The following is a 72,089-nucleotide window of genomic DNA, read 5'->3' as shown; positions in this document are numbered from 1 at the left end:
ATTCTGACATTTGCCCTGGGCTGGCGGGCGGCCGCCAAAAGGCCGCCCGCCAGCCCAGGGCAAATCAACCTTCCCACTAGGATGCCGGCTCAGAATTGAGCCGGAGGAGTGGGAAGGTGCGACGGGTGCAGTTGCACCCGTCGCGTATTTCAGTGTCTGCTGGGCAGACACTGAAATACTTTTTGGGGCCCTCTTACGGGGGCCCCTGCCGTGCCCATGCCATTGGCCCGTGCCCATGCCAGGGGCCCCGTGGCACCCCCTACCGCCATCCTGTTCATGGCGGGAGAGCCGCCATGAACAGGATGGCGGTAGGGGGTGTCTGGATCCCCATGGCGGCGGAGCGCGCTCCGCCGCCATGGAGGATTCAGACGGGCAGCGGAAAGTCGGCAGTAGCCCGCCGGCTTTCCGCTTCTGGCCGCGGCTGTACCGCCGCGGTCAGAATGCCCGGCGGAGCACCGCCAGCCTGTTGGCGGTGCTACCGCCGACCTCCGCCCTGGCGGTAATTACCGCCAGGGTGAGAATGAGGCCCTGAGTGTCTTGGTTATCTTGGTAAAATGCAGAAAATGAGCTGTATCTCCTTAAATGCAATACAGCTGTACTCCTGGTATAGATCTCCTAGGGTAGCGCAACCCCCACCTGTCCACCCGACATATCATGACTAATGCTTACCCACCAAACCAGTAATTTCCTTGACAAAGGTGGTTTGCTTGGTACCTGATCTAGTATGTAGGGGCAGCGGTGTGCCTGATGTGTGCCAGACATCAAACACACTGGCAAATTGTTCACCCCCTCCACTCCCACCAGGAGTCTACTTTACATTAATTGTCTTTCAATGAGCAATATTTTACTGCAAGTTGGAGCTGCTTTGCCATCTCTGGGAGTCTCAGCCCCCCTCATCCTTGTTTAATTTGAGGACCTTTAGCCCTACCCTGCTCCTCTAGACTGCCCATACCAATTATATCACCAAGCTATCTTGTTTTTTTAAATTTGATACTTGGTATTATACACAAAGAGTTCTGCAAGGTGTAAAGAAAACACGGAAGGAAAACCATTTTGGTAACTGCAATCCTTTCTACCAAAGACAAGGGCACAGTGTTCCATTAAGTGGACAGAGGCTTGGAGCCCGTCCATCACCATGTTCATGCTATAGGCGAATTGATTCTGAAACATGTGTGCCACCTACATGTCTAAATAGCGGAACCCATCAGTTTCCCATTGTAGCCCCACCTGAGGGAGCCTTTCTGTTAGAGTACCCTCCAGCTGCATCAATAAGAACAGCAGTGATTTACCCTGACTGATAGAGTCCTGATGCTTCCCCCAATGTTTAAAGTTCGGCCAGTGATATTGGAATCAAAGTTTAAGGCTGTTGCATATAGAAGAGAGTGCCATCTGTATATAGGGACACAACCTGAGTAGTATTCCTCACTAGGATACCCCAGTCCCTTAGGACCCCATGCAAGTGTACTGGTAATAGCCCAATAGACAGAGCAAATGAAAGAGGGAATGGGGGGGCATCTCTGTCTAATACCCCTGTCTCTACCCCAGCTGTACGACATGTAACCCCTGGAGCAATCCCACGCTCTAGGATTTGAATACAATAATAAAATTACATTTAGGGAAATTAAAACCAAATCACATTTTCCAGATGACAGCCATCCTGTACACCCAGTCTAGTGTGTCAAAAGCCTTTTTGATATCCATGGCCACCAATGCTCCTTTTTTATTGGATTTCTGAACTGTATGCCAGACGGGGCCACTCACCTGAAAAGCAGGATGTCTGCAGGGGCAATGGTATGCCCCCCAACCTCCTGGAACACCTCTCGGCACTTCCTGGTGGACACTGAAACTCCCACAGGTGTCCCAAAAGGAAAGGGGGGGTGGAAGAGAAAGAGACAAAACACTGCCACGTCTCGCTGGTCCAGTCAGGCACCCTGTATCTTCGGGGGCAGGTCGTTGTTGACAAAGTGATAGTAGAGTTAGTGCACTCAACTTCCTTGAAACTGAATCTCTCTTTCTGATATGAGCACAGGAGCAGTAGAAGAACACCAGGATGCTCCAGCACTTTTCTTGGATAATAATAACTGGTGGCACAATTACTAACACTGCATTACCAAAAACCCAAACTGAGTACCATAACAATAAGTACCTCAACACTAGGGCTGGTTTCACAGAGATTCACTGTTGCACACTACAATTAGAACTATGGTTGCACTTATCATGCACAAGAAAGACAAACAAGGGCATTAATTATATCACTTATAACTTTCCTGCATGCATAGGGTTAAACTAAAAGGAACAAAAACAATCCAAGAAATACAAATATCCACTCTCGGTTTAAACAGTTAGGGTGGCACAGTTTGACTTGTTTTCACTGTGTGTGTGAAAAACCCTTCACAAGCAAATTCCTTAAACCTGAAACACAGGCATGAATGACACAATTTAAATCCAAGAGCTATGCTATTAGAGAAAGAAAAGTCATGTAAATGCTCTTTTAAAATTGCACTGTCACTTTTTGAAGTACTTGAGCTCAAGCAGATTTCCTGAAGCACATTAGGCAAGTAACTACAATAATAATGTAGAATGTTCAGAAATGCATTTGTCTCTTCAAGATGAGCACTCTGCCAAAATTTGAGGTCTGATATACATCAGCTGTTCTAGGAAAGCACGGCGCTCAAAGAACAAACTCCCTGGAGAATACTAGTCACTTAGCTGCAGTCTTTTCCGGAGACCTGGAGGAATGCCTGGTGTCAGCTGGTACAGGAACGAAGAAAAGAATTGCCTCAAAATTCCTGAATACGAGGATGACAGCAGGGGCTGGACTGCCAAATCAGATGCTGAGATCAGGAAGCAAAACAAAGCCAAGCAGGGAGGCATTCTTCACTCTGCTATTTATAGCCAATCAGGAAAGCAGTTGAGTTTCCCCATGTGGATGAGTCACCACACCCAATTAGAAGCACATGTCTACACCACACCCAATTAGAAGGAGGCACATTGGGGATTCCTGACAGTGCCTACGATGGGATAGTGGTCTAATATTTACAGAGTGTCCCTGGTAAGTATAAATCAACACTGATCTTCATGAACCAGTGTTCCAAACACCAGCTTGAGCCTATTTACAATAATTTTGAATAGCACCTTCACATCTACACTCATCATGGACAATGGATGATAAGCTCCTGGCAGCAACGAATTCCTATCCGGTTTGTGCAAAATAATTATGACAGCCTCCAGCATCAACTGCAATAGTTAACTGATGTCTGTAGCCTCCAGGAGTACCTCGAGTAAGCAAATTAAGAGCAGTGAGGCATAGGAATGATAAAATTCTGGTGGTAAACTATCCACCTCTGGTGCCTCATTATGCAGTAACTAACTTATTGACAAGCATTTGCAATGCAATAAGTCTCACATTTTCTTGAGTTAGAGCTATTGGCATTGTAAATTCAGAACTGGACTTTTTTCCCACATAAATTGGTCAACCCTTTCTCATATTTTCATCTTTTCCTACCATGTTTTGGTGGTCACTGGGGGCTACTGACATCAGAAATCACAAGTCCTTGAGGGGAGACAAGAAGATGAATGCACTACCTCGCGCTGTTTAAAGGTCTGAACTGAAATTGGAAAAAAAGGCTGGAAAAGTATTTTATTTTTATTTTAACAGAATGAAAAGTCTTGCAAGCATTTGTGCCTCACATTGCAATGAGCAGAGCAGCCTGAGAAAATATATGCCCTGAATAAAGGTGATAAGCAAGGCCTTGTGTGTAATGTTGTACTGCCAAGGAGGGGCCCTGGAGAGAGTGGCAAGGCTAAGCGGGTTTCACATCATTGCTTCTAGGTTTAGCTCCATTCTACCAGAAAGACTGTATTGTGGCTTTCGGGAGCAATGAGCTAAACAACTGGGAGTTTATTTTAGGAGCCAGAGATAAACAAGGACAGCACTGGAATAAAGCCAAAACAAATGGCAGTGACATGGGAGGAACGGAATGCTGCAATGAAACGCAGGCATCTACCGGCCTAAAACACCCACAGTGAAAGGGAAGTACCGAAGAAATAATAAAAATAGTCCATCACACCAACAGATAAAGAACACAAAATGGAATAATACCGTAGTTGATCACTGCTCTGAAACAGAAAAAGGAGGGAGAAAAAGGCACAACCGACCACTAGTGAGCAAGAATTTCTAAAGGACACTGCAACCAATAAATTGAATTGCTTTAAAACATAAGAAGTATGCTAAAAGTATACACAAGGTAGAATGCTTACGCTTGACCTAAAAAAGGAGCAATATATAATTTCCACATTTCATAGCTAAACAGACAGATAAATGTAGATCAAAGCTTAATTTGGAATCAGTGTTTAGGTGAAATATTGGAGTGTAGCTGGGTATAAATAGCCTCCAGCTGTAAGGCATATTATTTTTGATGCTCCTATTTTTACAGAAATATTTTTTTTAAATCAAACATGAGGGACATGGGAGTAAAACATTTCAAGCAATTTATTTTCTTAGAAAATAAATTTCTTGCTATGCAGTTTTCTTTTCCAAAGTCTGTGACATTCAGTTTTTCAACACAATGTAGCTATACATTCTTCATTCAGTGTCCATGTTCTATTAATATTTGGAGGTGGAGGATTTTCAGTTCTGATATCAGAGTTAATACTTGCATCAAGATTTTTAACAGTTTTTTAAATTATCTCCAAATAAAATGATTTCAGTTTCAGGGTTAGTCAAATTAATGCAATAGTCTGTGTTGAGAAACCTCTACTGTGGTGAAGTGGACCAACCATTTCCTGCATCCCTTTTTCATAGGTAAACCAATTCAATGCGTTTTTTATTTTTGTTTTACTGTTAATTAATCTGCAGAATTTACAGCTGCTGGTCAGCTGGTAACTAACTGAATATTTCCTATTTTGTCACTTTGGAAGAAATTCGCTGATATCTCTTAATACTCAGCTGTCTCTTATTCAATCAGTTGCCACATGCTTTCTCTGCACCACATATTGTCCTTTTTAGGTTTTGCCTGCACAGCTCTTGTGCTGTGCTTCTGTAATCTATTGTATTTAATATAGATATTAAAAGGGGCTTACATCCTGCCTTACTTTTTATTCAATTGTGTCCTTGCCATTTAGTTTTCCTCTGTTTCTATTGGTTGTAGCATGCCATTTCCTGTTGCTCTTCTGGGTTCTTCTAATCAGTGTCCCATGGCCAAAGTACTCCTTTTCATCATCCGTTTCAAACTTGTTATTTTAATTACAAGCAAGCACTCCATTTGGGCTCCCGCCCTCATCCCACTCTTTGCTCTGTGACATTTCCTTCTTTCCCAGGATGGTTCCTCTAATTGTGAAAATATATATATTTTTTAATTGCTTTGAAGCACTCAATCTGAATGCATCTGCCGGCATCTTCTCTACTCCCTGGCCTGTTAACCCATTAACCCTCCTGCTTTTAACCCATCACTTCCTCCTCCCTGCTCTCTCAATGAAGCGCTCATAAAAGCACATATGCCGGTTTAAGATGGTTGTGAAAGGGAACAAGAGAAGCAAACACCAGTCCTCATTCAATCCCTTAACTATGCCATTTTCAGGCAGAGAAGTGCTTTGTAATTAGAATTCTACTGTCGGGGAAGATGAGATTTCTCACTTGAAAAAGGGCTCACCACTTAATTGAGGCAGAATGGGACACAAGAAAGTCACTGCTGTGTTATCTTTACAAGCTTGAGAAGACTACCACCTCCACCCCCCCATCAGTTCTCCTTCCACTGGGTGCCTACTCCCACGAACCTGCAGGCTGCAGTCATATGGGGAGGCGAAGCATCTGTATTTCTGCACTTCACCCCGTGGCACTTTGGTCACAGCTTCGGCAGATTACTGGGAGAGAATGGGTTCAGGACACCTTCTTACAGGCCCATGCTTTAGAAAGGCAGGTAAGGCTGGGGCTGGATTAGTCACATGTCTTCCAACGCCATTGCTTCAGAAGCATTTGCAGGGCTTGAGAAATAGTTGGCCATTGTGTGAAGTCACAATAGAGAGGGCTGCAGTGAAGGATTAGGGAGAGACATAATTATCTTATTTTCTTACGAGCCAGAGGGATTGGACAAACTGCACTCATGCATGCCAAATTTCCTGGCTTCAAAGAGATTCACTGTTGCACACTACAATTAGAACTCTGCTGGGTATCCTGCTTCAATGTCTCTTCCAGCAAACTTAAGTTTGCCGTATTGTACAAAGCTTTCACTTCCAGACTTTCAATTAGTACATAGAGAGTTGTTGGATTTTGTTTGCTTCAGTTAACCAAATAGGCCAACACCTAACAATCATTGTGAAAAAAAGGGAAAGCCAAAAGAGGGCAAGGATGAATGCTATGCACAGTGCAGAGAGCACTGTCTTGTTACTTTCAGGCAATCATTCGATAGAGGCCAAGATTAGATTTGCCTCAAGACTGGGTATTTCATTACCCAGTAATGTGATTGCTTCTGTAGGACACTCAGGTGGAATGGGGGTTGACACACTGCTCCTTTCTCCGCCTCAAATTAGTATTTTCTCTGTAGAGGGGTTACAGATCAAAGTCCTAGTGATGAGATTTAAAGTAATTTGAACTTTGTCATAAACATGCATTGATGGCAGAATTGTGATTGTGAGGTGTGCAGGAACACTGCACCTCGGGGTTCCTTTATCATTCACATTTTGTAAAGCAAAATCTTGTGAAACTCCTGAAGGACAGAAATCCTGAAATGGAGTAACATCCATGAATACCTATTCTCACTGTTATTCTCCAAACCTCAGGGGGAAGTTTGTAGTGCTCCAGCATTACCACAACCTGAAATTATGGTACACTATGCTATTTATCCTGGCTGCGGTATTACTGCCATACTTGTAATTAGGGTCTAAGTGGACAAGGAGCCTGTGTCATCCTAGCACCAATGTTGCTTCCATATGTCCTTCAAGAATATAGCAGTCCATCCTCTTGCCATCCATCCATCTAGTAGTTCTTTTCTCTGTGTTGTTTATGACTGTGTTTTATCTTTGTGTGCATGGGTCCCTGTCTGTGTATGGTGCATGTATTTCTGTCCAGCTATATGTAAGGGTGTCCATATTTCTGTCGGCCGATGTGTATTATTGCTTGTATGAAAGTCGATGTCAAATGGAGGAGTTTTCTACGAGAAGCAGTCAAGTATTGAATGCCCGTAGACACTTGACTCCTTTGTCCACCCCCATATGACTTCATACATAGGACTGCACATTGACCCTGCATCTGACCAGCACTAATTATTCATACATTTACTCAAGATTTCATTCATTTTTAATTCTGTTTTCTGTCTGACCATCTAATTGCATCTGCAGTTTTGTTATCTGTGTGTGTGTGTGTGCGCATACCCACACAGTTCTGTGTATATGGTGATTCTAGATGTAAGTTGTCTATATGCCTGTCTGTTCTTTGGGCTATGTACATGAATAGATGTCTGTTGGTCCGACTACAAAGCTACCTTCAAATTCACTTGTCTAGGTGCATGAGTAATTGTCATTCGGTTTGAATGCATGTGTGCCTGTATTTCTTCTGAGCTATGTGCACTAATATCTGTTAAATGTTACTCTGAATGCATGGGTACCTTCATGTGTGTTTGGAGGTGTACAGGAGCGATTATGTCTTTTAGTACATGCATAAGTTCCTATGCATATTGGTCAGTGGACAGGGGCCCCTGTTCGTTTATAAACTTTGGTATCTGTGTGTCTATCTGCTCTTGTGTAGCTGTCTATATTTGTGCCTTAGTAGTTTTGTGTCCAGTTTCTTTGTCCGTAAGGGCCTGTTTGTTTGTTCTGAGAGTACGGATGCCTTTACATCTATTGGTATTTGTGCATAAATGCCTGAATGTCTGGTAGTCCGCATGCATGAGTGCTTGAAGTGCTGCATTGTTATGTAATCTATAAGTGTGTGTTTGCATGGGTGTCTTTGTGTAGGCACGTTACAAAAACCACACCAGTTAGGTTTGTCAATGCTTGAGTATTTTGCCAAATCTTTCTTTCTCACTTTGCACCCATGTTTTCATTTTGCTCATGGCCGCTGCTCTCAAAAGATGACTATTATTTTGTTCTAAACATTGCAAAGCATCATTGTTTCTTTCTTATGTGTAATTTTTTTAATTACACTTAAACACATAGGCCCTCATTACAACCCTGGCGGTCGGTGTTAAAGCGGCGGTAATACCGCCAACAGGCCGGCGGTAAAAAAAAGGGAATCACGACCATGGCGGAAACCGCCAACAGATACAGCCACTTTAACACTCCGATCGCCACGGCGGTAGAAACAAACACCGCATCGGTAACCGCCAACAGACATGCGGAAGACAATGTACCGCCCACTGTATTACAAGGCACCAATCCGCCAGGTTTTCCGGGGCGGTTCCAACGCCATCAAAAGCACAGCGGAAACAGTACTTAGAAGGGAAACCACTCACCTCTTGACACCCAACGAGGAACCAGGACACCATGGAGCCTGAGTTACAGATGCTACCAATGTTGGGTTACCTCTTCTTCTACCAGGAACATCAAAGACGGCGGCGATGACCACGGTGAGTACTGCACCTAGCACATAGGGGAGGGGGGAGGAAAAAGAGAGTGACACACACACGCAACACGCAACCCCCCACCCCCACCGTCACCCACAACACCATACACACAAATACATGCATCAGAATTACAAATACACCTCGTAACCCTCTGGAAGAACACAAAGACAAAATGAAATGATTGTAACAAGTGTAATCATTGAAAATCCAGATAGGGAAACAGGTCTGTAACAGATCATTATATACAAATATGTACAGGAACTACATAAGTTCGGATAGTGTTCCATTCATTGTCCGTAGACCAGTGGTCCCAAAATGCATGGGAAAAGCCCACACATGATACCTGTCTCAAAACGGAGAGAACACTGCAGGGGCATCAGGTCGGAAAAAACAGGCACCTCACGGGGAAGGGGAGGGGGGGCACCTCAACCGCATGATGGGACGACCCCACTGCTCTATGAGGGGGCTCCATGCCCACTGTTTGCTCTTGGGGAGTGCAAAGCCACAGTCTCACAAGTCTCTCAGGTGGGTGGGTTGCCCACTGTTTGCTCCTGGTGAGTGCCAAGCCACAGTCTCACAAGTCTCTCAAGTGGGCGGTTTGCCCACTGATTGGTCCTGGGGAGTGCAAGGCCACAGTCTCTCCAATGGATGTATCTCTCCACTGGTTCTGGAGGGGGCTTTGTGCCCAGAGTGCTTCATCCTGCGAAGGACTGGGGTAGTGGATGCTGCCCTCCACTGGTTCTGGAGGGGCCTTTATACCCGGAGTGCTTCATCCTGCCAAGGAATGGGGTAGTGGATGTATCTCTCCACTGGTTCTGGAGGGGGCTTTGTGCCCAGAGGGCTTCATCCTGCCAAGGACTGTGTTAGTGGATGCTTTTCTCCACTGGTTCTGGAGGGGGCTTTGTGCCCAGAGTGCTTCATCCTGCCAAGGACTGGGTGAGTGGATGTATCTCTCCACTGGTTCTGGTGGGGGCTTGGTGCCCAGAGTGCTGCACATGGTGTGTGGCAGTTCCCATTCCCGCACCTGGGTGTCAGAGCCACAAGATGTCCTGGGAGCAGGTAGCATGATACTCCATGGAGGCAGAGACACACTCCACCCTGCGGTGACATAGCCTGCCAACTGCTGGTACTGCCAGTGCTGGTTGTGGTGCCTCATGTACCTTGTGCAGGGTCCAGGACGTCTCCTGCAGCCTCGGACGACTGCCCACTGGGGATGATGTTCATGTCAGCTGTGGTGGCACTGACTGAGCATATCGCGGGCAGGTGGCAGTGGTTGCGGCGGTGTCAGGGGTGGAGATGCTGGCGGTGGGGCATGTGTCAGCACCTGCGGAGGGAGACACTAGGACGTCTCCTGCAGCCTCGAACGGCTGCCCACTGGGGATGATGCTGGGGACTGTAGCAGAGGCAGCAGACATGCAGGTGGCGGTGGAGGTGGCGGTGCAGGTGGGCATGCAGGTGGCGGTGCAGGTGGCGGTACAGGTGGCGGTGCAGGTGGCGGTACAGGTGGCGGTGGTTGCGGCGGTGGTCACCGCCGTACAGGTTGCTGTTCTATCTTTCAGAAGGGGTGTCACCAGTCCCTCACCCGGAGGCTCCGTGCCCTGAGCTGACTTCCCTTTAGCCTTGTGTCCCTTCCCCACCTTGGAAGTCGCTGCTGGGACCTTGGCACTGTCCTCTTTTTTCTTGGAGGAGGCCTTGCTGGGTGGTTGGTGCAGCTTTTCCCTATGGCATGTTGTCCCCTTCTTCACCTTGGCAGGTGGCAGAATAGGGTGATCCTTGGCCTCACTAGGATCACCCTGGCAGCCCTGATGGGTGCGGCCCGCGATGTTACTGGACTTGCAGGGACCACAGTGCTCGAGGATTTCGTGGCTGAGGTGCTGGGATGGGATCTGGACATCCTGGCCCTAGGGGAAGGACAGGGGGGAGGTGTAGGGAAGAGGTCATTTTTAGCCAGGAAAGGTTTTTTAGACACACTGGGACGGGAAGTGGAAGAAGAGGTAGTGGTTGTAGGAGGTGTACATCTGCCGAGTTTGGGTGAGGGTGCATGGGCTGGAGACTGTTGTGAGGTGGATGGCTGTTGAGTCGGTGTGTGCCGGCGTTTGTGTACTTTGGGAGGAGGACTCACAGACACACTGGGAGAGGACACAGGGGACGTGTGCATGGTAATGGGGGTGGGGGTGGTGATTGCACGTCAGCGGTGTGTGGTGATGGGCATGCTGGTGATGGAGATAGTGGCTGAGGATGTAGTGCATGCAGGTGTGAGTGGAGACGAGACTGGGAGGGAGGAGGAGGACATGGAGGAGGGGGACACAGTGGAGGCAGTGGATGTTGGTGTGTCTTCATGGGGATGGTGCTTGTGTCAGTGCCTGTGGGATGTGTGGTGCTTATGTTTGCCATGTCCACTCATGTGTGTTGATGAGTGTGCATGCTGGTCTGATGGTGTGCTTGGGATAGGCTGAGGTAGAGGGGATTGGGTCTGGGTAGTGGAAGTTGGAGGGGGGAGGCTGGACACAGGGACAATGGCTGCCATCAGTGCTGAGGCCAGAGCCTAAAATGCTCTCTGTTGGACTGCCACACCAGAATGAATGCCCTCCAGGTATGCATTTGTTTGCTGCAAATGCCTCTCGACACCCTGGATGGCATTCAAAATGGTTGATTGCCCAACAGTGAGGGATCTCAGGAGGTCAATAGCCTCCTCACTGAGGGCAGCAGGGCTGATTGGGTCAGGGCCTGAGGTGCCTGGGGCGAAGGAGATGCCCACCCTCCTGGGTGAGTGGGCACGGGAAACTTGATGAGGGGCTTCTGGGAGGGCGGTGCTGGTAAGGGGGGGTGGCGGCTGTACCTGTTGATGCAGTGGGCACAGAGGTGCCCACCACCGCAAGGGAGCTCCCAAGAGGAGGAGTCGCTGTCACTGGTGTCTCCTCCTGTTCCTGTTGTGGAGCTCCCCTCGCCCTCCGTCCCACTGGTGCCTTCAGACTCCGTACATTCACCCTCCTGGGCCATGTGGGTTACAGCTCCCTCCTGCTCCGGTGCCAATGCTCCTCTGCCAGATGATGCTAATGCACACAAGGGCGGGGTGACAAAACAAAAAGGGGAGGAAAGACAGAATAGACACATGGTCAATGCCTGCAACAACACCACCGTTGGCAGACACAACACACAGGGAGCAGCCCTATGCACTACGCCATGCACTAACAGTTCATGGGAAAATCACATGCCCATGGGGGACTGTGCCTAGACCCATTTGATGCACACCTGGAACCCACAGGAGCCTGACTAGGTGTAGAGGGCCACTACCACTTTTGGGGTTGGATTGGTACTGAGCCTGCCTAACAATGGATCTACACTCGCACGTTTGCCCTGGCCTATGGCAACCCACAGCCCACTTCCCACACCCAGAAACCTCATAAAGCGAGCAGAGTCAGCTGCATGAGACTGTACTCACCCCCTTGTGGCTGCTGTGATGCCCTCAAGCGCCCATCCAACTCCAGATATGCCAGCACCATGATCGGTACATCAGGAGGGTCATGGTGCGACGTGCACCCTTCCACGTTGGGAGGCCATCCCCAGCTGGGCCTCCACCGTCTTCTTGGTACAGTTGCGCAGATCCTCTCACCTTTTGCGGCAGTGGGTGCTCCGTCTATGGTAGACCCCCAGGGTCCACACTTCCTTGGCGATGGCACGCCAAATACCTTTATTTTTGGTGGGCGCTGAACTAGAGGAAAAGTAAAGTAAGAGGGGATTTTACTCCCCCATCCGGTTCATCTTACTCCTTGGCCTCAACCTCCCACCCTGGCCCACAAACACATACACTGACCATCCTCACATGCTGGCCTCTGCCCACCCCCTACCTGTATCTTCCATCTACGCCACTCCATACATTCATGTCCCATCCATCATGCTCACAGTGTACTCGCCTGTTTGTCTGGTGGACTGTAGAGTAGCGTGTACTGGGGAGGACCCCAGCCACCAGGTTGTCCAACTCCTCCGCAGTGAAGGCAGGGGCCCTTTCCCCAGACACTGTAGCCATTGTCGCTTCCAGACTCAGGTCAAAGCAGCATTTGCAGTGTAGGTCCTCTCCTGTTGAAGGTCAGGTATCAAGTGAGTGAACAGATAGAAAATGGCGGTCACGTCCACGGCGGTGCGTACTGTCACCACCGGCGTACATCGTCATTGGCTCCTGGAACCCATAGGGCCCAATGATAACCAATGCTGAATTGCACTGCAATCTTCGTCCACCTACCTCGACACTGCACAACTCCAGCACAGTTACCTCATTTCACCTTGTCCCTCCTTACAGGTCAGGCAGCCACCATTTCACGGGGCCACATGGCAGGGCAACTAACTGCATCACAGCACTTTTGGACAGGAATACGGACATACAGAGCAAAACACAGATTACATCACATTTGTTCTAAACACCCTTGTGAAACCTATGTGGTGTATGACCCTCTGCTCACCCTTTTCCTCCATAGGGCATGTCAGCTAGGGCAGATGATGAGATGGCGTCATCCTCCGGTATACAGACCCCTGGTGGACCTGTAGACACTGGAAGACAGACACATCACTATCACCTACAGACTTGATTGTGCCACAATCCATGAACTGTGTGCCCAGTTGGAGCCAGACCTGATGTCAGCTATCCGCCATCTCACAGGAATTCCCCCTCTAGTGCAGGTCCTGTCAGTACTCCATTTCCTGGCCAGTGGGTCCTTTCAAGCAACAGTGGCCATGGCATCAGGGATGTCACAGCCAATGTTCTCTAACGTGTTGTCCAGAGTGTTGTCTGCCCTGCTGAAATACATGTGCAGCTACATCGGTTTCCCCCAGGTGGAGGATTTGCCCACAGTGAAAGGTGTCATTGGTGCAATTGATGGTACACATGTGGCATTTGTCCCACCGCAGGAATGAACAGGTGTACAGAAACTGCAAAAGCTACCATTCGATGAATGTGCAGATGGTGTGTTTGGCAGACCAGAACATCTCCCTAACTCAGTGCATGACGCTTACATTTTGAGGAATAGCAGCATCCCTTATGTGACGAGGCAACTCCAGAGGCACCGTATGTGGCTAATAGGTGAGCCCAAGGTCCCAACACTGTTTACATAGGTGTCTGGGTATGGGAGATTCCCTAATGTTTGAAGGATGTCTAACAGTTGTCCCTCGATATTTGCAGGTGACTCTGGTTACCCCAACCTGTCATGGCTACTGACCCCAGTGAGGAATCCCAGGACAAGGGCAGAGGAACACTACAATGAGGCACATGGGTGAACTAGGAGGATAATTGAGCGTACTTTCGGCCTCCTGAAGGCCAGGTTCCGGTGCCACCATCTGACAGGTGGCTCCCTATACTACTCACCGAAGAAGGTGTGCCCGATAATCGTGGCATGCTGTATGTTGCACAACCTGGCTTTGTGACGCCAGGTGCCTCTGCTGCAGGAGGATGGGCATGATGTTGGTCTTGTGGCAGCTGTGGATCCTGTGGACAGTGAAGAAGAGGAGGCAGAAGAAGAAGATATAGACAACCGAGACATCATCATGCAATAATTCCAGGGAGACACAGGTAAGAGACTGGCACTGCTCCTCTCATCATCATACACAGCTTTATTCGGTTATATTCAACCATCAAAGCAATAATGTCATAAAAAATACAGAGATAAAATCAATTTCATAAAGGGAGGACACAACTATCATGCTATCAGAAATAACTTAGGAGGAGAATAAAAGCATAAATACTTAAAATCATAAACATACTTCGCCGCAACTTGTATTTAACCACCTGAAAGCCTATTTCTCTTAACAGTCTCATTAACAGCTGGTGAACAATCACAGTAATCTTAAAAGACATATATTATTCAGAAATAAATAATTAAATCTATACAACTTAGAACTAGTCATTATAGCTTTTTAGATAACGTGTGCGTATGTACCATGCGGCCGCAAGGAACTTGCTGACCGCACAGAACAGGGTAGTGGAGGTATCCCTCATCATAATCCTTAGGGCATCTTTGCAATGTCTCATGCCCATATTCCTACAAATTGGGCGTAACCACTTCCGCCGTGCAGTCCTATATGCGGGGCATATAAACATAAAGGCCCTCATTACAACATTGGCGGGCGGCAACCGCCACCTGCCAAGTTGTAACCGCCGTGCGGCCGCCAATGCGGCCGCACTCCCACGGTGGCCATTACGAGATCCCCGCTGGGCCGGCGGGGATGTCGACTGCAACACAGGAGCCGGCTCCAAATGGAGCCGGCGGTGTTGGGGCGGTGTGACGGGTGCAGTTGCACCCGTCGCGCTTTTCACTGTCTGCTCTGCAGACAGTGAAAAGCTCCATGGGGCCGTGGCAGGGGGCCCGCGACTCTCCTTTCTGCCATCCTTTTCATGGCGGTTCCTACCGCCATGAAAAGGCTGGCGGGAGGGGGACTCGTAATCCCCTGGGCAGCGCTGCAAGCAGAGCTGCCCTGGTGGATTACAACCGCTGGGACCAACGTGGCGGTAAACTGCCGGTCCCAGCGGTGCAACCGTGGCGGTGCGACCGTGGCGGTGCGACCGTGGTGCTTCCGCCGCAGTCGTAATACCATGGTGTGAGAAAACAGGGCTGATTGCAGAGGCCCCATAACTTTTTGCCCCCATTTTCCTCTTTTTGCTGGTGTTATCCTGACTTTGATGGTGCCCTGGGTACTGCTAACCAGTCCCAGGGCCTGTGCTCTGTGTAAAATGGATATGCAAATTAGGCTAATTATAATTGGCTAAGTTAACCTACCTATAAGTCCCTAGTATATGGTAGGGCATGTAGGTTTAGGGACCACAGCATAGGTGGTGCACACCTAGGTGCACTGCTGAGGTGCCCAGTGTCATTTTAAAGGCAGGCCTGCTTTGCTGGCTGCTTTCAAATTAAAGTTATATGCAAATTCGACTTTGGAATTAAAGGTACTTCCAAAGTCTTAAACTACCTTATTTTTACATATAAGTCACCCCTAAGGTGTGCCCTATGTGCCCCTAGGGCTGGGTGCCATGTAACTATAAGCAGGGACTTTATAAAAATAGATTTATAAGCCCTGGTGAGGTAAAAACAGCCAAATTCGTTTTTCCCTCATTGAAGTAAATGGCCTTCATAGGCTAGAATGGGCAGACTTTATTTTAAATTTTAAAGTCTCCTTAAATGTTACATACCAAGAATTTGGTATCAAATTGATTGTTGTAATAAATCCCACAACTTCCAGTTGTTGGATTTAATATAACTTGTCCAGGTAAAAAGTTTAGACTTTACCTAAAAGGTTGCCAATTTCAGCTCTGCATTGTTTTTGCTGCTGTGCTCTGATTGGCCAGCCTGCAGCAGCTTCTGCCAGGCTGCCTTGATTAGGTGTGAAGTGGCCTGGCTTCACACAAAGGAATGTGCTTGGGGGAGAGAATCTCCCCTCAGCAGATGGTGAGGCAGGAAGGGGGAGGGCGGCCAAACTGGTCTTCAAAGGCAGAGAAGGACATTTGGAGCACCCAGCAACACCCCCACATCCTGCAACCCCAGACAATTAGGTGCCCCCTTGATTAGATTAGGAGAGGGCAGGAGAGGGGTGTGTTTATGATTTTTAGCCACACCAGTGGGTGGGCTCAGCCAGATGTAACCTCCAAAAATCTGATTCAGCCATGTTGGATTTTTAGAGACTGTTGCCTTTTGGGATGGATTTTTGCCACACTTCCCAGGAAGTGGTCATCACAGGGGGACGACCCTGTCCCTGATTGGAGAACCAGGGCCCCCCTGCTTTTCACCCAGGAGCAAGGATAAAACTGGCAGACCTGCACCCACACCTCAGATCCCCTCCAGAATTCAACAAGAAAGGAACTAAAGAAGAAGAAGGACTGCCCTGCTGGACCCCTGGCCTGCACCTGGACCCTGCACTCAGAAGGACTGCACCAGCTGCACACTTGGGCTTCACCACAAGAAGGACTTTGCCTGGCTTCAACTGGTTCAAGGAGGGACTCCCTGTTTGCTACAGGTGAAAAATTGCTAAACCAGAGTCCCCTGCACCAACTCCTGAAGAAAGCGACCAGCTGACCACTGTCCAGTGGCCAAAAAGGAGTTTGCGCCAGGTGCATTCTGGGAGTTGAAGTCCGCACCCCCCAAGGACCATCACAGAACTTCTGGACCCTTGGGGTGAGCTGTGGACCCCAAAAGAACCTTAAAAGAACATCTGGGTGAAGCCCCAGAAGTTTGGAAAAGATTTGAGAATTTTTGGAAAAAAGCTCCAGAGAGGGACCGACCCGCCGCGGAAATTCTAGCCGGCTTGCCTCAACCGCGACCCGGCCTGACTTCGTGGTTCGTCCCGGTAAAGAAAAACATCCAAAAAAGAGACTAAGTCCGAACGTAAAAAGTTGACCGGGACCTCCCAGCCATCGTATCCGAGAAGGGCTCCATGGACGTCGGATCAAGATCCAGGTTTACCCCGGTCGAAGGATTTTCATCTCGAAAAAACGACTAAGTCCGAAGGTAAAAGTCTCCACCGAGGAAACCCACATCGCGTATCCGGACAAGGGCTCCAGGAGGTCGGATTCAACTGGCAGGTTCGTCCCGGTGAAGAAAAACTTCAAAATAAAGACTAAGTCAGAAGGTAACTTTTTAACCGAGGCCTCCCGCGACCTGTAGCCGAGCAGGGCTCCATCGCGGTCGGCCTGAAAGTTTGACTTTGCCCCGGTCGAGGTGCAACCAGATGACCCGATTGGCGCTTTTTGTTTCTTAGCGCTAGAAAAGTAATAATTCTTTAAAAATTCATATCTCCGGTTCCCCTGAACCGATTTTAATCGTTTTTGTGTCATTTTAAAGATAAAAATATAAACTATTTTTATAAATTGGTTTTGGATTTTTAAACTGTTTCCTGTGTTTTATTTAATTACTGTTTTGTGATATTTGAATGCTTTACACTTTGTCTCCTAAGTTAAGCCTTGACGCTCGTTGCCAAGCTACCAAGGGTTGAGCTGGGATTAATTTACTGAGACCTAACTGTACCTATGTGGAGGTTAGTGGCTTGTTGCTAGGTGTAGGTACCTACCTGCCCTACCAATAACCCATTTTCCAACATAATTGGAAGCAGCGACGGGATCCTGTACTTGTGTTCAATATCACGTTACAGTTTTAGGTAAAACAATTAAAAAATCCTTTAAATTGTCCTAGTGCAAAAATTGTTTTTAATTTTTAATTTGGATTAATTTCAATTATTGAATTTTTGTAATTTTTCTAAATTCTTGTTTCCAATTTTTGCAAAAAGTTTTTGTTGACACAAAACTAGGGAACCATGGAGCTTGATCTGGCTAGCCTACCCACACTGACAGTAGTCCAGCTTAGGGGGTTGTGTATTGAAAGAGGGTTGCCTGCAACCACTGATCTCAGGAAGCAAATCCTGATCACATCCCTGACAGCATGGGCTGAGGCCCAAGAGGTAGAGTCAGAAGAAGCTCCAGAGGAGGGAGAAAGAAGGGAGGATGCTAGCTCTAACCACTCAGGGGAGGGAAGGCATCTGAGCCTAAGTGAGGATGAGGAAGAACGGTCCTCACTAAATACAGTCACTAGGGGCAGATCCAAAGCTAGTGGTGGGAAGGGGGTCCTTTCAGGAGGAGAGAACCCATCCATCAGAGAAAGAGAGCTGGAGGCCCAGCTAGCATACATAGCTTTGGAAGCAGAGAAGCTGGCCCTAGAAAAGAAAAAGTGGGCATACAAAGAGAAAAGAGATGGAAGCAGCGATAAAGAAGCTGAGGTGTCCATGGGTGGGGGAGTTTGCCCCAGGTTACCCAAGGGGGTAGTTCCTGTTTATGTAGAGGGGGATGACATAGATAAGTGGCTGGGGGCCTTTGAGAGGGCACTCCAAATGAGAAGGGTTAGGCCTCAATACTGGGGTTCCCTTTTGTGGGAGTTGGTCCCCAACTCAGGGAGGGATAGGCTTCTGACCTTAAGGGGGGAGGAGGCAGATTCATACCCTAGTATGAAGAGGTGCTTAGCCAAGAAGTTTGGTCTGACCCCAGAGCAATATAGAATGAAGTTCAGGGACACCCAGAAGGTCAGTACCCAGTCTTGGGTTGACTTTGTGGACATTTCACTAAAGGCACTAGAGGGCTGGATTATTGGTAACAAAGTAGATACTTATGCGGGGTTATACAATCTGATCATGAGAGAGCACATCTTGACCAATTGTACCCAAGAAAGGTTACGCCAGCATCTAGTGGACTCTAAGCAGACCAACCCTAGAGAGCTAGGGGAGGCAGCTGATGAGTGGTTGAGAACCAGGGTGGTTGTCAAGTCCCAGGGGGGAGACTCCAAGAAGGGGGGGACAGGTCCCCAAAAACCTAAGGAGGGAGGTGGTAAGCCCACCACAGAGACTCCCTCTGTACCCCAGAACCCTAAGAAGGAGGAGAGTAAATCCCACTCTGACCAGCAGAGACAGTTAGACCCAGGGTTAAAAAAGCTCTTGGACAGTAGGGCTTGCTTTGACTGTCAGCAGACAGGTCACTTCAGAGGAGATGCAGCCTGTCCAAAGAAGGTGGTTAGCACTGGGCTGTCCAGTGTAGCCATGGAGGAGGACTCCTCAGATGATGAAGTTCTCCTAGCATTGTGCTGTGAGACAGGACCAGATGGTAAGCTGGTGATCCCTGAGGGTGGGAGTAGGCACTTCCACCACATTCAAGTGAATGGGATCCCTACCACTGGCCTGAGAGACACCTGTGCCAGTCACACTATAGTGAGTGACCGGTTAGTGACCCCAGACATGTATGTCCCAGGAAAGACAAAGAAAGTCAGGATAGCCACAGGGGAGGTCACCTCCAAACCTGTAGCCATAGTGCCCCTAGAGAGGGAGGGTATCCTTGACTGGATTAGGGTGGTAGTCAGTGCTGACCTTCCCCTAGATTGTATCCTGGGCAATTACCTCCCAGAGGTGAGTCTGGTCACAGATGGGGTGGTCGCCCAGGGCGCCCCCCCAACCCAAAGTCCTGGGGAGTCAGTCCCTACAATTAGGAGACAGGGGTCCCCAAGAAAAGGAAAGAAGAAAAGGAAGGGTAGGCCACTCTTAAAGAGAGTTCCAGGGAGCCAAAGGCCTTCTGCCCCAGTAGGGGGGGACCCAGAGTTGGCACTGGTGAGGCCTCCCCTGACCCTAAGGAAGTCCTGAGTAGTCAGGCAGCTGTCCAGATGCAGGGTGTTGCCCCTGCACTGACAGAAGGGAGAGTGGAAGGAGGGTGTCTGCCACAGGACGTGGTAGCCCCCCACTCTAGACAGCAAGAGGGGTGCCAGGACCTCAAAGATGCCCCTAAAGCAGCTCAGCCACCTGTCAGTGGAGAGCTTAGGGTGTGGTTCTGGGTACTGACAGCTGTCAGTAGCCTCTGCTGGGTGCTAGCCTTCCTGGCAGCACTGTACTTGGCCTGGGAGGCAGACCCCAGGGCCAATAGCAAAGTAGGCCCCCTGACCCTATTGGTCATGGTGGGGTTGCTCAAGTGTTGGGTGACCTCTTTGGGTAAGCTAGGTGTTGCTCTAGCAAAGTTTGGAGTAGGGGAGGTGGGCACCTCACTACCCAAGTTGGCAGAGAGAAAGGAGAAAGACCCCCCTAGAGGAAAGTTTCAGTTTGTGTTGGGTCCTTTTACTGTTGGGATGGCTTCACTACCCATAGGGAGTGACCCTGACAGGAGGAGATAAGGCAGAGTAGGCCCTGCAAAGGGACAGCCAGTTTTCTTCACTGTCTTCCTCGCCTAACAAGCCAGGAAGACTCTCCCAGGGTTGGGCTGAGTCTCCTGGGCGTGTGGGCTGGGGGGGGGGGTTGTGTGAGAAAACAGGGCTGATTGCAGAGGCCCCATAACTTTTTGCCCCCATTTTCCTCTTTTTGCTGGTGTTTTCCTGACTTTGATGGTGCCCTGGGTACTGCTAACCAGTCCCAGGGCCTGTGCTCTGTGTAAAATGGATATGCAAATTAGGCTAATTATAATTGGCTAAGTTAACCTACCTATAAGTCCCTAGTATATGGTAGGGCATGTAGGTTTAGGGACCACAGCATAGGTGGTGCACACCTAGGTGCACTGCTGAGGTGCTCAGTGTCATTTTAAAGGCAGGCCTGCTTTGCTGGCTGCTTTTAAATTAAAGTTATATGCAAATTCGACTTTGGAATTAAAGGTACTTCCAAAGTCTTAAACTACCTTATTTTTACATATAAGTCACCCCTAAGGTGTGCCCTATGTGCCCCTAGGGCTGGGTGCCATGTAACTATAAGCAGGGACTTTATAAAAATAGATTTATAAGCCCTGGTGAGGTAAAAACAGCCAAATTCGTTTTTCCCTCATTGAAGTAAATGGCCTTCATAGGCTAGAATGGGCAGACTTTATTTTAAATTTTAAAGTCTCCTTAAATGTTACATACCAAGAATTTGGTATCAAATTGATTGTTGTAATAAATCCCACAACTTCCAGTTGTCGGATTTAATATAACTTGTCCAGGTAAAAAGTTTAGACTTTACCTAAAAAGTTGCCAATTTCAGCTCTGCATTGTTTTTGCTGCTGTGCTCTGATTGGCCAGCCTGCAGCAGCTTCTGCCAGGCTGCCTTGATTAGGTGTGAAGTGGCCTGGCTTCACACAAAGGAATGTGCTTGGGGGAGAGAATCTCCCCTCAGCAGATGGTGAGGCAGGAAGGGGGAGGGCGGCCAAACTGGTCTTCAAAGGCAGAGAAGGACATTTGGAGCACCCAGCAACACCCCCACATCCTGCAACCCCAGACAATTAGGTGCCCCCTTGATTAGATTAGGAGAGGGCAGGAGAGGGGTGTGTTTATGATTTTTAGCCACACCAGTGGGTGGGCTCAGCCAGATGTAACCTCCAAAAATCAGATTCAGCCATGTTGGATTTTTAGAGACTGTTGCCTTTTGGGATGGATTTTTGCCACACTTCCCAGGAAGTGGTCATCACAGGGGGACGACCCTGTCCCTGATTGGAGAACCAGGGCCCCCCTGCTTTTCACCCAGGAGCAAGGATAAAACTGGCAGACCTGCACCCACACCTCAGATCCCCTCCAGAATTCAACAAGAAAGGAACTAAAGAAGAAGAAGGACTGCCCTGCTGGACCCCTGGCCTGCACCTGGACCCTGCACTCAGAAGGACTGCACCAGCTGCACACTTGGGCTTCACCACAAGAAGGACTTTGCCTGGCTTCAACTGGTTCAAGGAGGGACTCCCTGTTTGCTACAGGTGAAAAATTGCTAAACCATAGTCCCCTGCACCAACTCCTGAAGAAAGCGACCAGCTGACCACTGTCCAGTGGCCAAAAAGGAGTTTGCGCCAGGTGCATTCTGGGAGTTGAAGTCCGCACCCCCCAAGGACCATCACAGAACTTCTGGACCCTTGGGGTGAGCTGTGGACCCCCAAAGAACCTTAAAAGAACATCTGGGTGAAGCCCCAGAAGTTTGGAAAAGATTTGAGAATTTTTGGAAAAAAGCTCCAGAGAGGGACCGACCCGCCGCGGAAATTCTAGCCGGCTTGCCTCAACCGCGACCCGGCCTGACTTCGTGGTTCGTCCCGGTAAAGAAAAACATCCAAAAAAGAGACTAAGTCCGAACGTAAAAAGTTGACCGGGACCTCCCAGCCATCGTATCCGAGAAGGGCTCCATGGACGTCGGATCAAGATCCAGGTTTACCCCGGTCGAAGGATTTTCATCTCGAAAAAACGACTAAGTCCGAAGGTAAAAGTCTCCACCGAGGAAACCCACATCGCGTATCCGGACAAGGGCTCCAGGAGGTCGGATTCAACTGGCAGGTTCGTCCCGGTGAAGAAAAACTTCAAAATAAAGACTAAGTCAGAAGGTAACTTTTTAACCGAGGCCTCCCGCGACCTGTAGCCGAGCAGGGCTCCATCGCGGTCGGCCTGAAAGTTTGACTTTGCCCCGGTCGAGGTGCAACCAGATGACCCGATTGGCGCTTTTTGTTTCTAAGCACTAGAAAAGTAATAATTCTTTAAAAATTCATATCTCCGGTTCCCCTGAACCGATTTTAATCGTTTTTGTGTCATTTTAAAGATAAAAATATAAACTATTTTTATGAATTGGTTTTGGAGTTTTAAACTGTTTCCTGTGTTTTATTTAATTACTGTTTTGTGATATTTGAATGCTTTACACTTTGTCTCCTAAGTTAAGCCTTGACGCTCGTTGCCAAGCTACCAAGGGTTGAGCTGGGATTAATTTACTGAGACCTAACTGTACCTATGTGGAGGTTAGTGGCTTGTTGCTAGGTGTAGGTACCTACCTGCCCTACCAATAACCCATTTTCCAACACATGGATTGCACCGCCAGCCTGTTGACGGTGCATCCGTCGAAACAGCCCTGGCGGTCTTTGACTGCCAGGGTTGTAATGAGGGCCCAAATGTACTACGGATTCTGGAGTGCAATTACAGCTGGGATATAAATCAGTTATTGTAGTAGAACTCCACGTGCTGTTAAAAGATTTAAGTGATAAGCATCCATACCTAAACTGAATATATAAACTTTGCTTAGCGGGTCAGAAATTGAATCCATAAATGGATCAAGATGAGGATACCACTTGAGATCAAGAAATTGGGATGTCAGTCTGCCATGTGACATATGTATCAGGTAGTATTCCCTGACATAAGTCCAATAAACTGTTTTCAAGTGTTTCTTGTGGTCCCTTCTTAAATTGCAAGGTTGACTCCAAAAGTTTTTAAGACCCAAAATATTTGAGATATGCTTAAGCCAAGGAATAGAAAGTGCATTGGGTCTATCTAGAATATCTTGGAGGGACTCCTTATATACAATTAGTTCAGGAGTAGTAATAGAATAATGATAAGTTTTGGGGATGTAATTCCTGCCTTGGTTCTCATTTGGGGAGCCATTTCTAAGTTCCCTGGGCATTATACTTGACACACCTCTGTTGCTACTTTTAACATCCCTACATAAGGGTCATCAGTTAGTCAGTCCAAGTCAGATGACGAGGGGAAATAATTTTCTACCAGAAGTGGTAGATGGTTCTCAGGTGAAACTTCGACTGCACCTGCATGGTCATTAAACGGACAGCAACATCTGCTTATCTTTTCTCCAGGTGGATATATGAAAACATTAATACCAGTTTTCCTGCCAGCTCTTAAGGAGCCAATTCGGGTATTGAAAGATATAAGATTGTTCACCATGGTACTATCAGTAAAAAGGATAGAGATGTAGTCAAATTCCGACTCCGGTTGAATATATCTACGCACCTCTTGAACATCGGACCGAATAACAGAGAGACAATTCCTCTGTGAGCGTCTCCAGTATATAACTTTGTTGGTGAGAGAATCATTTGACTCTCTATGACCAGAAGGCAGCCTGGGGACCCCTGTCAAAAATAAATGGGGACCTGCTCTTCTCCAACCAGGTCTCCCCTTCATATCATGTGACTTTATTAATCTCGGTTGGCCAGAGGGTGAAACGCTAGGGTAACTAGCAGCTGCATGCACATCCGAAGCTCCCCCGGGGACCTTGTTAGAAGCTGTTTGACGAACACTACCTAGATCCCGCAGCTCGGGGATATGTGCATGTTTATTTGTGTTTAATTTGGATGCTCATCTGTTAGTTACCAGTAAAGTCGGGCACATCGGCCTGTCATTCGCTGCTTTGCTTCCAAATAAGGCCCTAGACCCTTTACGTGGAGAGGAGGTGGTCACTTTGCCGCCAGTATTAGGTGTAACAGTCATGCTTGGTCCCGCAATCAGTTTGGAATTATGGACAGCCTCATTAAATGGTTTACAATTACATGTGGCTCTCTGTTCAGTGAGTCCCGAAATCTTATTCAAAAGTGTTACCAGCAAGAGCTTTAGGTCATCCAGCTTGTGAGAAATGATTGCCAATTTGGAAGCTTCATTGCTTTCCAACTTCCTACCCTGGTTCCCCTCCTCAAATTAATCTAAAACTGGAGTTTGAGGACGTTCTGGGCTTTCATTAGAGGAAGACAAGACCGAGAATCTATTGGAACAAGGAATATTAATGGGCCTTATGCTTTGGAAGTAAAAGGTCCTCAACTAGAATATTTTCAACGGATTCCACATGCAGAGGAGATCCCTTCGGTGGTGATGAGATTACGTCATAAGTTTTTTGGGGGGAATGAAGATCCACCTTTACGTCCAATCTGGGCCTCTGTGCTTTTTTTCCGAAAAGATCAGGGATCTTCTTGGGTAGGGGGATAGCAGGGCTAGGAAGGGCAGAAATGGAGGGACTCCTCAATATTGCCTCGACCTCCTCAGACAGTGAGTTAATGGTTTTAAATTGGTCCCAGAATGGGGCACTGGAGTGTCATCAGCCTTCCGCTTCCCCATATCACGTGTGCAGTGACCCAGTTAGGGAAAGGGTAAGAAAAAATAAAAATAAAAAAGGACAGTAAATAAATATCAAGGACCAGCCTTTAGAACTCCTTACCTGGGCGCTTGCAATCCAACCCAAGAGTGCTGGCCCTGCCCAGTCTCCTACAGGCGATGACGGGCGAGACGGGCCCGTCTTGGCCCGGTCTTTGCCCGGGCACGCGCCCAGGCGCGTCCCGCGCCACGGTGATTCCGGCCCTGGATAAGGGCCTCAGCGGAAGGAGTACTGGGGGCTGTAGCTCTCTGACCCTCTGTTCCTGCTGCAAGGCGCGTCCCGTGCTGCGGTGATGCCGGCCCTGGATAAGGGCCTCAGAGGAAGGAGTGCTGGGGGCTGTAGCCCTTTGCCCCTCTGTTTCTGTTGCAAGGCGCCTTCCGCGCCGCGGTGATGCCAGCCCTGGATAAGGGCCTCAGAGGAAGGAGTGCTGGGGGCTTTAGTCCTCTGCCCATCTGTTCCTGCAGCAAGGCATGTCCCGCGCCGCGGTGATACCGGCCCTGGATAAGGGCCTAGGAGGAAGGAGTGCTGGGGCTGTAGTCCTCTGCCCCACTGTTCCTGCTGCAAGGCACGGTTTCTCATATCATACTACTGTAGGACATTGCATGATTCTGCCTTTTTACCTCTGTGTATGGACCCTGACAGTTCACTTTGGCTTTCCATTTTAGAGATCTGGGTACCACTTTCTGCCTTCTGCTATGTTTACTGCTGCCCAACAACTGTCTAACATTGGTATGTGGAAATAAACATTGACATTGCTATTTTTCAGATAGGTTGCAATTACACATTTTGAAAGTACAGACTGACTCCAGATTGATTTGTGATTCAAGGGTGTTTATTTCTGTGCTAATAAGTCGAGGGGACTATCCAATGGGCTGGGGTGATGATAGAGGAATGTCCATGGTGGAGTCCAGTCTATTGGTATCACAGGTGCATTGTCCAAGGGGGCATAGGAAGTGGAATAATGGCAGTTCAAGGTGGACAGGGTAACATAATGGGACAGAAGAGTGACAATCAGGAGAGTCTTATTTCCTGGCAGGGGTCTTGGCAATGTTCTCTGTCTTGTTCCTGGATCTCAGGGACCGTTTGCGGGCTGGTTCTCCTTCTGCAGGGGGTGGGGTGCTGGTGGCCTGTTGGTCTTGTGGCGGGACCTCCTATCCACTAGCGCTGGCGGAGGTGGAGGGCTGTTCATCATTCAGGCTAGTGTCAGGGGCCCGTTGGTGTGCCACTGTGTCTCTCTTGGTGTTGGCCATGTCTGCAAGCACCCCTGCAATGATGACCAAGGTTTTGTTAATGGACTTCAAGTCCTCCCTGATCCCCAGGTAGTGTTCCTCCTGCAGCATTGGGTCTCCTGAAACTTGGCCAGTACCGTGCCCATGGTCTCCTGGGTATGGTGGTATGCTCCCATGATGTTGGAGAGTGCCTCGTGGAGAGTGGGTTCCCTGAGCCTGTTCTCCCCCTGTCACACAGCAGTCCTCCCAGCTTCCCTGTTTTCCAGTGCCTCTGTCCCCTGAACCGTGTGCCCACTGCCACTGACCCCAGGTCTCTGATTGTCTTGGGTTAGTGGGTTTGCCTGGGGTCCCTGTAGTGGTGGATACACTGCTGATTGACGTGTCCTGGGAACGGAGGGATGGGCCCGCTGGGAGGGTGCTGTGGTGGTGTTTCCTGAGGGGTTCAGTGGTGGTTTGTGAAAGTGGCAGGGGAACCGACTGTCCCAAGGTCCCAGATGGGCTGGGCTGGTCATCTTGATCCAGGCGTGCAGAGCTGCTGTCGTCACTGTGGGCCTCTTCTGTGGGGGGACTGGATATGTCTGACACCTCCTGTCCGGTGACATTGGGTAGGGGTCCTGTTGGGCGGTAAGTTATTGTATCGGTGTGTGCCATCTTGTCCAATGTGTGAGTTACCCTCTACTCCTGTGCTTGGCTTATTGTCTTTGGCCTTGTATGATTGGTAATTTTGGGGGTAATTTTGGGGCCTGGGTGAGTATCTCTACTGGACATGCTTTGGTGATGGGGGTCCATGCATTGGTGTAACATGCAGGCCTTGGTTTTGGGATGTGTGGATTGTGATAGTGGGGTATCTGTGGGGTGTTGGGGTGATGGGTGTGAGGGTTGGGCTAGGAGTTTATGATAGCATGCAGGTAGGGTGGGGGGGATAAAGTAGTAAAGATATGACTTACCAGAGTCCACTCCTCCTGCTACTCCTGCGAGGCCCTCGGAATGCATGATCGCCAAGACTTGCTCCTCCCATGTTGTTAGTTGTGGGGGAGGAGGTAGGGGTCCACCGCTAGTCCTCTGTACTGCTACCTGGTGTCTGGATACCACGGAACGCACCTTCCCCCGTAGGTTGTTCCACCTCTTCCTGATGTCATCCCGTGTTCTTGGATGCTGTCCCACTGTGTTGACCCTGTCGACAATTCTCCGCCATAGCTCCATCTTCCTTGCAATGGATGGCTGCTGCACCTGTGATCCAAATAGCTGTGGCTCTACCTGGATGATTTCCTCCACCATGACCCTGAGCTCCTCCTCAGAAAACCTGGGGTGTCTTTGAGGTGCAATTATGTGGTGTGGGTGATGTGTGAGGTGGTGTTTGTTGTGCTGTGTGGTGTTGGTGTGTATTGCATGAGGTGTGTGGATGTTGTATAAGTGATGGTGTTGTTTGCCTGTGGATGCTGGGGTTGTGTTTGCTATTCTCTCTCTCTCTCTCTCTCTCTCTCTCTCTCTCTCTCTCTCTCTCTCTCTGTTTCTTCCAAGAAAATCATTGTAAGGGGTTGTGGCTAATGTGGGTGTGGTGTGTGTATATGTATTAGGTGTGTGTATTTTGAATTGTCCAATGTAGTTGTGTTTTGTAAGTGTGTGTATTTTGAGCTCGGCAGTGTGTACCACCAATGGATTACCGTAGTTGAATGACCGCCGCGTTGATTCGTGGGTCGTGATAGTGTGGGCGTACTTCTGTTGGTGTGACGGTGTACGTTTTGCTATCGCCAGTTTATCACTGACCTTTGGTGTGGCGGACTTTTGTGGGTGTCTGTATTGTGGAGGATTATGAGATGTGGTTCGTAATACCTGTAGTGGATTTCTGTCACGGCCACGGTATCTCGACGGCCGTCAGCACGGCGGTAAGTGGGATTTACCACCAGGGTTGTAATGAGGGGCATAATAGTGCAGTACACCCCAATCCACTCCACTCCAGTCTGCTCCACTTCACCCCACACCAATCCTCCCCAATCCAATTCCGCCCACCTCAATCCACCCAAATCCAATCAAATCAATTTAGTCCACCCCACTCTAGCCCACTCCAATCTAATCCACCCAACTCCACCCCAATCGACCACAATCCAAACTAATCAGCCACACTACAATCCAAACAACTCTCCCCAATGCGCTCCAGTCCACCACACGCCAATTCTCCCAACCTATCCCACTCCAATCCAAAACTGTCTGCCCCACTCCAATCCCAAAAAACTACCCCGCTCCAATACAGCAATCCAAAACAATCCACCCCACTCCAATCCAATCCAAACCATTCACCCCACACAACTCCAATATACTACACTGCATTCTTCCCAACCTACCACACTCCAGTCTATCCCCTTTAATCCAAAACAATCTACCCCTTCAATCCAAAACAATAAAATCAATCTTCCTCACTCCAATTCAGCAATCCAAAATAATCTGCCCAACCCAATCCAAACCAATCTGCCCCCTCCAATCTAGTACAGTCAGCCTCACTCCAAACTGCCCCATTCCAATCCAAAGCAATATGCCCCATTTCAATCTGCCCCACTCCAATCTAAAACAATATGCCTCACTCCAGTCTGGTCCACTCCAACCTGCCATACTCAAAACAATCTGCCCCACTCCAATCTGCTCCAATATGTCCCACTCCAGTCCAAAACAATCTGCCCCACATCTATCTAAAACAATCAGCCCCACTCCAATCAGCCCCAGTCCAATCCAAAACAATCAGCCCCCTCCAATCCAAAATAATCTGCCCAACTCCAATCCAACTCACCCTAATCCAATCCACTCTACCTCACCCCAATACACCCCAATCACCCCACTCTGCCACACACCACTCTCCCGCCCCACTCCGCTCCACCCCACTCCAGCCCACTACAATCTAAAGCAATCTGCCACACTCCAATCCAATGCAAACTGTCCCATTCCAATGCAAAGCAATCTGCCCCTCTCTAATCCACATCAATCTGCCCCAACTCCAATCTGACCCATTCCAATCCAAAACAATCTGCCCCACTCCAATCCAAGCAATCTGCCTTACTCTATTCAAAAACAGTTTGTCCCACTTCAGTCCAAAACAATCTGGCCCACTCAAATCCAAAATAACCCACCGTACTGCAATATGCCCCACTACAAACTAAAACAATCTGTCCCACTCCAATCCAAAACTATCTTCCCCACTCCAATCCAGTCCCCCTCACTCCAATCTAATCCACCCCACTTCATCCCAGTTCACCCAACTCTATCCTAATTCACCCCCACTGCAATCTAAACCAAACTAATCCACCCCAATCCAATCTGACCCACGCCAATCCAATCTTCCCCACTCCAATTCACCACAATCCAACCCACTGCACTCCAATCCAACCCACCCCATCGGTAACCACTACATCCCACTCCAAACTACCATATTCCAATCCAACCCATTCCAGTCTCATCCAACCCATTCCAATCCAACCCACCCCACTCCAATCCAGCCAACCCCAATCCAAACCACCCCTATCCAATCTAACCCAATCCACCCACTTCAATCCACCGCCTCACCCCAGTTGTCCAATCCTCTCCACCTTTACCCACGCCACTCCAATCCAATTCACTCAACACCAGCTTAATCCACGCCACTCCAAACCAATCCACCCCATTCCACACCAATGCAATCCACCGCACTCCACACCAATCCAATCTACCCCACTCCAATTCAATTCATCCCACTCCAATCTAATTCATCCAGCTCCAATCCAATCCACCCCACTCCAGTGCAATCCAATCCATTCCACTCAAGTCCAATTTAATCCACCCCACTCCACTCCACTCCAATCCACCCCACCCCACTCCACCCCAATCCAATCCATCCCACCCTCCCCAACCTAATGCACCCCACTCCACCCCAATCCAATCCACCCACCCTCCCCAATCTAATGCATCCCACTCAATCCAATTCATCTCACTCCATTCATCACCACTCTATTCCTCTCCACCCCACTCCAATTCACTCCGCCCAATCCATCTCTCCCCACTACAGTCCAATCCAATCCAAACCATCCCAATCCAGTCAACCTCACTCCAATCCAATCCACCCGACTTCAATCCTATCCACACCACTCCAATCAAATCTACCCTACTCCAATCCACCCCACCCTATTTCAATCCACCCAACCCCAATCCACTCCACCCCACTCCACTCCAATCCACCTCACCCCACTCTACTCCAATCCACCACACTTTGCACCAGTCCACCCACCCTACACCAATCAACCTTCAATCCACCTTTCTCTTCTTCAACCAACCCCACTCTACTTCAATACACCCCACTCTACTCCATTCCACCCTACTCCACTTCCTTCTACTCCAATTCACCCCAATCTACCCTAATCTAACCCAATCCAATCCACATCACCTCAGTTCAGTCCACCCCACTCCAATCCAATCCCCTCCACTTCAGTCTATCCCAGCCCAAATCAATTCACCATAACCCACCCCACTCCAGTCCAATACAGTCACCTTAATCACCCACTCCTGTCCAATCCAATCGACTCCAAACCACCTTAATCCAACTCACCAGAATCCAACCCACCCTACCCACACCAATCAAGTTGACCCCAACCCACACCAACCCAATCCATCCCACACCAATCCACCCCACTTAATCCAATCCACCCTAATCATTCCAATCCACCCCACTCTAATCCCCCGCTCCAATCAATCCCACTCCTGTCCAGTCCAGTCCACCCCACTCCAGTCCAATCCACCACAGTCCACCCTACAGAGATCCAGTCCACTCCAATCCACCCCACACCAAAAAATCCATTCCACTCCAATCCACCATACCCCACTCCAATCCACCCCACCCTCCCCATCCAATCCAGTTCACCCCAATGCAATCCAGTTGACCTCAGTCCAGTTCACTCCACTCAGTCCAGTCCACCCCATTCCACCCCACTCAGTTCCACTCCACTCCACCCCATTCCAGTACAATCCACCCCATTCCAGTCAAATTGCACCTCACATCATCTCACTCCAATCCACCCACCTCAGTGTACCTCCCTCTACTCCAATCCACCCCAATCTACCCCAATCCAACCCACATCACCTCAGTTCAGTCTGCCCTGCTCCAATCCAATCCAATCCCCTCGACTTCAGTCTATCCTAGCCCAAATCAATTCACCTTAACCCACCCACTCCAGTCCAATACAGTCACCTTAATCCACCCCACTCCTGTCCAAACCACTCCACTCCAAACCACCTTAACCCAACCCACCCCAATCCAACCCACCCAACCCACACAAATTCAGTTGACCCCAACCCACACCAACCCAATCCATCCCACACCAATCCACCCCACTCAATCCAATCCACCATAATCATTCCAATCCACCCTTCTAATCCCTCACTCCAATCCATCCCACTCCAGTCCACTCCAGTCCAATCCAGCCCAATCCACCACAATCCACCTTACAGAGATTCAGTCCACTCCAATCCAATCCATCCCACTCCAAAAAAATCCATTCCACTCCAATCCACCATACCTCACTCCAATGCAACCCACCCTACGCACCCAATCCAGTCCACCCCAATGCAATCCAGTTCACCTCAATCCAGTCCACCCCACTTGGTCCAGTCCACCCCATTCCACCCCACTCAGTTCCACTCCACCCCATTCCAGTCCAATCCACTCCCACTCCAGTCTAATTGGACCTCACATCATCTCACTCCAATCCACCCGCCTCAGTGTACTTGCCTCTACTCCAATCCACCCCAATCTACCCCAATCCACATCACCTCAGTTCAGTCCGCCCCACTCAATCCAATCCAATCCCCTCCACTTCATTCTATTCCAGCCCAAATCAATTCACCTTAACCCACCCCACTCCAGTCCAAAACTGTCACCTTAATCCACACCACTCCAGTCCAATCCACTCCAAACCACCTTAACCCAACCGACCCCAATCAAACCCACCAAACCCACGCAAATCAAGTTGACCCCAACCAACATCAACCCAATCCATCCCACACCAAGCCACCCCACTCAATCCAATCTGCCATAATCATTCCAATCCATCCCCTCTAATCTCCCCACTCCAATTCATCCCACTCCAGTCCACTCCAGTCCAATCCAATTCAGTCCAATCCACCACAATCCCGCTTACAGAGATCCATTCCACTCCAATCCAATCCATCCCACTCCAAAAAATCCATTCCACTCCAATCCACCATACCCCACTCCAATCCACCCCACCCTACCCACCAAATCCAGTCCACCCCAATGCAATCCAGTTCACCTCAATCCAGTCCACCCCACTCAGTCCAGTCCACCCCATTCCACCCACTCAGTTCCACTCCATCCCATTCCAGTCCAATCCACTCCCACTCCAGTCTAATTGCACCTCACATCACCTCACTCCAATCCACCCCTCAGTAAATACACCCACCCCAATACACCCACCTCAATCCAATCAAACCTACCCCACCCCAATCAATCCACTCCACTCCAATCTATTTCAGTCCACCCCACCCCACTCCAATTCAATCCAGTCAACCTGACTCCAATCCACCCCACTTCACTTCAGCCCTCCTCAACCCCACTCCACTCCACCTACTCCACTCTAGTCCAATCCACCCTGCTTTAGTCCAGTCCACCCACTCTACCCAATCCAATCCACCTCACTCAGTCCATCCCCTCAACTTCAGTCCAATCTACTCCAGAATCCACTCCAGTCCAATCCACCCCACTCCTCTCCAATTCATCCCACTCCAATCAAATGAATCCAATCCACCCCATTCCATTCTATTCAACAATATTCCAATTCACCTCACTCAAAATCACCCCAATCCAATCTACCTCACCCTAGTCCTATCACTTCAGTCCAATCCACCCACCCCATCCCATCTCATCATCCCACTCTAATCCACCATATCTCAATCCACCTCACCCCATTTCAATCCACCCACTCCAATCCATTTCACCCTACTACAGTCCACCATACTCTACTCCAATCCACCCCACAACCTCAATCCATACCAACCCACTTCACCCTATTCCACCCACGAAACTCAGTGTCACAACACTCTGTGCCACTGAACCATTGAACTCTACTCTTCTCCACTCAACTGTACGGCACTCTACTTCCCCATCTCCACTTTACAACTCTCTACTCCCCCACTCCACTCTACAGTACTCCACACGACTAACATTTGGTCATGCTGAACAGCATAAACACTAATGTACAAAATGACAAAAAGACATTGCCAAAGCCAATAGCTCTGGTATAGATGAGACCTATTGTCTTTGCTAGTTTTTGTTTAGGTGAGTCACCATCAAAAAATCCTGACTAAAATTTTGATGTTTAAAAAAAAAAACATAAAAATGGTCAATAACATTTTCAAAATTCTTACAAGCATGGATCATCTCATCTACTCTCAATTGGATCTCATTTATATGAAAATATTTTTAAAGTTACTTTGTAGAACTATTTTCCCTCTCGCTGAAAATGAAATCATCACAGTTCTAGCCATACACTTACACAGCCTTGGGGGTCATTTTAAGTCTGGGGGGCCGGCTGAAGTGCTACTGGTGTAACGGTCAAGTTGCAGCCAAATTACCTAGGTCACCTAATTTAACGTTGGCCTCAATCCTTGTGGGCATTTTTTACCTCAAAATGGCTCTTGGGTGTATGCCACAGCTGATTCGTTGTCACTTTTATGATTCTAGAACTTAGAATCCCAAAGCGTAGGTCTGTTGTCAAGAATTAAATAGTTGACGCCACCCACACACTGTAAGTTGACTACCTATACCTGTGCGTCTACTTGTGTAGGAATGTTGTGTCTGGGACTGCCATAGTTTACATGATGGTCCTGGACAGTAGGAATGTTGGACTAAATTGAGGCAGACTAAACTGGATGCCCAAGTTGACAGCATTTCTAGTACCATTGACTGTTCTGAAAGAGTAATTATGGAGGATTCCGATTTATCTGTTTTCAGAATTCAGCAGGGTTAGGGTACATAAGAGGATGGCAAATGGGACAATGTCCCATTACTTCCCTTCTGTAAATGAGGTCCCCAGTTGTTTCCCGAAAATTCTAAAATCAAAGCTGGCAGCAGATAGGTTCTCCACTGTTCTCCACTGCAAGGCTTAAAATACCCTTCATTTCACTATCAGAAGTAAAGCTAACCATTGCTAAAAGATCAGCTGTGAGGTACTCATTCTAGGGCCAAATTTACGTATTGATTGATTGTACTAGACGTCCTAAAAAGCTTGTAGGCAGAACTTTTAAATATTAACAAATCTGATTCAAGTGGCGTCTGGATTTTAATATTAAAGACAACACAGGAACTGCTTGTTTTACACATTCTTAAAATGCTACCAGAGACTATCATGTTTGATAATTTCTTTACCTATAGTAATACCAGAAACTACCGTTAGTCTCCAGACTTCCCCCATTGCGTCCAAAATCTTATCTGCTGAGTCACTTTTAATTACTGTTCGCACATTTTGCTCAGTCTACATTTTCACATTTCCTCTCTTTGACACAATAATAGAAGCCAATGACGAATGGTGTTGGGGATCACAAGGAGACCAAGATGAAACATTGATTTTTTTTCCAGGAGAAAACATTTTTCATTGATATGACCTGTTCTTTTAAGAAAAGCTAACTTTTAAGTGTTGCGCAAAAGTTAATTTTAAGGGGCATATTTATACTCTGTTTGCGCCGGAATTGCGTTTTTTTTTTTGACGCAATTCCGACACAAAACTAACTCCATATTTATACTTTGGCGTTAGACCCGTCTAGCGCCAAAGATCTTGGAGTTTGCGTCATTTTTTAGCGTGGACACCTACCTTGCGTTAATGATATGCAAGGTAGTCGTTCCCGTCTAAAAAATGACTCCGAGGCATGTGCGCCGTATTTACACTCCCGGGCAAAAATGATGCCCGGGATTGGGCGGGTCAAAAAAAATGAGGTCCAGCCGTTTTAGCGTCATTTTTTAACGCCTGGTCAGGACAGGCGTTAAGGGACCTGTGGGCTCGGAAGGAGCCCAGAGGCGCCCTCCCATGCCCCAGGGACACCCCCTGCCACCTTTGCCCACCCCAGGAGGACACCCAAGGATGGAGGGACCCATCCCAGGGAACTTAAGGTAAGTTCAGGTAAGTATTATTTTTTTTTTTTGTGGCATAGGGGGGCCTGATTTGTGCCCCCCTACATGCCACTATGCCCAATGGCCATGCCCAGGGGACATAAGTCCCCTGGGCATGGCCATTGGGCAAGGGGGCATGACTCCTGTCTTTGCTAAGACAGGAGTCATTTCAATGGGGGTTGGGAGTCTAAAAAAATGGCGCTAATCGGGTTGAGGCGAAAATTTTGCCTCAGCCTGACTTGCCCCATTTTTTGGCGCCCAAGCTCCATTTTCCCCTACGCCAGCGCTGTCTGGTGTAAGTCATTTTTTTTTATGCACATGAGGCAGCTCCGCCGGCTAACGTCATTCCATAAATAAGGCGCCCGCATGGCGCTTTGGAATGGCGTTAGCCGGTGTTAAATTTTTTGATGCACAATTGCGTTGGCGCAGTGGTGCGCCAAAAAGTATAAATACGGCCCTAAGTGTCTTTGCTAAAATCGAATGCCTTAGAGATTTTCTGGCCCCCGAAGTATTGGACCTTTGATGTAGATGTACTGATTATCGTACTGTAGGAAAGAGAATTTCTGCACTCACCTGTGGGTACCTGTAGATCCCCAGTAATCTCGCCATCATAATCGATGCTGTGTTCAACATGTCCCCAATGATGCCTGCTGTCCTAGAGCCCATGTCACATCGATAGTTAGGAGAGGCGTCCTCCTGTCCGGATAGGATCTGCAGTGTTGCTCGAAGAGCATCATCTTCATTGTAACAGGAATCATAGATGTTGAAACCCAACGTGATATTTGGCAGCAGGTGAGGATTCTGATTAACTTCTTGTACAGCATAAACCATGGCCAGGAGACGGTGATAACGATCCATGTGAAAGCTGGAAAACATTCAGCATTGTCAATCACTTGCGTATACCTAACTAAAAGACATAAATGCCCTAAAGGACCTCATTTGAGGTTCAGACAAACATAAATTATTCATTGGTTTCAGATTTTACTTATTGTGGTGGCTTTCTAGCCATGTGAAAGCAGGTCAATCTAGCTCCATGTGCTTAAAAGATGCATTTAATAATCACTAGACCTATCAAGTCAAACTACCAAGCCTAGTAGACATTTTACATATTTGACAATGCCTTGGTTTCACACATTAGGTGTGTTTTTGCTTCCTCTGTGCTTTGTGAAAAGTTGCCTGATTTGGTGAAAACAAAAAAATTAAACATTTCCATTGTTCCTGTTATTATGAAACATTTTCTGCACATTTCTCATAGAAGTGTATGAAAAGACTGACATGTCAGACATTTATGAATTATAGCTGTGACTGTCTTTACAAGACCGAAGCCAGCAACCCCTACTCAGACCACGCAGTACATACATGCAGCAATACATTTAAAAGTGCTGCACCGTTATTCTCCCCCTACAATGCACTAAATCACATTGTAGTGTTAATGCACCTAATTGAGCAAGGAAAAATCAGGAGGTACCCTCAATCTCTGCAGTGATTAATGTTTTGGAAGTAAGTAATCCTCAAAAGACTCAAGGGGACATTCATATCCTGCTGAGCCAGCCGTAAGAGAGTCCTGCTGGGTCAGTGGGTGTTTTCTCAGCAAAACGGCTCCCATCTCCATGGTGCAAGTGGCTTTGATGAAAAAGAGTAACAACAACCTACCATGCAATGATGGTGTGGCCAACCTGGCCACAGTTTTAAAAGATTTCTCTAGCAGCATGGTGGATATTGCAGCATTTTTAGGTTCGAGTCTGTGAGTGCATGCTAAGCGCACACGTTTCGCATGTGAGACACTGTTGTGTTCAGTAAAGGGCTTGGAGCTCGCCTGTCGCTCACCATTTGTTGGTGTGCATGCCATTCTTCTTTACAGCCTCTTAACGCGTCAAGGCATGTCTGGCATCGTTTCTGTTCCTGTGTGTGGAGCAGAGATCAAACACTAATTGATTTCAACTTAATTAATGCCTGCCTACTGCTCCCCACATCATCGAGGTACTATTTTGTTCTAACTTCTGGTGCCCCGCAAACAAGGCTTGTGACTGGCAAAAACATGCCCAGCAGAACAAAAACAATTGCAAAGTTTTATTTTTTAAAGGTAGCTTTATTTTATTTTGTTAAGTGGTCTTTCCTCAGTTTCCAGTCATGTTTTTTTTGTTTGTTTTGTCTCGTGGGCGCTGTTGTCAAAATATGACAATTAACTTGTTTGAAATATGCAAGACCTATTGCATTGCACATGCTTGTTCCTGTTTGGTGCCGGCATAATGTACATGTCATTCAGGATAGAAGGTTGGTAGAGATGTCAGAAAGACAATCCTAAATAGAGCAAGCCATACAATGCCATGTCCCATCAAAGGGGATTCCCTAATGTCAGAGCCGGTGGCAGTCCCACTCTACTGAAGTAGGCACGGGTGAGTTGTGCAGATGTTAGCTGACAATTCTAGAAGGTGTCCCTAACTGCCCACCTGCAAATTAGCCCTTTAGGGGGTATTTTTTTAGTTTGGTGGGCCAACCACTCTACGGATGGTGACCACCAGATACCACCTCAGCAAACATATCCTCTGCCAGCTCCCCAAACAGAAATTTGTCCATTTATTTAAAATACATTCTACCCATCAACTCCATGACATGATCCAACTTTGGGCAGTAAAGAAGAGAGGGGGCGTACCACATCTGTAGAACATACAGAGATGCACAAAGTACAATATGCAGTTTGTTACCACTGTTCTGTTTGTGGAAGGAGTCAAAACGTCTGTGAGACAAAGCCTCAAATGTGATGTGATGCCTCTCTCTGCATTGATAATAAGTGGTACATTACACTCTGAGCAGCCGCACATATGGGTTATGCCATTACACGTTTCATGTGAATTTATAAACACAAAAAAGAGATTTAACCTAAATCAGGATACAAGGGGTCAATTTGTTCAATTTGTTAATATTACATTGCTGAAGCATCCTGACTTAGCAAATATGTTTCTCTCTGTAAAATAATTGAAACATGGACGTAAACAGTTTCAAATGTGATATTCAATGTATTGTGGTAGTAACATGGAATGTGTCTTTTGCACTGTCGAAATAAATGTTTTGTACATGTGTTCATTAGTACAGTTGCTTTAAACAACATGTGATATTAGGCCACAGTTATTTGCGCTGGTATGGGATAAATATATAGCTTACCAAGGCACAGTCACACCTCTGTTGTTAGGATTGACATCTCACTTCATAGGAAATCATATTTTTACATCCTTTGATAAAGGTGCCCTACCCCCTTGACCAAGGTGCACTAAGCTTGGAGAAGTTAAGATCAAGAGGCCATCTAAGAGCGTGTTCAATATAGGGCACACTGGTCAAACAGTTCCAAAGGTTTAAAGGGAGAGTTGGAATTCCATAACAAGTGACGTGGTGTGAATATAATGGGATTTTCCAGCCTCTTCTTGCCCCAGTGTGTGGGAGGAAATGTCTCCACCCCCTCACCTTTTTCAAGGGTGAGTGAGGGAATGACTTACTCCCCCTTATGCTTCCCAAGCATGGGGGGATATCCACTTAACCTCACCTCTCTACTTGACAAGGACGAGGGGGGGAATAACAACCTCTCATTCCCAAGTTCAAGGGAGGTCGTTTTGAACTAAAAAAAAAAAATCCTACAGGTCCACTATTAGCTGTTCTGCTCCACAGTAGGTTACACAATTTTGTAGGCTACTGAGGTTCAGGAGGTATTGCTTTTGAAGTAAAAAAGCTTTCATGTCCTGTTTTAGCCTCAATATGCTTTAATGTGTCATTGTTAAAGCTTTTTCATAAATGTGCAATTTTGGGTCACAAATTATTTTTGAGTACTAATGATTTCTATATTGAATATAGTCATAATCAATGAATTAACAATGTCACACTCGAAACAATTTTATTTAAAAGTTTAGAACTGTGGGGTATATTTACAATGCCCTAGTGCTACCTTGCGCCACACTACCGTCATTATTATTTACGTTAATGTGATTGTGGTCCAACGAGGCCTAAATCCCTGCACCGTATTTACAGAGAGGCACAATGCATGCATTGTGCCACTCTGTAACCCTTTGCGCTACATTATCCCTGCACCAGGAATAATGTATGCCCCTTTGCCCCGTTAGGGGAGCTGGAAAAATGGCGTAAGGAAATCTATGAGATTCCATTGCACCATTTTTACAGCACTTTTAACCCCTGCTCAAGAGCAGGCATTAAAAGAGGGCTTCCATTCTTTAGAATGGGACCCTATCTACTCTGCAGAAGTATCGCCAATATTTTGGCGCTACTCATGCAGAGTACATCAATAGTGTCATGAGAAATTACGATATTGACCCCTACATTGTGCCATGGTGCGCCGTATTTTAAATACGGCGCACACGTGTTGGCTGTAGGGGAGTTCTAAGGGGTGCAGAGAAAGTGGAGCTGCACTCTGTGCAGATCCACTTTACATAAATCTTCCCATGTGTTTATTAACATAGTTAAATTATGCCACATTTCATTTCTGCAGAGACACCATTTTATTAAAATGGATGCTATTTTGGTGTTCTGTTCATCTTGATCCTGCGCATTAGCTCTACCATTCAATGTCCCCCTGCCCGTCTTCTATCCACACTGTGTTCGCTGAGCGCAGAACTATATGATGCAATTGGTAGTTTCCTTAGAAAGCACATATTGTGAATGAAACTTTCTCTGTGCAGCTAATGTAACATTCTAGAGGACACTTCAGCGGAAAGTTCCAGGGTAGACTTGCTAGCACACTAGTGTATAAGTCACTGTTTGAAAATATTTCACATTGTGTAAGGGTGGGTGGAATTTTTAATTGGCGTAATTGGAGTTAGTAATCCTGCATTACTCACATAGCGCAGAATTACTAATTAATTCTGCCCTTCCGCTGGCAGAATAAAATACAAATGAATACAAAGTGGGGGCACTCAGTTGCCGATCTCAAAGGCTAAGCTTCGGAGATGGGGAGAAGTGCAGCTAAGGTAAGTCATCATTGGATAAAAGTCTACTCACAAGCTTTGAGCCACCTTCTATGGATCTTATGGAAATTCCGGGTGTCTTGGGTCAGCTAACGACACCACACTAGGGTGACAGGCAATTAACAAGGAAGGAGACAAGCATATACTCCACCTACACTTGGAGGGATGGACGTGCAGCAGCTAAATTCTGTGTCAGAGGCATGTGCGTTTCCCCAGGCACTGTAGCCAATAAACAAACGGTAATGATTTCCCTGAACTATCCCACGATATGAGCTCTCCAGTCCTTTAGCCAATAAAGAATCTGACTGGAGGTCCAGCAGCCAATTCCATTGCAAGTGCCTCTCAACCTATCCAAGCTCAGCACCCTTGCCTACTGCTAATAGAATATGTTTTCCACCTGTCTGATTAGTTGTGAGCACCTGGGTGCCTCAAGCAGTAAGGTAGTGTTCTGTGTCTGGCACTGTCGGCCTATGTACATTTGAGCAGCTAGTTTACCTCTCTGTCCATCAAGTGACACAGCAGCTCGTGTCAGTTACCTTTCAAAGGTTCGTGATCTTCACTCCTCTCTGACCCCCACCCTTTTTAACACAGTCATGGGGAAGGTGCAGCACTTTGATATCAGCCTGCATGACAATCATGTCATCTACAGGCCCAGCAAGCCACTCAGTGGCACATTTTCCCTGTGGCTGGAAGTGCCGCTCCAGTACAGCAGTGAGCACAATGACGGCAACATGGCTTTGGGGCCAGGGGGAGGTCAGCATTGGTGCAAGGCGAGTGGGACAGTCAAGGCGGGGTGTAGCACTGTGGAGAAGCGGGTGATCATAGACAGGAATAGAGTCTTGTGGGTCTCCTGCAACAGTACTGACTCTTCCCGTACTTTGCCCTGTATGTTCCCTACTGTGCTCCCTAGCAGAACTCCACGGAATCCCACAGAGTTTTCATAGAGTTCTGCAGAATTCCGCAGAGTGAAACTTCATGACTTCCACCCACCCCTAATATTGTGCTGTAAGTCTCTGGAGTGCGCTGTTGCTGTGGTACCTAATGGATGAATTCCTCTGCCTTAGAAATGGGTTAGTGTTATAATTATTGTGACGAACATCATTCTGGTTTGCTCAATATGTGTTATCACTAGTCATGTTCAATTTGCAGTTTTTGCTTATTACCTTTCCATAAAATGTGTATAAGAACCCCTTGGGGGTGGGCCACAGACATTTCCTGTTGTTCTAGAGACACTGTCCATTTATCTATTAGAGATCCTGTCTTTAGGACATTTTGTTGCTTAATGGTACTTAGAAAAATTATTAACTTTTCATTGATCTAGAATTCAGTTATTGAGTGGTCCCAGTCTCTATTTATATTGCTCTGCTAATTTGTTGGGCCTAATATTGAGGTGGGTGGTGACACTTATCACAAGGTCAAGGATGCAGGAACTGAGCTTCCAGAGGTAAATTTTGGGGTGACCATAATATTGAGTTGCAGTAAAATATTGGGGTTTGGCTGCCACAGTATCTCATTTTCATTAGGAGCCACAAGCTTAATGATGTCACCATTTGCTTGTTTCAAGAGAAGAACCAAAATAAAGACTCCTTTTTGACTAAGCGAAATATGTAACTGATCAATACACTAGTAAGCTTATCCAAATCTGAATTCAAGCAGTGGCTGAAGGAAGCCGAGCAAAATAACCCAATGCCTGAAGGAGGCAGCCCCAAGAAACATTTGTTGTACACAAGTGATATTTTTCTTCACTAGACTCAAAATATGTCTAATACTTGCCAAACTCCAGCTGACCTTTTGTAGCCTAGTTTGTAGCATTGTATAGCATCTCTTGTTAAAATGCTTATCTCTTTTCAACTAAATAAATAAAAATACAAACAGGCTTGGCCATCAGCCAATGAAGTGATTAGTGTAATCCTTAAGATCTACTTTTGCCAGTCCATTCTTGCCTGATCTATTAATTATTCTAGCTCCCTTACAGCTTTTTCAGGCATCACTAGGCAGGGTAAAACACTGACCTACACTGTTGGAAAACATCTGCACCTCAAGTTGCATTGAGACCCAAGAACGACTGAAAACAATTTGGGAGATCTTGGAGGGAATCTGATTTGTAGGTGGTAATGGATGACAATGAAGGCATTGCTACAGCAATATAAGGCCTAGAGGTGACAATGCAGTCATAGCCATTGGTCACCCCTACAATGGCAGGCAGCTACATATGAAAGGGACTAATGACTGAGAGGATAATGTAATAATATGAGTTAATGTTAATCGAGACACAGCTCCTTTCAAGTGTGGCTACTGCATTGATGGGTATCCCTGTACAAGAAGGGTGATACTCAAGACAACATGGTGTGAGCAGAGGGGGGGGGGGGGGGGATGTCTGAGCACGTTGTACTAGTTGGAATTTCCACTCTTTTTTTAATGTATCTTGAGCTGACGTTAATGCTTCATGTTCTTTTTGGTTGAGATGTTTGACCATTTTGTAGGGTGAATGACAAATAGAAATTTGTTGTGGGTGTTTTTATTTGGATCTGGGGATTGTAGAGTGTTTCCTTCATGCCTCTGTGGTGGTTGGTCTTGTAACTCCAGATGATGTTTAAGGTTCAGAAATGGGAAGTTGAAAGTTAGATCAACAGCCCTAAATATTATGGCTTAATAGTAGCAAATATTCACTTCCCTATATATATTTACCTTGATGACATAGTTGAAGTACAGTTTCGGAACTCTATATTGTTGCAGGTTGATCTTCTACCAACTAATATTTGGTGATATACAACCGTTTGCAAGTGTGGGCTCTACAGGATGCCACTATTGGAAACATGTGGTGAGAGACCCTGGTACATTACCTGAGGAAGACTGGGTGCACCATTTGGAATACGTGTATTAAATGGGGGCAGTTTAAATTTGTAGTTTAGGGGCTTTGCATAAAAGTATCAGAGTGGTCTGATGTGTTCTCTAGACTGACCTGATCAGTTTACAGGATAATTGGATGATCCTAAAATTAGGCGTGCTTGTCACTACGAGGAACAAACTGCTCCTGTCTTAAATACAATTCTTTCAATGCTTGGAATCAGTGGGAAGAAGATAATTATATTATTGCATAACAAAAATATTGCATCCACTACGGCGACCAAACATCTAGATCACAAAGTGAGTATAGCCTAGGTAGATGAGGAGTTACGAATGGTAAATGTACACTTACCCTGACTGTGAAGAGGTAGGTGATATAGTATTTCTGTACTTCGATAGTAACAATCATGATACAGTGTCATATCCTAAGAGCAGGGGCGAGGATAGGCTTCTACTGCCTTGCTTGACAGGGATCAACTCATTCACTCAGTATTTGGTGGAGCAGACAGGACAGAAGTAGTAACACAATAAATTCTGGCAGAGATTAACATATCTTTGTCGATTGTTACTCATACCTGCATGCCTAAAACTGGGGTTCACCTAGAGAATTACTTGTCGCGTGCTGACTTCTTAGACTTACTCCTGCACAGAGTTGCAGAAAGCCACGATTTCCTCATCAGACATCAAGTAGACAATCAAGTTGATGACTGTAGGAAAAACACTGTTTTTTTTATCAACTTCCTGCAGATTTTACATCACCTTTAAGGGTTTACACAGCTCCAAACATGTGGACCTATATAGCTTTTCCCAAGCAGAAAGAAGACTACTCCTGATAATTAGACAAGTCCCACAGCTCCTTTACTATAAGGTCCTTGAGAAGGATGTATTGGCCAAAATAATGTAAATGGTGATGTCTTTAGCAAACCAGACCAGAACAGTTTTTTGGCAGTCCAGATAACCTCCCCAAATTTGCACAGTTGTTACATCTTTGGTGAGTATGCTCTCTGAGGATCAGTTGTCATTAATAGTCTTTATAGACTTGAAATAGGCATTTGATTCAATACATTTGGGCTACTTATATGGTATGCTGAGGGCAATAAGCTGACCTGAAATTATCAGCTGGATCACCAAACTTTATAATGAGCCAGTGGCAAAGGTTGACTCAGAGAGCAGGTGATATTGTCTCAATTGCCAGTTAAGAGAGGCACCAGGTACAGTTGCCCCATCACCACTGTATTTTGCATTGCCAATGGAGGGCCGTGCCCATCATTGGCTTTCACCTGTCTCACCTCCATCCCCATTCAACAATTGGAGCTGAAAACAGCTGCCATAAATGGGGCCTTGGAGGTGGTGTTGACACAGACATCCACCCTGTGGGTTCGTCAGGCAGGTTAGCAGATCAAGACTCATGCAGCATCTGTGATTGGTCATATTGGAATTGGGGGAGAGGTTTGTTGACATGCACTTTTATCCCTCAGGAGACAGTTCTAGTCACAATAAGGTGCACTGTAGTCCTGTAAGTTAGGGAGAGAATAGAAAGGAGTAGTTAGAATTGTGATGGGCCTTTATAAAGTATACTACGTCAACTAAGACTGCAGGTACTATGTCGGAGAAACATGTCTTAGTGCATGAAGCCTTAAAAAGGCTCATACAGGCAAGTAGGGTAGATTTACTTTGTCCCAGGGTCCTTTCTGAAGTCTGGGCGGGGCTCATGCATCTGCGTAGGGAAACAGCAGGGGGTGTTGTTGGGGGAGGTTTAGACTGCTCACCACCAAGCAAGAATACAATAAAGGTAACATTGGTGAAGCCTAGAGGGAGGGCACCGAGTCTGTCTTTTAAGGTTGAAGCGCTGCTTAAAAGCAAGAATTTACCTGGGGAGGAAAAAATGAAAGAACTGTCTCCTCAAAGGCGTACCTGCAGTATAACACAGCTGCAGCAGAAGCGGCGCCTGCCAGACATGCCTTGTGTGAGGGTCTGTCTAGAACTGTTTCTGCAATTTATTTTTGTCTCACACACCCCACTCTTTTATGAAGATGGTGGACAAAAGTGTGGGTATTGAAATGGAGGACAAAGGAATGGGAACGTAGGTGTATTTGGGTGAACAACAAAAAGAGAAAAGCAAGGTTGATTCACAAGAAAACAATAACTCTAGTCAAAATAAGCAAAGTTCAAAGGTGAAAGATGAGGAGGTAGAAACAACAGTTGAGGAGGGGTCATCCAATTCAGAAAGTTTTAAGTGCTTGTCCTATATAGTTTTGGCTATGCCCTTAGGTGCACACTTATCATCAAAGATGAAAGATAAAATATAGAAATGTAAATTTGTAAACATGTATACATTTTTACATGAGGAAACACAGGAAAATGAAGGTTCTAAAGAAGAGTCTTGGGAGTTAGCAAAGCGTCCCAGGGAACCCACAAACATTGACACATGGATGTCAGCATTTGTTAAATACGCAAGCGTTTATTGTGAGATATTCCAGATAGCTCATTATCCATATTTAAATACATGGATATTATTCGGAAAGCGAACATGGATTTTCAGGGTTAAGCCTGGCTTTACCATGATGAGGAATTCAGGGCCAGGTTAAGTTTAAGAATGGATAAACCTTGGGGGAGGTAGATAATGAGTTGTGGATTTAATGGATGTACCCATCATGCCCCCCTCCGACCTTATATACAGCTGGTGACTTAGGAGTTCACTACCATCCCTTTCTTAACAGACCCACTACTGGAGGGTGGGCTCATGGAACAAGCAATTCACACACAATTCAGGAGCTTGCTGGAGCTTTAACAGGGGTTATTGCCCCAGAAACCAATGCAAATACAAGCATGAGTGTGCTAAATGTGGCGGAAAACATGCAGTACTTAAGTGCTTCTGGGAGCAGACAAATAACAGGTTCATGGAACTAGGTAGAGGGGGAGGAGGTTACAACTAGCCCTGCCAAAAGGGCTTTTACCCCCATTAACATAGAAGTCTTGGGTTTATGGTTAGAATTCTACCCAAACAGACAAGAGGCGTTAACTTTGGAATGGAGTTTAAGGACAGGTTTCAGGCTGGGTTATCAAGGTCTTAGGCTGAGAATATTTGCAGATAATTTGAATTCAGCCGAGGAAAAATAGCAGGCCCTTTTAACTACTGGCCATTGCAAGATCCCATGATTTCCCCTCTGGGTATTGCCCCTAAAGAAGCCCCCAGGAAATACAGAATGATTCACCATTTGTCCTGGCCCGAAGGTTCTTCTGTGAATGATTTTACTTCTAGGTAAGATGCATTGGTGCATTTGCTTTTGTTGACGTGACAATGCAATTGATCAAACAATGTGGGCCCAGTGTTGAATTATCCAAGTGTAACATAAAATCTGCTTTTCAGATCCTTCCGGCAAACCCACTTGATTTCTCACTTCTGAGGATACAATTTGATGGTCAAATCTATGGATAAGGTTTTGCCAATGGGTTGTGCAGTTTTTTGCAGGTTGTTCAAATGTTTTAGTACTTTCTTGCAATAGTGCTTCACAGCCAAAACTAATTTTGAACAACTAATTCACTACCTAGTAGATTTCTTGTTTGTGGGACATGAAAAATCTGATCAGTGCAGTTGGGCCCTTCAGCTATTTAAAGAATTGTCAAATGAACTTAGGGTACCTTTAGCACTAGAAAAAACAGAAGGTTCCCACACAAAACTGCTATTTTTGGGGATGTAACTGGATACAGTTAGAATGGAAGCTAGACTACCTCAGAACAAAATTCAAGAGACACTTCTGTTGTTGGATGAGGTAATAGCAGAACCAAAATTTCAGTTGAGACAAAGTCAGAAGATGTCAAGTGGTACGCGCAGCTAGATCTTTATGTAGGAGGCTTGGTTTTGCCATGTCTGGAGCCAAACTGGCCCATCACAGGATCATGATATCATCTTCAGTAAGTGCAGAGGTATGGAGAATATTTCTCAAAGGTTTTTTGGACATAACCATGTGGTCAGCTGATGAGGAATATCACTGGCAAATAGAAATATTTTCAGAAGTAGCTGGTGTGGACAGCTTTGGACTTTTTTTAGAAGGGAAATGGTTCTCAGAACAATGGTCAGCACACTGGATCCAAGAGGGCAGGAGTACTGCATTTTTAGAAAGTGTCCCTCTTTTGTTTCATTAGCATTGTGGGATAAGAATCTCACACAAAAGACAGTGACTTTCCACATAGACAATACCACTGTAGTGTCATTACTGAATGGTCAAAAAGCAAAATTATTAAAGCTTCTCCAATGATTCATGCTAGGCTGTCTGATGTTTAATACTGTATTCAGAGCAAGACACTTACCAGGAAAATCTTACTTAATCCCTGATTCCCTCTCCTGTTCACAGTGGCAGAGATTCCGTGGTTTGGTGCCCAGAGTAGCTCTGGGGAAAACAGAGGTACCAACAGAAATATGAGAATTGGGAAATTGAGAATTTTCATCTTGATTGAAAACTCGCTGTCTCAGAGTACGATACAGACTTTGGAGGAATTTCAAAACAGGGGGGCAGTGAGACGTGGTCAAAATATTTAGGAATTGGAGCAGACAAACAAGATGTTACTAATTTCATCATGATCAATATTAACAGGGGGTATCTCTGACCACCATTGCTGAAAAACTAGCAGGGATAATTTATTTATGGAAAATTCTTCCAGGGTTACCAACTATCTGCAGCTGAAATGGGGTGTATTTTGCAAGAGTGGAAAGAAAGGAAGATAAGCCCCAGAAAAAGAGAACTTATAACCTTTTAGGAGTTAATCGAACTGTTGTGAATTGTACATGAGCTCTGATGGACAGACTTTGATTCACAACTACTGCAACTTTATATGTTGTGGATATTTTTGGTTCATTTTGTATATCGGAGCTATTAGGTAGAGGCACAGGAGGAGGGTTCAGGGTAGAAACTTTTGAGGAACGAGTTGATCATTTATGTCTGCACATTAAAAAATCCAAAAAGGACAGATTGGGCAAAGAGGCAAGTATTCACCTATAAAAGATATCAAATAACATTTGCCTGGTTGCCGCTTGAATAAGCTTAAAAGAATTCAGTGGTGCCACTTCAGAATCTATTTTTGCCCTTTTGGATGAGAAAAAGCTAATGTCACATCAGGTCCTGGCAATAATGAGGAAATGCTTGGTTCACATAGGGAGAACCTGAGAGGTTTTGGAACCCTTTCATTTAGGATTGGTGCAGCATCAGAAGTGCACAGACTAGGTTTCTAACGTGAAGATGTTATGAAGTTGGGTAGATGGTCATCAGCATGTTGCAAATGTTACATTAGGGATATTGAGATGCAATATTAAATCATAGATGGGAGTGCCTTTTCTTTTCCATTACAGGTTTTATATCAAGCAAGGTTTGGCTCTTTTCACTGAGTAGATTAATGGACATTCTTTTGTAAAATGGGCAGCCAAACAAGCAGCAACTCAACCTTTCAGGGAAACTTGACTTTTGTTCCACAGAATTGATGAAGGATTGGTGGGGAAGAGAAGGAATGAAATGGGCAATTTTTACCATGGATATTCTCTTTGTTGGTTGGGAGGCCATGTCTAGATGTTTTGCTGATTCACCTTCGGGAAAATGATTGGCTGGAACTATCCGGCTTGGGGCTTTAAAAGAACTGAAAAAAGATCTGAAATTGATTGGTAAAATGTAGTCTGAGGCATATATTTTTTGGAGAGATTTGGTACCAGGGAGGGTTTGGAGGGGAGCTAAACATACACTGCAGCTTAAAGAGTCAGAAGAAAAGTAAATTGCAAGCAAAACACCTATAGGGTGATAAAGCACAGTGATATAAAAAGGGAGGACTTTATGTTCTGCAGGCAAGATGGGGTACATTTCTCGTTTATGTGGAATGAACTGCATTTCTTGCCACTGAGTGAAGCTTTGGTGGCTAAATTGTTAGTCCCTCATTGGTGCTAACATTTGTCCATCTGTTAGGCTGGTCAGGCAACAGCTTAACATGTTAAAGAACTAGTTACAGACTGTTAGGGCGACATCATTAGGCAGTTTTTGCTAACACAGCCAGTGGCAGCTGCTTCACTTTAATATAGGTGGGGTGTCAATGCCTCACTCAAATGTGGCACAGCAAGTAGGCCTCAAAAGGTCAGTAGGGATGTCCAGAGAATATTCTATAAATGACGCATTTCAGGGCACTATTTTCACTTAATTGGCTACAAATCCAGAGGTTCTAAAGGGACATTAATAAAATATTACAATAATTTTGAGGTGCCATGCAAATCTTACCCTCCCAAGCAGTGTTAAAGTTCACATTCCCAAGGGAACGTCTTATAAATGTTGGTGGAACTGTGAAAATTCCAACCTAATTTCTTGGAAACTGGGTGAAAGAATATGCATTTTAGATTCAGTTTAAAAATTTCCTTTTGCAATGATATTGGGGCTATCAATTTTCATTTTTCAAAATGTTTATGGCATTGTTTTCTCCTCATTGTTCCGTCATGCATCTTCCAAGCAGTTCATCACTTATCTGTTACAACAGAAACTATAATTGGGAAAGATACGGTGGTAAAACGGAACGCAATACATATCTCACAATATAGGTTACAGACAGCAGTGCTCCACAAACGCCACACACCTTTATAAGAATTATGCTGCTAAATTACATAAATTCAACCAATTTCACAAAAGCATCTGCGGATTCTTTCCCGTCTATTTTATATCATCATCAAACAAGAGGGATCTTCTAGGATATAGATTTTCACCACAATTGCGCGAAGGATAGTCAGAATTATTTCATGTCTGGCCTCATTAAGTAAGTTTAAGACAGGGCCGACATAAAATGAGTAGCAATGAAAGTTTAAAGGAATATTTATGTTAATTTGATTGGTGGTCGCTGAACATAGTTGAACGCCATAAAGACATACTTTATGATATTTCACTAAATACTGCATAAGGATACATAGGGATTGTTAGACTTGGCATCATTGGCGTGGTCTCCCCTAAATTGTTGCCTCTACTTCCCAGGTTAATTCTGTGTGCTGGACTCTGTTTTTACTGTTTTTTTTATACTCTGGGCACTTTACCACTGCTGACCAGTGCTAAAGTGCAAGTGCTTCCTATGTGAAATTGTATGTGCAATGGCTTTTCCATGATTGGCATAGTAGTAAGTCCCTAGTAAAGTGCACTAGAGGTGCCCAGGGCCTGTAAATTAAATACTATTAGTGGGTCTGCAGCACTTGTTGTGCTACCCACATGAGTAGCCTTGTGAACATGGCTCAGACCTGCCACTGCGGTGTCTGTGTGTGCAATTTTAGGCTGCCAATTCGACTTGGCAAGTGTACCCACTTGCCAGGCCCACACCTTCTCTTTTTATACATGTAAGGCACCCCTAAGGTAGGCCCTAGGTAGCCCCATTATCAGGGTGCAGTGTATATTAAAAGCAGGACATGTACTGATGTGTTTCACATGTCCTAACAGTGAAGTACTGGCAAATTCAGTTTTCACTGTGCAAGGCCTATCTCTCTCACAGGTTAACATGGGGGCTTTCTTTAAATATTATTAAAGTGCAGATTTCCTTTGAGAACAGATAACAATGTGGAGTTTGGGGTTTCTGAACTCACAATTTAAAAAATCATCTTTTAGTAAAGTTGTTTTTTAAATTGTTAGTTTGAAAATGCCACTTTTAGAAAGTAGGCATTTTCTTGCTTAAACCATTCTGTGACTCTGCCTGTTTGTGGATTCCCTGTCTGGGTCAGTTTGACAGTTGGGCTGTTTGTGCATCTCCTCTAGAAGGTGACACAAAGGGTGCTGGGGTATAGCCTGCATATCCTGATGAGCCATCTGTGCTAGAGTGGAGGGAGAAGTGGTCACTCACACCTGAATGGGCAGTGCCTGCCCTCACACAATCCAGTCTCTAACCCCCTGGTGTGTGTCTGGGGCTTGGCCTGGGCAAGGCAGGATCTTGTGAACAATAGAGACTTTTCTTTGAAGTTGGGCAACTTCAAAGGCAGAAAGGGGTATAAGTATTGGACCCAAAATCCCAGACTTTATATCACTTCTGGAATCAAGAGAAACCTCTGCCAGGGAGAAGAGCTGAAGAGCTGAGGAGAAGTGCTGCCCATGCCTGTGACTGTGCTTTGTTGGGCTATCCTGCAGTTGTTGCTTCTGTCTGTGAAAGGGGACAAAGACTGGACTTTGTTGTGCATTCCTGCTTGAAGAAGAATCTCCAAGGGCTTGGAGTAGAGCTTGCCTCCTGTTTTGAAGCCTCAGGGACAGCAAAGGCTTCACCATCCAGTTTTGAGTTCCCATGCTGTGGACTTTAGCTTGCCAGAGGGTGCTATTCCAGTTCCTGGGCCCCTGAAAGTGAATTTCTGGTGAAATCATGTGAAACGCCGCCGGCCGCCGCCATGTGACTTCGCTAATGCAACTTCGCATGGAACCCACGATGCCGCCTGCACATGAAGCTGTGGACCTCGCAGAAGCGTAATGACCCCAACGACTCTGCAGGCCTCACCGCAGCCTCTGAAGCCAACCGACTTTGCTGAGATCAGAGTGTCGTAGCTCTGACGTTCATGACATCCAACTTCGTTGCGGCACCTGTGACCCCGTGACATGAGTGCGACCCCGTGAGGTCACCTGCAGCATCATGACTTCGCTGGACTTCGTCTCTGCTGCAACCAAGGGACTGACACTTCGCAACTGACGCCGCCTCACCCTCACCGCTCTGCAGTAAGGACACTGCTGCGTGACACCTCTGCTCCTCTGCCCCGCAGCACCGGAACCGATGCCACATCAGATCCAGAGATGCCTCACTCCCCAACTCCGTGCAACGGCCTGTTTTTTACTTGTTTTACAAAGGTATTGTACCTGGGGGTCCGTACGACTCCGTAAACAGCGCCAGTGGCGTCGTATTGTAGGAAACAACTCTGTCACGACGACGCTTAACATCAAATTGCAGCATTTGTGCCTTTAGGCACTATTTTCGTATTTTTAAGTGCTAAGATCTTATTTTTAAATGTGTATTGGGCTTTTTTTAAATAATATTTGTTCTCGTTTATTTAAATAAAATAATTACTATTTTGATGGTACAAAAACTTAACACATTGTCTCTGAGTTAAGCCTGCCTGCTCGTGCGGAGCTATAAAGGGGGTGACTGGGGTTAACTGAGTGTGATTCTCCTTTACCCTGACTAGAGTGAGGGTACTTGCTTTGACAGGGGGCAACCTGACTGCCAACCAAAGACCCCAATTCTAACAGGCTTCATATCCAGATACATAATAATATTGCCCAGGAATAGCTTTTGGCTGCACTCAGTACTTTACCATAGTAATATGGCATTCTCAAAGTACAAAGTCAGGTAAAGTATCAGCCTAAACACTTAAGACACAGGACCTGAAATTAATTTGAAGAGATCTGGGCTGCATTAGTCACCAATTCCAAACATTATCAGCACAGTGTTGTACCTCACACTTGCAGTTGAAAGTTCAAGAAAACTTGGGCTTTGGCCTCTGCCCATTTCAGTAAATTGCCAGGTAGCAGCACATGCAGTACTTTTTCAGTGCAGACAGCTCAAATCAAATCAAATCATTAGCATTTATAAAGCGCGCTACTCACCCGTGCGGGTCTCAAGGCGCTAGGGACAAAGGGGGTGGTTATCGCTGCTCGAACAGCCAGGTCTTTAGGAGTCTCCGGAAAGCGGAGTGGTCCTGGGTGGTCCTGAGGCTGGTGGGGAGGGAGTTCCAGGTCTTGGCCGCCAGGAAGGAGAAAGATCTCCCACCCGCCGTGGAGCGTCGGATGCGAGGGACGGCGGCGAGTGCGAGGCCAGAGGAGCGGAGGGGGCGGGTGGGGACGTAGAAGTTGAGCCGTCTGTTGAGGTATTCCGGTCCCTTGTCGTGGAGGGCTTTGTGTGCGTGGGTGAGAAGTCGGAAGGTGATCCTTTTGCTGACTGGGAGCCAATGCAGGTGTCTCAGGTGTGCGGAGATGTGGCTGTTGCGGGGTACGTCGAGGATGAGGCGGGCTGAGGCGTTTTGAATGCGTTGCAGGCGATTTTGGAGTTTGGCGGTGGTCCCAGCGTAGAGGGTGTTGTCGTAGTCCAGGCGGCTCGTGACGAGGGCGTGGGTCACGGTTTTTCTGGTGTCGGCGGGGATCCAGCGGAAGATCTTGTGGAGCATGCGGAGGGTGAGGAAGCAGGCGGAGGACACGGCGTTGACTTGCTTGGTCATGGTGAGAAGGGGGTCCAAGATGAAGCCGAGGTTGCGGGCGTGGTCTGCGGGGGTTGGTGCGGTGCCGAGGGCCGTGGGACACCAGGAGTCGTCCCAGGCGGACGGGGTGTTGCCGAGGATGAGGACTTCAGTTTTTTCAGAGTTCAGCTTTAGGCGGCTGAGCCTCATCCAATCTGCGACGTCCTTCATACCCTCTTGTAGGTTGGTCTTGGCGCTGGCGGGGTCCTTGGTGAGGGAGAGTATAAGTTGGGTGTCGTCGGCGTAGGAGGTGATGATGATGTCGTGCTTGCGTACGATGTTAGCGAGGGGGCCCATGTAGACATTGAAGAGTGTCGGGCTGAGTGATGAGCCTTGAGGTACGCCGCAGATGATCTCAGTGGGTTCTGAGCGAAACGGAGGGAGGTAGACTCTTTGGGAGCGGTTTACGAGGAAGGAGGCGATCCAGTCCAGGGCCTGGTCCTGGATCCCGGTGGAGCGGAGGCGGGTGATTAGGGTGCGGTGACAGACGGTGTCAAAGGCAGCCGAGAGGTCGAGAAGAATGAGGGCGACTGTTTCACCGTTGTCGTCTGTGACTGAGATGAAGTCGGTTTCTGTGCTGTGGTTGGTTCGGAATCCGGTCTGTGAGGGGTCGAGCAGGTTGTTGTCTTCCAGGAAGGTGGTCAGCTGTTTGTTGACGGTCTTCTCTATTACTTTGGCTGGGAAAGGCAGAAGGGAGATGGGGCGGAAGTTTTTCAGGTCGCTCGGGTCAGCCGTAGGTTTCTTTAGTAGGGCGTTGACTTCGGCGTGTTTCCAGCATTCGGGGAAGGTAGCAGAAGAAAAAGAAGAGTTGATGACGGTCTGGAGGTGCGGGGCGATGATGTTGTTGGCTTTGTTAAAGATGAAGTGCGGGCAGGGGTCCGAAGGGGCGCCAGAGTGGATAGAGTTCATGATGGATTTGGTTTCTTCCGTGCTGATGTGGGTCCAGTTGTTGAGGGTGATGGTCGGGGATGTGGGTTCGGTGGTGTTAGGTTGGGTCTGGTGTCCGAAGCTGTCGTGGAGGTCGCTGATCTTGCGATGGAAGAAAGTGGCGAGGGATTCGCATAGATCCTGTGAGGGCGTGACACTGCTTGAGTCATATAAAGCCACTTCCCTGTCCCTGGGAGGCTCTCCGAATAACTTCAACACTAGTCGCAAGGACCCATGTGAAAATTCAACTGTGGATAAGGTGTGCATTATTCTCTACATAAACTAAGGAAATGGGTTGATCCTGTACAGAGGCACATATCAACCTTATTTCAATGTTTCAGTGCCAATGCTAAATGCATTGACGGAAAACTGAAAAACTAAGAGCCCTGAAGCAAACACCACTCGTGAACAGAGCTAGACAATTTGGCAACATTCTGTGCCAGCAAGGATGTTCCAGAGAGGGAGGCTTGTTATAGCCATTTTTACACAAACGTGAAGCTCTGAATCATGTTGTGTCTAACGGTGTTCTCTCTGATTGTCTCATATCAGAAAATGCCTTTATGCAAAAAGTAGAACTAAGGCTTCTTCTCTTCCTGCATGCTCCCGCTCCAGTATTGTCTCAGTTACTGAAAGGGCAGAGAGGTTTGCACTCGCAGGCCAATAGCTCATTGCGTTTAGAGCTGATTAAAGCAAACACTTCAGAGGGGCGTGGCCGAGACGCCCGCAAGATGGCAGCTCTCCGTTGAAGCCCTACATCATCACGTAGACATTTTAGCTTCGTTTGGCAGCATTTTGGCACTATGGACAGAGATAATAGAGGCACAGAGATGGGAACATGAGGGCAACAGGTATATTACTGCTGGAATAATTTTGGAGCGTGTTTTGTAGTGTTATTTTGCCTTTTTTGGCCCCTCCTCAGCTTTGGAGGCCGCCATTTTAATTTTTTTAATTTTTGTTTTTTTGGAAGAGAAAAAAGAAGAGAAAAACAAATCCATACTTTAATGTTGTAGGATGCAGGTACTCTATGAAGCTCATTTTTTCTTCTTTAAAATTGAATTACTCTTATACAGCCACTTTCCTCTACAATTGGGATATGGTCAGAATCTATAGCCTCAGGAGCTATTTGTGTCATTAATAATTTTGCCGGTCAAGAGATTTTATGTATTGCGCATTTTTCAGACTGGAGTGCTGCATTTAACATAATTTTTACACTATCTATCTGCTCTGCGTTTGTTCTCTGCATATCTATTTTCTATGGAGCCTCCCTCCTCTTCTTCTTCAACGGTTGCAGCGATTTCTGGAACCATGTCCTTGTCACGGAAGGACTATAATAACACCTCTAAATGACAAAAGAAGGATCCTTGCTCTCCGACAAAATCTCCTTTGCCTCTGACCCTGGAAGACCTTATGGATGCAATAAAACTCTTGAAGCCCTTTGTGATGGAAACTAAAGCTACCCTTCAAAGGATTAAAGAAAAGTGGTCAAGTCTGCAATCCAGGGTCTCAGAGGCTGAGCGAAGGATCAGTATTATGCAGGATGAGGTTACTAAGATTGATGCCATGTCTAAAGAAATTTCGCTCCTGAAGCAGCAAACTGAGGACTTGGAAAATCGTAACAGGCGTAACAATCTTAGAATTTTTTGGCATTCCTGAGGAGGCGGAAAGCAATGACATAATCTCTTTCCTGAAACCTAATATTCCAAAACTAATTGGGCTCAAAGATGGTACTGCTCTTAATATACAACGCGCACATCATGTGGGGCCCAGATCTTCTGGTGCCTCATCACCTGATCGTCCGAGAGGCATAATTGTTCTTTTTTTGGAGTATACTAAGTTACTCATGGTTTTGGAAGCAGCCAAGCAAAGGAAACAGATGCTGTGGTCTGGTCATAAGATTTTCTTCTCACAGGATGTGGCACGTGCTACGGCTGCTTGTCGCAAAGAGTTTCTTGCACTGCATCCAGGGTTGAGATCACTAAACGCTCATAATGGACTGGTTCATCCTTGCTTCTTTAAAGTAACATACAAAGATCATACTTTTTCATTTGCCTCTCCTGCTGATCTGAAAATGTTTATTAGCCAATGCAAGGGTGAAGAAATGGAATGTGGCAAATCTTGATTACTCATTGTTGGTTCTTAAGAAGTTCTTTGCTAATATATTGTCCTACGTTACTGATCACTTTTATTTATTTTTTATTTATTATTTTTATTCTTTCTACAGATACCTCATGCTTTACTTGTTTCCCTAAATCTGATATGTGTCCCTTTCCTGTGTCATGTTCCAGACCGATTGTCTTCATTTGTTCTCAGTTGTCAGTAAGTGTTTTGTATAAGTCATTATTGTTCATATTTATGCCACATTATTTATTTCTTCTGATATTAATGTCTTCATGGCCTTCTGTCTCCTCTCGTGTGTAGTTCTGGTTATGGCCCATCTTAGCTTTTTCCGTGCTTCCCCACTCTCCCACTTTATTGTTTTTACTTTGTCTTACTATGGCTCAAGCCATTAGCCTCCTTGCCATCTACTCTGTTTTTATCACCTTTTGCTCTCTTTTTCTTCTTTCTTTTCTCTTTTCTTCCTTCCTTCTTTCTTATTTGACTGAGATTTGGTTGTTCATTCTACATACCTTTTGGTATCATAGGATCCAGTGGTTTCTAACTTACTGTTATATAAATTATTTTATGTTGATAATGTTGCTACAGATATGTCTTTTTGTTGTTCTGCAAAATGGTTAAAGTCACACGTGTTGTTTCTTGGAATGTGAAAGGTTTATGCAATCCCATTAAGAAGCAGAGAGTCCTTTCACATTTTTCCAAGTTAAATTGCAAGGTTGCCATGTTGAAGAAACCCATACCTCTGATGAGGATATTAATTCTTTGAGGCGGCAGTGGGTGGGTCATATTTTTTGTTCTCCGGTGATCCATAATAAAAATGGGGTTCCTATTTTATTTCATGAATCACTTTCCATACAGATAGAGAGAGAGGAGAGAGATGATGAGGGGAGGTGGCTTCTTCTTCACCTCACTATCAATAATGTCCCATACTTCTTACTCAACATTTATGGCCCGACAGGTATTGATCTAAAATGTTGGGAAAATATTTCACGGGTTGTACGCTCCTGTCTGAATGATAATCTTATATTGGGCGGAGATTGTAATCAATTTATGGACCCCTTTACGGACAGGCACTCACTTTCCAGATATATCCCTAATAAAATGCAAAAAACATTCAAGAATGCCATTCATTCCAGAGGCTTGAAAGATGCTTGGAGGATTTACAATCCAGATAGTTTAGAATTCATCTTTCATTCTTCCATGCACAATTCAAAATCTAGAATAGATTTTATTTTTTTGACACCTCACTTGCTTACTGGTCTAGTGCACACTGAAATAGGTGCTATACTAATATCAGACCATACACCTATGTTTATAGATATTGACATAACAACTGAATCTTGTAGGTCAAGAAGATGGCGCTTTAATAACTATTTGCTGAAGGATCAGGTCTTTGTAGATAAATTTGAAGTATTTATTAAGGAATAATTTGATCTCAATCTGACGCCTACCTTGCAATTCCATATTGTCTGGGACGCTTTTTAAGCCTCGGCCAAAGGCTCCATTATTGACTATGTGGCTACAAAGAAGAAAAAGTTTCATACAGAGTTGGCTCTTCTCTTATCATCTATTAAAACTCTGGAGCATAAATACTTTACATCAAATGATAATTATACTCTTAAACTCCTTATTCAATCCAAACTGGATTTTAATAAGAAGTCCACTGAACGAACAAGCCTCAGACACGCTTTTAAAAATTAATTCTAAATTTTAAGGTGGGCGTAATAAAGCTGGAAAGATGCTTGCAAATTATCTTAAAGTTAACTCCCAAAAATCCAAGATCTCACATATCATAGACAACAAAGGGAATAATCATTTTAGAAATTAGGATATTTTGCTATGTTTTTCTGATTTTTATTAAAATCTCTATACGCCTGAATCATCCCCCTCTGAGGCAGATCTTGAATCCTTTTTTTCTCCCATCTCGACCAAATCAGTCTCCAGACCTTTCTTCCCTAGATAAATAAATATCTGTGCAGGATATTAAGACCGCTTTAGCAAAATTACCAAAAGATAAAGCTCCGGGCCCGGATGGCATTACAGCTGAATTTTACCTTCGTTTTTCACACGTTCTTCTTCCACATTTGCATTCTCTTTATTATCAATTTATTTAGAATGATAGGGCTCAAGGTACTTTTTCTCAAGCAATAAGGACATTTCTCTGTGTGCTAATTATCAGCAAATTTCTCTCATTAATTTAGACTCTCATAATATTAGCTCTTCAGGTAAATCCGATTATTCCGGATTTAATTGGTTTTGAACAACCTGGCTTTGTTAAAGACTGATATATTACTGATAATTCCAGAGCCTTAATAATATTTTAGATCTTGCTTCTACAAGTACTATTCCAATGGCTGCCATTACTTTGGATGCAGAGAAAGCTTTTGATCGTATTAATTGGGTTTTTATATTGCAAGCCATGAAATGGCATGGTTTTGGACCTGTAATTTTAAAATATATTAATATATTATATTCTTCCCCATCCACATCTATCTTTTTAAATGAAGTTCAATCTTCTTATTTTTCCCTTTATCGAGGTACTAGGCAAGGGTGTCCATTATCCCCTTTGCTATTCATTTTATCTTTGGAACCTTTCTTATATTCCTTGAAGCAATCTAATTTGTTTACCGAGTTTGTGCATAAAGATTTGCAAATCAAATTTACTGCTTATGCTGATGATGTTATCTTGTATGTTTCTAATCAGCAGACATCGGTACCTGTATTTATTGAACTACAGAACTCGTACTCTGGCCTCTCAGGTTACAAATTAAACTTAAATAAATCCGAAGTTCTGCCTTTGAGTAAATTTTGTTTAAAACACATGTTTGAAGAAACTGATTTTAAATCGACCCCCACACATATAAAATGGCTAGGGATTAAGTACACCCCTTCAGTTCCGGCTACTATTCAGCTTAATTTGGCAGATCTTTTTTTTAAAATTCATAGCATGTCGGATCAGTGGACTCCTCTACATTATCCTGGTGGGGTAGTTTGGAATCTATCAAAATGATGATGCTCCCAGTGATCAATTTTTATCTGTCTATGTTACCGGTCAAAATATCTTTGACATTTTTTAAATTGCTTAATAGCATTTTGATAAACTTTCTATGGAATGGACCCAAAGCACGCATAGCTCTTTCCTCACTGCGCAAACCTAAGGATGTAGGTGGAGTTAATTTTCCAAATCTTCGTCAATATCATTCCTCCTTTATATTGAAACAAGTTTTACCTTATATTTATTCTCCTCAAGACATTTCTCCATCGTTTTGGTATAAATTGGAGGAGGCAATTATTTTTCCTTTCCCATTTCAATTAATGTCATATTTTTCGTACTCTCCTAGAGGGTTCTCATCTCCTTGTCTTAAGCAATCCATCTCAATTGTTTATCCACTCTTTACTAAACCATTATCATCCTTACAAACATTCCTGGACACCTCTGTTTGGCATAATAGAAATATCAAGTTATTTAATCGTACTCTCTTTTGGAGAGAGTGGGTAATTAAAGATATTTTACAAGTCAAACAATTGTTTGAGCATATGCTACCTCTCTCTTTCTTTGAATTCCAAATTAAATTTCATTTATCAGCCACCCACATGCCAAAATATCAAAGGTTAATAACCCTTCTGGCACAACAACTAAGGGCCACATGTACATAGGTTCAGATTTGCGACCCGCAAAAATGAGAGGAAAACGAGATGCATGACAAAAACAAAAATTGAAAGATTTTCGTTTCATTTTTACAGAGCACCACTGCCTACGGACCACTGCCTGCTTTGAAAAAATGTTTACAGTGACATTCGCAATGGGGAAGGGGTCCCCTGGGGACCCCTTCCCTTTTGCGAATGGGTTAGCACCAATTTGAAATGGGTGCGAGCTGCGATTGGTTTGCGACTTCGTTCGCGGTCACAAAACAATCCTACATTGCACTGCGAGTCGCAATTAGGAAGGGAACACCCCTTCTTAATTGCGACTCGCAAACCTGTTTTGCGGTTCGGTAACCTATTCGGTAACCAGGTTACCAAATCGCAAAACTGGGTTTGTGCGTCGCAATGTGCTACATACATGTTGCCCTAAATAGCTTATTGCTAGATCCAACCCCCGCTTCAACTTTAGTTCCTATGCAGCTTTCTCCCTCCACCTCTACGAAAGGCTCTCACGTATATAAATACTTACATTATCACTTCCCAAGCCGTGTTAAAAATAAAATAGAGCTTACTTGGGAATTGGACCTCAATTGCTCTCTCTCTGTTCAAACATGGAATTGCATTTGGTCCAAAATCCATCATACATCCTGTAATGGTAGTACTACACAGACCATTTATTATTTTTATCATAGACTTTTTTTAACTCCTCTCTCTCTCTCTAAGTATATACCAAGCATTCTGGAATTTTGTTGGATCTGCTCTGATACACCAGGCACCTACCTACAAACTTTCTTCCAATGCCCAGCTATTGCTTCTTTTGGGCGTTAAATTTGGAATAAAATGACACAGATATGCAATGTTAATTTACCTTTTGACATTGTCAATATCTTTTTGGGAAGTTCCTCTCCTATTTGGATTGGGGCACGTAAAGTGGGCCGTTTTGTGGATTTGCTCATTGCTCTAGCATTACAAGTTATCACGTCAAACTGGAAGGATGCTACTAAGATCACTTTTAATGGATGGTGGAATTTGCTTTGTCATCATCACAGATTAGACAGAGCATCTGCTATCTCTACAAAACAACTTTTTCAAAAAGACTCATTTTGGTCACCTCTTATGACTTATTTATGTCTCCCACCATCTCAATTTCGTAACAACACTTTCGTATTCCAGCCACCATGAAATTATAGTTTCAATACATGTTTAAGATACTATTTAATGACTGTTGTTATTGTTTGATTTTTTATGATAATTACCAAGACCTGCATGCAACACCAAAGCATGGACACCCATCACCAAAGCATGTCCATTACAGATACCCACAATGCCCCCAAACCAAATATCACACAAGGACCAAGCCAAGAATGCAAGCACTGGAGTACAGGGTCACTCACCCATTGCACACAATGGCACACACAGATGCAATAATCATGCCTTTACACCCCTGCAGGACCCCTACCCAACGTCACTGGGCAGGAGGTACCAGACATATCCAGTTCCCCACAGAAGAGACCCACAGTGATGACAGCAGCTCTGCACACCTGGATCAAGATGACCAGCCCGGCCCATCAGGGACCTCGGGACAGTCGGTTCCCCTGACACTGGCACAAGCCTCCCCCCTCAGGAAACACCACCACAGCACCTACCCAGCGGGCCCATGCCTCTGTCACCAGGACACATCAATCAGCAGTGTGTCCACCACTACAGGGATCCCCGGCAAGCCCACCAACCCAAGAAAATCAGGGACCTGGGGGCAGTGGGCACACAGTTCAGGGGACATAGGCACAGGATAACAGGGTAGCTGGGAGGACTGCTGTGCGACAGGGGGAGGACAGGCCCAGGGAACCCACTCTCCACGAGACACTCTCCAACATCATGGGAGCTTACCATCATTCCCAGGAGACGATGGCAACGGTACTGGCCAAGTTTCAGGAGACCCAGCAGCTGCAGGAGGAACACTATCTGGGGATCAGGGAGGAACTGAAGTCCATTAACAACACCCTGCTCACCATTGCAGGGGTGCTGCAAGACCTTGTCGCCACCAGGAGGGACACTGTGGCACAACAAGGGTCCCCTGACACTAGCCCCCGCACACAAGGCACTACACAACACCGGACCCACCTACCTGAACACCAGACTCAACTTCTACGCCCCCACACGTCAACTCCGCTCTGCCAACCTCGCCCTCGCCATCGTCCCCTGAATCCAGCGCAAGACCTCTGGTGGCAGATCCTTCTCCTTCCTAGCCGCCAAGACCTGGAACTCTCACCCCACCTCACTACGCCAGACCCAGGACCTCCTCACCTTCAGGAGACTCCTCAAGACATGGCTCTTCGAATGCTAGCAGCCCCCCCCCCCCCCTCCCCAGCGCCTCGAAACCCTGTCGGGTACATAGCGCGCTTTATAAATTCACTGATTGATTGATTGATTGATAGCCCTCCACCTCCACCGGCGCTAGTGGACAGGAGGCACCGCCACAGGAACACGACACCAGCACCCCACCTCCTGCAAATGGAGAACCACCCTGCAAACGGTCCCTGAGATCCAGGAACAAGACAGAGAACATTGTCAAGACCCCCACCAGGAAATGAGACCCCACTGAATGTCACCTTTCTGTCCCACTATGTCACCCTGTCCATCCTTCAATTGCCATTGCTCCACTTCCTATGCCCCTTTGGACAATGCACCTGTGAATCAAATAGACTGGACTCTGCCATGGACATTTTTCCACCATCCCCCCTGCCCATTTTACAACCCCTCCACTTATTTGCACAGAAATAAACACACTTCAATCACAAAACAATCTGGAGTCAGTCTGTGCTTTCACAAACGTGCAATGGAATATAGCAATGTCAATATACTTGTGCACATACCGATGTAACACAGCTGTAGGCCTGGAGGAAATATAGCAGAGGGCACAAAGTGGGACTCACATCTGTGAAATGGAAAGGCAAAGTGGCAAGTCAGGGTCCATACACTGAGTGTAAAAGACAGACTTATGCTAGCTCCAATACTAGTATGAGATATGGGAGGCAGTGACACCTTCTTACCTGTGTCTCACTGGAAGTATTGCATAATTATGTTATTTCTGTTGTCGATATCCTCTTCTTCTGCCTCCTCTTCTTCACTTTCCACAGGCTCCACAGCTGCCACAATACCACCATCTGGCCCATCCTCCTGCAGAAAAGGCACCTGCCGTTGCAAAGCCAGGTTGTGCAGCATACAGCAGGCCATGATGATCTGGCACACCTTCTTTGGTGAGTAGTAGAGAGAACCACCTGTCATATGGAGGCACCGGAATCTGGCCTTCAGGAGGCCGAAGGTTCGTTCAATCACCCTCCTAGTTTGCCCATGTGCCCCATTGTAGCGTTCCTCTGCCCTTGTCCTTGGATTCCTCACTGGGGTCAGTAGCCATGACAGGTTGGGGTAGCCAGAGTCACCTGTAAATGTCGAGGGACAACTGTTAGACACACACCAACCCTTAGGGACAACCCCATCCCCAGACACCTATTGACACTGTATAGGGTCCTTGTCCTCACCTATAATCCACACACAGTCCCTCTGGAGTTGCCCCATCACATAAGGGATGCTGCTATTTTTCAAAATGTAAGCGTCATTCACTGAGCCAGGAAACTTGGCATTCACATGGGACATGTACTGGTCTGCCAAACACACCATCTGCACATTCATAGAATGGTAGCTCTTCTGATTTCTGTACACCTGTTCACTCCTGCGTGGGGGTACCAATGCCACATGTGTCCCATCAATGGCACCAATGATGTTGGGGATATGTCTCAGGGCATAGAAGTCACCTTTCACTGTGGGCAAATCCTCCACCCGAGGGAACACGATGTAGCTGCGCATGTGTTTCAGCAGGGCAGACAACACTCTGGACAACATGTTAGAGCACATTGGCTGGGACATCCCTGATGCTTTGGCCACTGTTGTTTGAAAGGAACCACATGCCAGGAAATGGAGTACTGACAGGACCTGCACTAGAGGGGGTATCCCTGGGGGATGGCGGATAGCTGACATCAGCTCTGGCTCCAACTGGGCACACATTTCATGGATTGTTGCACAATCAAGTCTGTAGGTGACTATGATGTGTCTCCCTTCCATTGTCGACAGGTCCACCAGCGGTCTATACACCGGAGGATGCCGCTATCTCATCACCTGCCCCAGCAGACATGCCCTATGGAGGAGAACAGCGAGCAGAAAGTCAGCCAACACTGAGGAATCACAAAATGTAATTTGCACACATTAATTAATCCGCAATGTGCCTGTAACTGTGTGTATTCAAGGCCTACATTGGTGTGACACAGTTATTATTAATGCCATGTGGCCCCCTGAAATGGCGGCTGCCTGACCTGGTCGAAGACCGCGGTGCTACTCAGCATTGATTAACATTGGACCCTATGGGTCTGAGGAGCCAATGACGATGTATGCCGGCGGTAACGGTAGGCACCGCCGCGGACGTGACTGACATTTTCTGTCTGTTCACTCACTTGATACCTGACCTTCAACAGGAGAGGACCTGCACTGCAAGTGCTGCTGTGACCTGTGTCTGGAAGCGACGATCGCTCATGTGTCTGGGGAAAGGGCCCCTTCCTTCACTTCGGAGGAGTTGGAGAAATTAGGGGATGGGGTCCTCCCCCAGTACACACAACTGTGCGGTCCTCCGGACAAACAGGTGAGTACACTGTGAGCATGCTGCATGGGCAATGCCTGTTTGGAGTGGTGTGGGTGGAAGATACATGGGGGGACTGAGGCCTGCATGTGCTGACGGTGAGTGCATGTGCATCAGGGCAAGGGTGGGAACGGGGGCCAATGAGTATGACAGCCCGGCCGGGTAAAGAATTTTCTTTCCCCTGTACCATTCCTCTAGGTCAGCGCCCACCAGAATAAGGGTATTTGGCGTGCCATCGCCAAGGACGTCCGGACCCTGGGGGTCCACCACAGACGGAGCACCCACTGCCGTAAAAGATGGGAGGACCTGCGCCGCTGGAGCAAGAAGACGGCGGAGGCCCAGCTGGGGATGGCTTCCCAACGTGGGAGGGGTGTCCGTCGCACCATGACCCCCATGATGTTTCGGATCCTGGCGGTGGCGTATCCAGAGTTGGATGGGCGCTTGAGGGCATCACTGCAGCCACAAGGGGGTGAGTACACTCTCATTCAGCTGATTCTGCATGCATTACAAGGTGTCTGGGTGGGGGAGGTGGGCAGTGGGTTCCCCTAGGCCAGGGCGAAGTATGTAGGCAAGGTCCCTCGTGAGGCAGGCTATGTGGCACCCCAACTCCACTAGTGGTTAGTGCCATATACAGCTAGTCAGTCTCCTGTGACTTCCAGGTGTGCAGCAATTGGGCTTAGGCCTTTTACCCCATGGGCATGTGATTAATCTAGGAACTATAAGTGCATGGTGTAGTGCAGAGGGCTGCTGTGTCTGTTGTGTCCGCCAACGGTAGTGGTGTTTCATGCACTGAACATATCTTTCTCCTGTCTCCCCCCCCCCTTTTTGTGGCCTCCCTGTTCTTGTGGGCAATAGCATCATCAGGCAGAGGAGCACTGGCACTGGAGCAGGAGGGAGCTGTATCACACTTGGCCCTGGGGGGAGAAACAACAGAGTCTGAAGCCACCAGTGGGACGGAGGGCGAGCGGAGCTCCACGACGGGGACAGGAGCAGAGACCAGCGACAGCGCCTCCTCCTCCGATGGGAGCTCCCTTGCGGTGGCGGGCCCCTCTGTGCCCACTGCATCAACAGGTACAGCGCCACCCCCTTACCAGCACCACTCTCCCAGCAGCCCTTCAGCGTGTGTCCCGTGCCCACTCACCCAGGAGGGTGGGCATCTCCTTCGTCCCAGGCACCCCAGGCCCTGCCCCAGTCAGCCCTGCTGCCCTCACTGAGGAGGCTATTGACCTTCTGAGATCCCTCACTGTTGGGTAGTCTACCATTCTGAATGCCATCCAGGGTGTTGAGAGGCATATGCAACAAACAAATGTATACCTGGAGAGCATTCATTCTGGCCAGGCAGCCCAACAGAGAGCATTTCAGGCTCTGGCCTCTGCACTGATGGCAGCCATTGTCCCTGTGTCCAGCCTCCCCCCTCCAACCTCCTCCACCCAGTCCCAATCCCCAGTACCTCAGCCTATCCCAAGCACACCATCAGACCAGCATGCACACACATCAACACACAAGAGTGTCTCAGGCAAACATAAGCACCACACATCCCACAGGCACTCCCACAAGCATCATACCCATGCACACATACCAACATCCACTTCCTCCACTGTGTCCCCCTCCTCATCTCCTTCCTCCCTCCCAGTCTCGTCTCCACTCACACCTGCATGCACTACATCCTCAGCCACTACCTCCATCACCAGCACGCCCATCACCACACACTGCTCACGTGCACTCACCACCCCCACTACCATTCACACATCCCCAGTGTCCTCTCCTAGTGTGTAAGTGAGACCTTCTCCCAAAGTACACAAACGCAGGCACACACCCACCCAACAGCCATCCACCTCACAACAGCCTCCAGCCCATGCATCTTCACCCAAATTCAGCAGACGTACATCTCCTACAACCACTACCTCTTCCTCCACTCCCAAACCCCCTCCATCTACCCATCCCAGTGTGTCTAAAAACGTTTCCTGGCTAACATTGACCTCTTCCCTACACCTCCCCCCCATCCTTCCCCTAGGGCCAGGCTGTCCAGGTCCCAGCCCAGCACCTCAGCCACCACATCCCCATGCACAGTGGTGCCAGCAACTGCGGGGTCATGGAGTACGCCAACCATCAGGGCTGCCAGTGTGCTACGGAGTGAGGGCAAGGACATTCCGCCACCTGCCAAGGTTAAAAAGGTGCCCACATCCCGGAGGGAGAAGGAGAAAACACCTGCCACCAAGGGGTCAGCGAAAACGAACGGGGATAGTGGCAAGACAACTGCGCCACCATCAAAGGTGGGGAAGGGCCAAAAACAGAAGGGCAGGTCAGGAGAGGGCATGGTGGCACAGACTGAGGGACCAGTGTCACACCTTCTGTCCACGTCCACGCCAACCTGTACGGCGCAGAACACCGCCACCTGCACCGCCACCTGCACCACCACCAGCACCGCTACCTGCACCACCTCTGGCACGTCTACAGCCGCTGCGACAGTCCCCAGCCTCTCCCCTGGTGGGCAGCCGTCTGAGGCTGCAGGAAACATCCTGCTTTCTCACTCAGCTGGTGCTGACACATGCTCCGCCGCCACAGACCCCGCCGCCAGCCCCGCTGCCACAGACCCCGCCGCCAGCACCGCCACCACCGCCACCACAGACCCAGTCGCAAGCACCGCCACAACTGACACCGCCACAAGCACCGCCACGACTGACACCGCCGCAAGCACCGCCAGAAGCCCCGCGACATCCTCAGTTAGTGGCACCACCGCAGACATGGCTACCATCCCCAGTGGTCAGTCGTCGAGGCTGGTGGTGAGTTCAAGGACCCTTGGCAGCTTCCATGAAGCATCACTGTCATCACAGTTGTCACCTGCATATGGAATGCGAAGCCGCAGAAGTGTGGGGTATGTCTCTGCTCTATGGCGTATCTTGCGAACTTTACCTCGGCAATCTCGTGGCACACACACCCAGGAGATTGTATTGTTCCTGCCACACTGCACGTGGAGCACTCTGGGCACCAGGCCCCCTCCAGAACCAGTGGAGAATGTCATCCCCTACCTCAGTCCTTGGCAGGATGAAGCACTGTGGGCACAAAGCCCCCTCCAGAACCAGTGGAGAATGTCATCCACTACCTCAGTTCTTGGTAGGATGAAGCACTCTGGGCCCAAAGCCCCCTCCAGAACCAGTGGAGAGGTACATCCACTACCTCAGTCCTTGGCAGGATGAAGCACTCTGGGCACAAAGCCCCCTCCAGAACCAGTGGAGACTGTTATCCACTTGAGGGACTGTGGGTTTGCACTCCCCAGGATAGAGCAGTGGGCAAACCACCCACTGGAAAGACTTGAGAGAATGTGGCTTTGCACTCCCCAGGATAGAGCAGTGGGCAAACCACCCACTGGAAAGACTTGAGAGATTGTGGCTTTGCACTCCCCAGGATAGAGCAGTGGGCAAACCACCCACTGGAAAGACTTGAGAGAATGTGGCTTTGCACTCCCCAGGATAGAGCAGTGGGCAAACCACCCACTGGAAAGACTTGAGAGATTGTGGCTTTGCACTCCCCAGGATACGGCAGCGGGCAAACCACCCACTGGAAAGACTTGAGAGACTGTGGCTTTGCACTCCCCAGGACCAAATTGTGGGCATGGAGCCCCCTCGTGGAGCAGTGGCATTGTGCGTTCATCAGGCTGAGGTGCCCCCCTCGCCCTGAGGTGCCTGTATATTTTCCATCTGATGCCCCTCCAGTGTTCTCTCCATTTGGAGTCAGGTATCATGTGTGGGCATCCCCCATGCATTTTGGGCCCAGTGGTCCGTGGACAATGATTGGTGCACTATCCGGACTTGTGTATTTGGTGTACCTAATTGTATATACTGGATTTAGAATTTTGATAATGAGATTTCACATGATTACATTCGTTCAAATCAATTCCTTTTGTCCTTGCGTTCTTCCAGGGGGTGGGGGGTGTATATGTAATGTTGCAGCATGTATTTGTGTGTATGGTATTGTGGGTGGGGGTGGGGGTGTTGCGTGTTGCGTGTGTGTGTCACTCTCTTTTCCCTCCCCCTCCCCTGTGTTGTAGGTGCAGTGCTCACCGTGGTCGTCGCCGCCATCGTTGGAGCTCCTGATAGAGGAGCGTGAAGACCTTCATCAGCAGTATCTGCAATTTGGGCTCCATGGCGTCCTCGTTCCTCGTGGGGTGTGGAAAGGTGAGTGTTTTCCCTTCTGTGCACTGTTTCCGCCGTGTTTTTGTTTGCGTTGATTCCGCCCCGGAAAAGGTGGCTGATAGGCCTGTTGTGATAGGGTGGGAGGTACATTGTCTTCCGCCTGTCTGTTGGCGGTGTCCGCCGCGCTGTTTGTTTGTACCGCCGTGGCGGTCGTAGTGTTAAAGTGGCTGTGTATGTTGGCAGTTTCCGCCACGGTCGTAATCAAATTTTTTTTTCCGCCGGACTGTTTGCGGTGTTACCGCCGCTTTAACACCGACCGCCAGGGTTGTAATGAGGGCCTACATCTTTTTTCTTCTTTTTCTCTTTGCTGTATCTATCTTATATCCTCTCTTTTCTTTTCTGAAACAAAAAAACATAAATTGCGAGTCTAGAAGTGGTTCATTCTTTTCTTTTAGCTCAGAATTCAGTATTTATAGCCAGTATTATATTCATGCTTTATTCTTAAACTCTGTACATATTACATTTTTGTGTGTTGCTTTTTTGGAATAAGTCTGATCAATTTTTGTTTCTTCTGTAAGTTATTGTTCTTTTTTGCTCATAATTTCATAAAATAAAGCATTCAGAAATTTAGAAAAAAACACTTCATGCAGCTAGCAATTATCTCTCTCAGTATGGGCTCCAGTTTGTTTTTAAAAAGTCATAGTTCCAGTGATTTTTCAAGTGAATTGGTTTCTTTATAGAATTAGTGAATTCTGGATGCTTGGTAAGCTTTTATAAGTTAAGCATAGCAGCGCGACGTGCTGGTATGTATCTGGGCTTTTGACCACGCCCACAGAAGTCAAAATGTAAAGAACCTCTATATTAAAGAGTTGCTTGATGTGTGAATGGGTAAATGAACAGTAATGATATTGCAGACCTATATGCTGTATCACTGATAAACCCATTACTTTGTAATATTTTAGTTTAGAAACAAAATAAACAGTACACAAGAGACCAACAGATCCAAAGTATGCGTCCATTAATATTTCATCTGCACAACAAACCAAAGGTTTCCATGAAGGATGACTTTAAACATCAGAATAATTTTGAAATATGGAAAGATGAAATACATTACTTGCCACATTGCTCTGTGTTTGGTTTCTCAGTATAGTTGATCACAGCGTGGCCAGAGACACCATGCACTGGGAAAATTCCTCCTAGAAGAATATCGCCATTCTTTCTATAGGATTTCAAACCGTGATATGATAATTTGCACCCTCCATCTGATGTGGTGCTAGAGGCAGCCAGGGTAGCCAGCACCACCAGGGCCTGTATGCGCCAGTCTCTGTAAGCAATACATGGAATGAACCTTTAAGAATTTAAGGCATGCAAACCTACTGATAATTCACAGAAGTGTATGAAAACATAAGTCACATTTTGCCCTAATCAATAGAGTGGTTTAAGTACTGATGCACCCTGTACACTCCAGATAAGTGGCTTTGTTTCCTGTTTCGTGTGGTGAGTATGCCGAGATAAATAAGCTCCACCTTCTAGCTTACAAAAAATACTGCACGACACTTGTTCTTCCCAAACATTTCAGAACCACGACCTACTTTCTAGAGCAACAAACTTTCTCAACTCGTCCATCTTTAATAGACATGAGGCAGGCGATTTTTTAAATGTAGCTAAAGCATCGTGTGACAGCACTTTTATTTACAAAGAACACATTTTCTAATGAAATTACTACAGTTTTACTGATAAAATGATACTGATGACAAATGATAATGTGTGGAAATCGGGTTTCAGTGAATATTTTTCAATTGTGCATCACCAAGTAAAGGCCCTCATTCTGACCTTGGCGGGCGGCGGAGGCCGCCCGCCAAAGTCCCGCCGTCAGGTTACCGTTCCGCGGTCGAAAGACCGCGGCAGTAATTCTGACTTTCCCGCTGGGCTGGCGGGCGGTCGCCTTCAGATCGCCAGCCAGCCCAGCGGGAAAGAGGCTTCCACGATGAAGCCGGCTCGGAATCGAGCCGGCGGAGTGGAAGCTGTGCGACGGGTGCAGTTGCACCCGTCGCGTATTTCACTGTCTGCGCAGCAGACAGTGAAATACATGTAGGGGCCCTCTTACGGGGGCCCCTGCAATGCCCATGCCAGTGGCATGGGCACTGCAGGGGCCCCCAGGGGCCCCGCGACCCCCCCTACCGCCATCCGGATCTCGGCGGTCCGACCGCCGGGATCTGGATGGCGGTAGGGGGGGTCGGAATCCCCGCGGCGGTGCAGCAAGCTGCGCCGCCGCGGAGGATTCAATGGGGCGGCGGTACACTGGCGGGACCCCGCCAGTGGTGCCGGTCCGACCGCGGCTTTACCGCCGCGGTCGGAATCCCCATTGGAGCACCGCCGGCCTGTCGGCGGTGCTCCCGCGGTCCTCCGCCCTGGTGGTCAAAGACCGCCAGGGTCAGAATGACCACCAAAGTGTCTTGCTTTGGTTGATCGTATTAAAATCGTTACTTTCATCATACTTCAGAATTACTAACAATGTGCTTTATTTGTGCTTTCCTAAGTGCTCCTTGTGGTCAGTTTATTAACAGGTATTTACATGTTGTTGTGTGTTACAAAAAATGACATCCTACAACCTTTATCTACTGCTTGACTTCCATGACCCACCAAAAATCAGCTTGCGAACCACGGTTTGGGAAACACTGCACTATATAATAGTTCTAATGTAGTGTACCAATAGCAGCCTGTAACTCGTTTTAAGTTGTGAACACCCACGTTCTAGGGGTGGGACACTCTGAATTGAGGGTCTGTATAATTTCAAGGATATCCCATTGAGATACTTGCAAATTTAGAAATGTTACTGATGTGTGAATCCTGAATTGTGAATTGAAATTCTTAATATTCATTGCTTTTTCTTAACTCCTCTTAAAGAAGCATGCACTGGGTCTGTGCTTTGCAAGTATTCACATAGACTAAGCAATTCCTACGGGCTCTGTGGATTTTCATATTCCATTGCTTTCCTTCTTAAAGACAAATGTAATTTGATCATCTTTTAGTATAATGTTTGCAATGGAAGGGGACTCATCCAGTACAAAATAACATGCTTAGACTACTTTTGAAACTTTCCCCACATTGTTAGTGTGGTGCACAGTGCAGCACACAGACAATTTTGGGAAAAGAAAGGAAAAATAAAAACACATTTCTCAAACTTAACACATGCCTAGAGGTGGTGTTATTTTTAGTGCAAAGGTCATAGTACATAGGGATTTGTGTTAGAAACTATAGATGGAAGCATGGTAGCACAAA

Source organism: Pleurodeles waltl, chromosome 7 (assembly GCF_031143425.1).
Source record: "Pleurodeles waltl isolate 20211129_DDA chromosome 7, aPleWal1.hap1.20221129, whole genome shotgun sequence".
Classification (NCBI taxonomy): domain Eukaryota; kingdom Metazoa; phylum Chordata; class Amphibia; order Caudata; family Salamandridae; genus Pleurodeles; species Pleurodeles waltl.
This window is presented reverse-complemented; position numbering follows the sequence as displayed.